The sequence below is a fragment of the Trichosurus vulpecula genome, chromosome X (assembly GCF_011100635.1).
Source record: "Trichosurus vulpecula isolate mTriVul1 chromosome X, mTriVul1.pri, whole genome shotgun sequence".
NCBI classification, from domain to species: domain Eukaryota; kingdom Metazoa; phylum Chordata; class Mammalia; order Diprotodontia; family Phalangeridae; genus Trichosurus; species Trichosurus vulpecula.
In genome coordinates this window covers 3,427,955-3,499,214 of record NC_050582.1, presented here as the reverse complement: position 1 = coordinate 3,499,214, position 71,260 = coordinate 3,427,955, and the positions used below count along the sequence as shown (strand labels likewise).

Below are 71,260 nucleotides of genomic sequence, written 5' to 3'. Positions count from 1 at the left end.
GCACCAGCATCAGCTGCTTCCCTAGTCCCTGGCTCACATGGTGGGAGGAATCTAGCAGCGGATCAGAGTGGGAGTACAAGGAGCACCTTCTGGGCACAAAGGAGATTCTCTTGCTGTGCCCTGCTTGGATCTGTGTTGAGATCCTGGTTGGTGGTTCTTGGGGGAGGAGGAGCACTGCGGTGACAGAGCCTAGGGTGATGGTGGAGTAGAAGTAGCTCTAAAAACAGCAGTGCTTAGACCCTAATGCTTGGGACAACGTACTCTCTACTCTACAAGCAGTTATATCCTGACAAAAAACTCAAGGGTCAAGTAGCTGGCTGGGAACATGAACAGGCAGTGAAAATGAACTCAGACTCGAACTCAGACTCAAACTCCAGATTCCTTTTTTGGTGACAAAGAAGATCAAAACATACAGCCAGAAGAAGTCAACAAAGTCAAAGAGCCCACATCAAAAACCTCCAAGAAAAATATGAATTGGTCTCAGGCCATGGAAGAGCTCAAAAAGGATTTGGAAAAGCAAGTAAGAGAAGTAGAGGAAAAACTGAGAAGAGAAATGAGGGTGATGCAAGAAAACCATGACAAACAAGTCAATGACTTGCTAAAGGAGACCCAAAAAATACTGAAGAAAGTAACACCTTAAAGAATAGACTAACCCAAATGGCAAAAGAGCTCCAAAAAGCCAATGAGAAGAATGCCTTGAAAGGCAGAATTAGCCAAATGGAAAAGGAGATCCAAAAGATCACTGAAGAAAATACCACCTTAAAAATTAGATTGGAGCAAGTGGAAGCTAGTGACTTTATGAGAAATCAAGATATTATAAAACAGAACCAAAGGAATGAAAAAATGGAAGACAATGTGAAACATCTCATTGGATAAACCACTGACCTGGAGAATAGATCCAGGAGAGATAATTTTAAAATTATTGAACTACCTGAAAGCTATGATCAAATAACGAGCCTGGCCATCATCTTTCAAGAAATTATCAAGGAAAACTTCCCTGATATTCTAGAGCCAGAGGGTAAAATGGAATTTGAAAGAATCCACCAGATTGCCTCTCAAAAAAGATCCCAAAAAGAAAACTCCCAGGAATGTTTTTGCCAAATTCCAGAGTTTCCAGGTCAAGGAGAAAATACTACAAGCAGCCAGAAAAAAACAATTTGAACATTGTGGAAACATAATCAGAATAATACAAGATCTAGCAGCTTCTATATTAAGGGACTGAAGGGCTTGGAATATGATATTCTGAAGATCAAAGGAGCTAGGATTAAAACCAAGGATCACCTACCCAGCAAAACTGCTCCAAGGCAAAATATGGACTTGCAATAAAATAGAGAACTTTCAAGCTTTCTCAGTGAAAAGACCAGAGCTGAATAGAAAATTTGACTTTCAAATACAAGAATCAAGAGAAGCATGAAAAGGTAAACAAGAAAGAGAAATCATAAGGGACTTACTAAAGTTGAACTGTTTTGTTTACATTCCTACATGGAAAGATGATGTGTGTAATTCATGAGACCTTTCTCAGTATTAGGGGAGTTGAAGGGAATATAGACAGAAGGCACAGGATGAGTTGAAAATGAAGGGATTATATCTTAAAAAATGAAATAAATTTAAGGTGTGAGAGAGGAATATATTGAGAGAGGGAGAAAAGGAGAGATAGAATTGGGTAAATTATCTCACATAAAAGTGGCAAGAAAAAGCAGTTCTATTGGAAGGGAAGTGGGGGCAGGTGAGGGGGAATGAGTGAATCTTACTCTTATCAGATTCAACTTGAGGAAGGAATAACATACACACTCAATTGTGTATCTTACTCCACAGGAAAGTAAGGGGAAGGGGATAAAAAGGGGGCATGATAGAAGGGAGGGCAGATAGGGGGAGGAGGTAAGCAAAAGCAAACACCTTTGAAAAGGGACAGGGTCAAGGGAGAAAATTGAATAAAGGGGGACAGGATAGGATGGAAGAAAATATAGTTAGCCTTTCACAACATGAGCATTGTGGAAGTGTTTTACATAATGATACATGGGTGATCTATGTTGAATTGCTTGCCTTCCTAGGGATGGTGGGTGGGAAGGGAAGAGGGGAGGGAATTCGGAACTCAAAGTTTTAAAAGTAGATGCTTAAAAAATTTTAAAAAGTTGTTTTTTGCATGCAGCTGGGAAACAAGATATATAGGGAATGGGGCATAGAAATCTATCCTCCCCTACAAGAAAGTAAGGGGAAAGGGGATGAGGGTATGGGGTGAAAGAGGTGAGGGCTGACTGGGGAACAGGGCAATCAGAATATATGCCGCCTTGGAATGGGGGGGAGGGCAGAAATGGGGAGAAAATTTATAACTCAAAATCTTGTGGAAATCAATGTTGAAAACTAAAATATTAAATAAAATCACTAATACATACATACATACATACATACATACATACGTACATACATAAATGAGAGTGTTGGGCTAAGTCCAATCCCATCCAAGAAGCCTTTATTAAGCACCTTTTATGTGTTGGGCACTGGAGATACAAAGACAAAAGGAAAAATAATATCTGTTCTTAAAGTGCCTACATGGGGGGGGGTGGCAGGTAACAACATTGGACTATACAGTCAGAGCTAGAAGACACTTTAGAGGTGTAGTCCAACTTCTTCTTTTACAGAGAAAGAAACTGAGTCTCAGAGAAGTAAAGTGACTTGCCCAAGGTCTCATAGCTAGTAAGCGTGAAGTCTGGACCTTGAACCCAGGTCTCCTAACTCCAAGTCCAACACTTTTCTACTATACTAGGCTAGCTCCTATGAGCCTTTGCCTTTGAGGAACAAGTGAGCACTAATGCCTGGGAGGGTCAGGAAGGACTTCCCATGGGAGGCAGCATCTGAGCTGAGCCTTGAAAAAAACTAGGGATTCTTAAGAGTTGGGGGGAAGAGGGAGAGCATTCTAGGTGTGGGGCACAGCCAGTGCAAAGGCATGAAAGTAAAAAATGGAATGGCATGTACAGGGAAAAGTAGGTAGGCCAGTATGGCTGGAATATAGAGTGCATGATGGGAAGGAAGGAAGGGAGGAAGGGGGAAGAGGGAGGGAAGGAAAGGAGAAAGGAAGGAAGGAATGAAGGGAGGAAGGGAGAGGAAGGAGGGAAGGAAAGGAGAAAGGAAGGAAGGAAAGGAGGAAGGAAGGAAGGAAGGAAGGAAGGAAGGAAGGAGGGAGGGAGGGAAGGAAGAAAGGAAGGAGGGAAGGAAGGAAGGAAAGAGGGAAGGAGGGAGGGCAGAAGGAAGGAAGGAAGGAGCAAAAGGAGGGAAGGAAGGAAGGAAGAAAGAAAGGAAGGAGTGAGGGGGGAAGAAGGGTGAAAGGAAGGAAGAAAGGAGGGAAAGAAGGAGGGAAGGAAGGGAAGAAGGAAGGGGGAAGGAAAGGAATGAAGGAAGGGAGGGATGGAGGGAGGAAGGAAGAAAGGAAGGAAGGAAGGAAGGAAGGAAGAAAGGAAGGAGGGAGGGAAGAAGGGTGGAAGGGAGGAAGGGAGGAAGGGAGGAAAGAAGGAAGGAAGAAAGGAAGGAAGTAGGGAGGAAAGGAGGGAAGGAAGGAAGGAGGGAAAGAGGGAAGGGAGGAAGGAAGGGAGAGGAGGAAGGGAGGGAAGGAGAAAGGAAGAAAGGGAGGAAGGAAGGAAGGGAGGGAAGAAGGGAGGGAGGAAGAAAGGAAGGAGGGAAGGAAGGAAGGAAAGAGGGAAGGAAGGAAGGAAGGGAGGGAGGGAGTAAGGGAGAGAGGGAGGGAGGAAGGAGGGAAGGAAGGAAGGAAAGAGGGAAGGAAGGAAGGGAGGGAGGGAGGAAGGGTGGAAGGGAGGAAGGGAGGAAGGAAGGAAGGAAGGAGGAAGTGAGAGAGGGAGGGAGGAAGGGAGGAAGGAAGGAGGGAGGAAGGAAGAAGGGAGGAAAGGAGGGAAGGAAGGAAGGAGGGAAAGAGGGAAGGGAGAGGAGGGAGGGAAGGAGAAAGGAAGAAAGGGAGGAAGGAAGGGAGAGAGGGAAGAAGGGAGGGAGGGAGGAAGAAAGGAAGGAAAAAAGGAAGGAAGGGAGGGAGGGAGGAAGAAAGGAAGGAAGGAAGGAAGGAAGGAAGGAAGGAAGGAAGGAAGGAAGGAAGGAAGGAAGGAAGGAAGGAAGGAAGTTTGGCTGAAGCCAGTTTGTGAAAGGCTTCAAATGCCAAAAGGAGGAGTTCATATTTGATCCTAGAAGAGGGAGCCCCTGAAGCTTCTTAGAGAGAGCAGTGACTCAGTCCCACTTGTGCTCAGGAAGCTGGCTTTGGGGCCAGTGTGGAGGATGGCTTAGGAAGTCAATTCCAGTTCAGCCAAGTCCAATTAAGAGGCTGTTGTAATGATCCAGGCAAGAGGTGGTAGGGGATGGGGCATGGTGACTGGAAATAAGGGGCTGACTGCTGGAGAGGCTGGAAGTGATGGGGTTTAGACTGTGGGAATCCCTTTGGACCCCAAAAGAATTTGGGTCCTATTTGTTCAAGGGGGTTCCCAGAGACTGTGCCCTCATTGTTCCACCCTCAAACAAATAGGACCCAAATTCTCTTGGAGTCCAAGGGGATTCCCACAGTCTAAACCCCATCAGAAGGACAGAGAGAACTACAACTGGCCATTCATTCGATGGCCTCTAAAGTCCGTTTCTGGGCTACGATCCTGTGACCTAGGTTCAAAATCCCAACTCCAGTACTTGCTTCATGTGTGATCTTGGACAGCTCACCCGACCTCTTCGGGGTGCAGTTTCCTAGCTTATAAAATGAGGAGTTTGGACCAGATGGCCTCCAAGGGCCCTTCCAGTTCTAAACCCTGTGACGCATTGTCTGTTGAGCCAAGACACGTTTAGCCCAGCTGAGAAAACCTAGTCACCCCAGGGGCCAAGCCATCCAAACCATTCAGAGGCCTGGATTTTGGGGAGACTGCCCATATAAGCAAAGACAAGGAGGAAGGGGCTGCCACTCCCATCCTCAGGGCCCCTTCCTGTATTCCCTGGGCAAATTCTGGCCATCCACTTACTGAACCGGAACTCTCTGCACACACACACAGCTTTCCCAAGCAGCTGGCAGCTCTTGAGATCTTGTCTGGTGGGGCTAGTCCACATTCAGCCATGGAGATGCTGGCTCAGGTCCCTGGAAGCAAAGCAATCCTTGCCAGGGCTGGGCCTCGGTGGTCCTGGTTGCTGTTCTTGGCTTCCCTTTGCCTTCAGGGGGGAGGCAGAACTGTTAGCTTCTCATTCCGGTCTGTAACAGGGTGTATGTGTGTGTATTGGGGGGCATGTTGTCACAGAATGGCCCAGCCAGAAGTAACCTTAAAAAGCATCTAGTCCAATGTCCTCATTTTAGAAACTCAGGAAACCAAAGCCGGGGAAGGGAAGGGAATTTGCTCAGGGTCCCATGGGGCAGCGCCAGAACTCCAGCTTAGGTTCCCTGCTTCGATATACAGCGTTCTTGGTACCATGTAGCAGCTGGGGAGTCGAGGCAGCTGTCTACATCCTACCTGTCAGAGCCCAGTAAGACTCCAGAACACAGAATCTGAGTTAGAAGAAACCATAAAATCTAATTCATCCCGACTTTTCAAGGGTCCAAGCAAGTTTGGCAATAGAGCAGGAGGAGCCCTGAGTGCTCAGTGACACCCTTGCCGAAACTTCTCTTCTTTCTCTTCTCTTGTCCCCTCGTTCCTCACCTCTTCTCTGCTTTCGTCTTTCCTGTTCCCTTCATCTGTTCCCACAGCATTAACTGTCACCTCTACAAGGACCAATGACCGAAAAAACATTCATTAAGCATTTACTATACACTAAGCCCTAAAGATATAATAGACAAAAAGGAAACAACTCCTGCCCTCAGGCGGCTCACATTCTCACAAAAGGAGACAAAACATGGAGGGAAGCCATGGAAGGGAGGGTGATCTGGTCTGTGAAGTGACAGGGTTGGTGAGTGGAGCCACAGGGGAATTGATGGGCACGCCCTTTCCAGCAGGTCCCACTGGGAACCTCACAGTAAAGGTCTCACTTAGGGGAAAAGGTTCCCAGCTAGCAAGCAAGCACCCAGGACAATGGGGAACATTGGGTTGTGGGACAGCCTTCATTTTACCCCACAGAAAATGCAGACAACATATCCATCAGCAGCCCATAAACAATCAGTAGCCTCCTCCTCTCTGCAGTGACTCCAGCCTCCTCTCAAGACCGTATCCAGTTCCCCAGTTTCAAAATACTGCCCTGTAATTGGCTTCTCATTGGAAGGGAATGAACTTAGGGTTGTCAGAGGGGCAATTCCCCCCACCCCCTCCCCACTACACACACCAACATTATGGAAGTGAGTCCTGTTCTTGCCCCAGAATGCACGAAAGCCTCCAATCCTCAGGCTCCAATTGTCTCCGCCCACAAGGAAAATAAAGTTGAGGTTTGCAAGAGAGGGAACCCCTTTCTTATGGAACTTGTGTCTGAATCCAACTCATGGCAATAGGGGAGGACAAAGGTCAGGTCTTTTGGTCCCACCACCACCTTGTGCTTCAGTCAGCTGGTGCCACCCAAGATCTTCTCCCCAAGAAGCTGGTGCCACCCAAGATCTTCTCCCCAAGAAGCTGGTACCACCCAAGATCTTCTCCCCAAGAAGCTGGTGCCACCCAAGATCTTCTCCCCAAGAAGCTGGTGCCACCCAAGATCTTCTCCCCAAGAAGCTGCTACCACCCAAGATCTTCTCCCCAAGAAGCTGGTACCACCCAAGATCTTCTCCCCAAGAAGCTGGTGCCACCCAAGATCTTCTCCCCAAGAAGCTGCTACCACCCAAGATCTTCTCCCCAAGAAGCTGGTGCCACCCAAGATCTTCTCCCCAAGAAGCTGGTACCACCCAAGATCTTCTCCCCAAGAAGCTGGTGCCACCCAAGATCTTCTCCCCAAGAAGCTGGTGCCACCCAAGATCTTCTCCCCAAGAAGCTGCTACCACCCAAGATCTTCTCCCCAAGAAGCTGGTACCACCCAAGATCTTCTCCCCAAGAAGCTGGTGCCACCCAAGATCTTCTCCCCAAGAAGCTGCTACCACCCAAGATCTTCTCCCCAAGAAGCTGGTGCCACCCAAGATCTTCTCCCCAAGAAGCTGGTGCCACCCAAGATCTTCTCCCCAAGAAGCTGGTGCCACCCAAGATCTTCTCCCCAAGAAGCTGCTACCACCCAAGATCTTCTCCCCAAGAAGCTGGTGCCACCCAAGATCTTCTCCCCAAGAAGCTGGTGCCACCCAAGATCTTCTCCCCAAGAAGCTGCTACCACCCAAGATCTTCTCCCCAAGAAGCTGGTGCCACCCAAGATCTTCTCCCCAAGAAGCTGGTGCCACCCAAGATCTTCTCCCCAAGAAGCTGGTACCACCCAAGATCTTCTCCCCAAGAAGCTGGTACCACCCAAGATCTTCTCCCCAAGAAGCTGGTGCCACCCAAGATCTTCTCCCCAAGAAGCTGGTACCACCCAAGATCTTCTCCCCAAGAAGCTGGTGCCACCCAAGATCTTCTCCCCAAGAAGCTGGTGCCACCCAAGATCTTCTCCCCAAGAAGCTGGTACCACCCAAGATCTTCTCCCCAAGAAGCTGGTGCCACCCAAGATCTTCTCCCCAAGAAGCTGGTGCCACCCAAGATCTTCTCCCCAAGAAGCTGGTGCCACCCAAGATCTTCTCCCCAAGAAGCTGGTGCCACCCAAGATCTTCTCCCCAAGAAGCTGGTGCCACCCAAGATCTTCTCCCCAAGAAGCTGGTGCCACCCAAGATCTTCTCCCCAAGAAGCTGCTACCACCCAAGATCTTCTCCCCAAGAAGCTGGTGCCACCCAAGATCTTCTCCCCAAGAAGCTGGTGCCACCCAAGATCTTCTCCCCAAGAAGCTGGTACCACCCAAGATCTTCTCCCCAAGAAGCTGGTACCACCCAAGATCTTCTCCCCAAGAAGCTGGTACCACCCAAGATCTTCTCCCCAAGAAGCTGGTGCCACCCAAGATCTTCTCCCCAAGAAGCTGGTGCCACCCAAGATCTTCTCCCCAAGAAGCTGGTGCCACCCAAGATCTTCTCCCCAAGAAGCTGGTGCCACCCAAGATCTTCTCCCCAAGAAGCTGGTACCACCCAAGATCTTCTCCCCAAGAAGCTGGTGCCACCCAAGATCTTCTCCCCAAGAAGCTGGTGCCACCCAAGATCTTCTCCCCAAGAAGCTGGTGCCACCCAAGATCTTCTCCCCAAGAAGCTGGTGCCACCCAAGATCTTCTCCCCAAGAAGCTGGTACCACCCAAGATCTTCTCCCCAAGAAGCTGGTGCCACCCAAGATCTTCTCCCCAAGAAGCTGGTGCCACCCAAGATCTTCTCCCCAAGAAGCTGGTGCCACCCAAGATCTTCTCCCCAAGAAGCTGGTACCACCCAAGATCTTCTCCCCAAGAAGCTGGTACCACCCAAGATCTTCTCCCCAAGAAGCTGGTACCACCCAAGATCTTCTCCCCAAGAAGCTGGTACCACCCAAGATCTCCCTGTTCTCTTATTAAAACTTCTTCTCTCTCCTCAAGGGACTGGTGCTGCCCAGAAATTTCTCACTTCTTTCTCTCTAGAAGGCATGACTGTAGAACTCTCCAAGTTGATATTTCTAAAAAGACAAGATGGTATAACCCAGGAAAGCCCCCTTCTCTTGATGGAAGACTGGGACCTGTAACTCTCCAAAAACTCAATAAAATTTACAAGAATACAAGCCATTCCCCAACTGAGAAATGGTCAAAGGATATAAATAGGCAGTTTTTAGAAAAAGAAATCAAAGCTATCTATAGTCATGTGAAAAATGCTCTAAATCATTATTGATTAGAGAAATGCAAATTTAAACAATTCAGAGATATCACTCACACCTCTCAGTTGGCTAATATGGCAGAAAAGGAAAATGATAAATGCTGGAGGGGATGTGGGAAAATTAGGACACTAATGGATTGTTTGTGGAATTGTGAACTAATCCAATCGTTCTAGAGAACGATTTGGAACTATGCCCAAAGGGCTATAAAACTGTGCATACACTACTAGATCTGTTTCCCACAGGTCAAAGGAAAAGGAAAAGGACCTATATGTACAAAAATATTTCTAGCAGCTTTTTGTGGTGGCAAAGCATTGGGGAATGGTTGAACAAGTTGCGGTATATGATTGTAACGGAACACTACTGTGCCATAAGAAATGACGAGCAGGATACTTTCAGCAAAACCTGCAAAGATTTACATGAACTGATGCAAAGTGAAGTAAGTCGAACCAGAAGAGTGTACACAGCAACAGCAACACTGTGCAATGATCAACTGCGAATGACTTAACTATTCTCAGCAATATGATGGTCCAAGACAATTCCAAGGGACTTGTGATGAAAAATTCTATCTACCTCCAGAGAAAGAACTGATGGAATCTGAATGCAGATCGAAGCGTACGTTTTTAAAACTTTATTTTTCTTGGGTTTTTTGCCTGTTTCCTTCTGCAGCATAGATAATAGAGAAATATGTTTTGTATGACTGCACATGTCTAATCTATATCAGACTGCTTGACTTCTCAAGGAAGGGGGAAGGGAAGGAAACAGGGAGAAAATCTGGAACTCAAAATTTAAAACAAAACAAATGTAAAAATGCCTTTACATGTAATTGGAAAAATAAAATATTAGAAATTTTAAAAGAGCCAGTGTGAAGAACAGTCTTGGTTGTCCCTGCCAGTTCCTGGCTCTGGCTGTGCTCCTTGTGACTACATTGTTATACCAGTGTGATCACTCTCTGATACAATCTTACTTGTGAAGCCCTCTCAGGAGTGTTTTCCCTCCAATCACTAGATTTCTTGCCAGCAAAGTCTTTACCCACTTTTTTCCCTCTACTTGAGTAGGAGCCCTAGTTCCTGCCTCAGGCTTGATCAATAGTTGAGCGGAGCATTGTGAAAAATCAATGTGCATCCAATTATCGCCACTGCAACCACCTCAGCTCCATCTGTGTTTTGATGCAGGCAAACTGACTTCTTTTAAAGCACAGGATCCCCAGGTTTGTGCTCTACAAACCTTTTAAAAATTTTGATCACTATGGTTCAGTCTAATTGGTCTCCTTTGTAATCCTAAGTATTTTTTCTGCATGTTTAAACACCTTCATCTGAGAAGGGCTCCATAGGCTGCTTCCCTAGCATAACTAAAGGACACCAAAAAGGAACACCCATTTTAAAGAGCCCTGTTGTTGTGTTTTTCCTTCATTAACTTGAGCTTTATTAGCTAGATTCCTTCCTTCCTTCCTTGCTTCCTTCCTTCCTTCCTTCCTTCCTTCCTTCCTTCCCAAAACCTTAAAACCAGTTCACTCTGAAGCTCATAGACTGGACCACAATAGGTCACCACCCAAGCTCTACTTAAAAGAGCCCTGAGCCCTTTCCAGATAGAACTTTTTATTGAATGAGTTAAGAGATTTTCAAGGCTAATTTTGACCATATGAGATTTTCACCTTAGGTACTGATACACATATCCTAACCTACTCCCACCCACCCCCACACACACACACAGATACACATACCCTCTGGATAAGATGAAACACCACTATGATCACATCCACCATTCATTTGGGTCCTGAGATCCAGTTTTGCTGGGCCTCCCATGAGTTGATCTCATTAAGAGCAGCTAGATAATCTCTTGTCTTGGATATCTATCCCTTATTAGTTATCCTTGTTCTGTTCTTTCCAATCCAAAGATTTTTTTCTTTTGGAAAAAGAAATAAAAAGAACAAGAGTTGGGCAGCCGTCCCCTTGCCCAGAACCAGGGCTTTGGGTCACTTCCCAGAGTCTTTTCCAGGTCCTTGGGCTGTGTTGTCTTTCCCCATTAGAATGGAAGCTCCTTGAGGAGAGAAACTGTCTTGCTTGCTGTATTTGGGTCCCTGGTGCTTAGCACAGTTATCTGGCCCATTATAAGTGCTTGCCAATTGTCCCATCCCCATCAATGTTATTATTCCATTTTTGATCTTTCTCTTTTCCCAACTATAGTTATCCCTTCCACATTGCAACTTTCCCCATCACAGTTTTGATATATTGCAGGTCAGCATAAGAAATTACATGGGAATTTGGGGGAGTTTTGCAGAAGCCACAGACAACATGTGAAGGCCAGCAGACACAGAAAAAGTTTAGAAACTCAGAAATGCATAAAATATATGTATAGTATTGTATAAAGCCAACAGATTTTATCTTTTAATCCCATAAATATACACAATTTCTTTTTAAAAGTTAAAATAAGTAAAAAATTAAAGTTTGTAAAAAGAACTCAAAAGCCAGCAGATGACATACAATTTTACGTGGATTTTTCATGTCATGGGGGCACCACTAACCCCTTTGATGTGGAAGAGATAAATGTATAGCTTTAAAATGATGCTGAATTTAGTTTTCTCACGACCCTCAAGTCCTTTGGAGCTTTAATATTCCTGACACCATTCTTCTAAGACTGGCACATACTTAGGGTCTCAGCTTCTCACCCTTGTTTTCCTCTTCTCTACAAACTTGGATAAACTGATGAATCTGTGGCCTCATAGACATCTCTTCTCTTTTCAGCTGTGCAGATGGCAACCCATCCACACTTGTTCTACTCTTGTTCATGCCTTCCCCTAAAAGACAATTAAGCTTGTGAGTGCGTGTGAGCACGAGCGCACATACACACACATATACACACACACACACACACACATACTTACACGCTCCAATTTGGTCCATTTCCTCTACAGGACACTCACCCAATGTGCTTGGGGCCTTCATTTAATCCCTTGATATCATGTGGATATCAATGGAGCGCACAGAGTCCATCTGGTATCAGGACCAGAGTATATTTAGAGCCAAAAGGGACCTTTGAGGCCATCCCGGCCAACTCCCTTATTTTACAAATAAGGAAACCAAGGCTCAGGTCAATGAATGGGCATAAACCTAGTAAGTGTCAGATGCAGGACTTGAACCCAGGCCTTGTTGACTCTAAGGTTAGCATTGCATGACCTTCCATCCATATCTTTCTCAAATTCTAAGTTGGTCAGTGAGTTTCCTGCATATTGGGCTCTTCAGACGACTCCCCCTTTTCCTACTCATCAGAATTTCATTCTTGAGAGCTTTCCATCACTCCTGGGCTGACTTCCCCTGTAGAATTATCATCCATAAAGTGTTACCTATCCTTTTTCTGAACCCTTTTAAATCTATTCACTTGAAATTTAGGGCATGTGTCAAACTGTGCTGGCCTTTTTTTCTCCTCAACACAAATTCCAAGATGAAGTAGCCACTTCTCTCTGAGGTTCCTGCAGCTTACACTCCAGCAACATGTTTTTTCTTTTGGTGAGAATCAGATTGAAAATGGTTCTCACCTCCTCCACCTTTTGGAGGCTGAAATGATCATTAAGGCAAACAAAGGTTAATTATCATTTAGCTTTTGCCAGAGAGATGGCTATCAGACATCTAACTAGAAGTTCCCCATAAAGCTATACCTGCCTTGTGAGTGGTTTTCCAAAGTCCACAACTATGCCCTCTTTCTGTCCAGATAGACTATAGTGTACTTCTGTTTTTGCTTCTCTTGATCTTTGCCCAAATACTCTCCATCATGTTTCTCCACTCTGATTTCCTCTCATTATATATCTTCTCAACAATGATATTCCCCTCCCCTAGCCCATTCATTTTGCAGAATGGCTAGCCATCCAGAGCCATATTCTAGTCAAGGGTCCCATGCCACCAAGTCTCAATGATACTCCTGAGGTAAGATTTGCCTCCGCTCATCAAGACCGGTAGTTCCCCTTGCTAGGGATAGGGTTAGTGGGATTCCAGTGGTGCAGGAAACTCCCAGATAAAGAAATTCCATCTACCACTGCAGGTGGGCACCTTTTCTACCAGTCTTAGAAAGCTGCCTGGAGCATTGAGGAATTAAGTGACTTACCCAAGGTACATAGCCAATATGTATCAGATGTGGAATTTGAACTCAGGTCTTCCTGGCTTCAAGACTGGCTCTCTCTACCCACTATATCGCCCTCCAACAACAACCACAACCATATGTATGTATGTATGTATGTATAGATACATATATCAGTCATATTTGAAGCATTTGTGTATAGACATCTGAGGACATGGGTTTTATTTACTGGTTGCTTTCTTGGATTTTGTCTCCTGTGAATTTCTGGTCTCTCTTACTGTTATTTTCTTCCTATAGCATTAGTGTGGTAGGTTATACATAGGCAGTTTTCTTCCTCCTCTTATTTCAGTTTAAAGCTCTTTTGATCAGATTTGCAAGACTCCAGGCATCTCCATTGGGATCAGCCCTTGTGAGATGTATCCCATTTCTATGCAAGAGACCATCATTCCTATATTTTGAGCTGTGATCCAAAAATACTTACATGCCATTCTCAGACACCATCTTCTTGAACAGCTGTTCACATTCTCAATCTGCCTTTCTCTTCTGAAGCCCTTTCCTTCAATCACTAGTCATGATGTAATGCCATCTGTGCCCCTAAGACCTTTAGTTTCTTACTGAAGACTTTATAATCCTGTGTAATTCTTTTTCATACCCTGAAGTCCCTTTCCATCTCAACAGTGGTGGTGGTGAAGAGGGCTCTAACCATGACCATTTTTGTACCGTCGAGGAGCAGTAATTTAACTGTTTCTACTCAAGATGCGAAGCTCTTGTTATTAGGAGTGTAAAGGAGTAAATGTTTATTTTTCTTTAAAAAAATCATCTCCAAAAAAACAAAATAAAAACTACACAGCAGGGAACAAAAGAAAACTTACAAGGAAGCGAAGAAAAGCTGGACAGCTTGGAACACAATGTGCACTGTTTATTATATAGACTTTCTTTAAATGGAAATTTATTGCTGTCTATTTTGAATCCTCTCTTACATTCTGCTGTGCACATGGTGACGCTTTTTTTCTTTTCTTATTTTGTATTTGTTTTACTATTCAAGTTTATAATATGTTTCTTTTTTCTTTTCTTATTGTGCATTTCAGTTAAAAATAAATTAAAATTTTTTTAAAAATCATCTCCTCCTGTAACTCTGCTAGGTTGACAGTTGACATCTCCTGCCTTGTATCTCATCTTTCTAGATTCTGTGGTATTATGGGGGGTTTATCAACATAAGTGAAACCTGCTCTTGTAGCACAGTTTAGAAATTGTAGATCATTAAGAATTGCTTTATGGGCATATCTTTGAATGCCACCCATGAATGAGGGTCATTTTTTGCATATCCATAAAAGTATTGTACCAATGCTAGCTGGAGGTATTCAGCTGGAGTTTATTAAGTAGATATTTATTTAATATCCAAAGAAATGTGTGGATTTGATTTTGTATTCATAAAATCCATACTTGGAAAAAGTCCCTTCAATTTTAAAGAAAATTGGCTGTGTTTTTGTTTATTCCTCTAGTTTTTCCTAATGATCAACCAAAAGGGTTACACTCTCCCTTCTCCCTGTCTTATAAATTTCTACATATGACTTTTTAAGTGGACAAATAAAATGTACATAAGTTCTGAAGGGATCACAGGAATTCAAGAAGTTCTGTTTTGGATATATTGAATTTTGAATATCTACTGGATGTCCAAATGGAGAGGTTATGGCTGAATAAATAGATTTAAGAACCATCAGTATGAAGATGATAATTAGGTACATGGGAGCTGATGAGATCACCTAACAAGATAGTATGAAGGGAGAAGGGGAAAGGGCCCAGGAAAGAGCCCTGTGGGACGCCTACAGTTAGTAAAAATCCAGTGAAGAAGACTGAGGAGTGGTCAGAGAGGTAGGAGGAAAACCAGGAGAGACCATGCTATTCCATACACCTAAAGAGAAAAGAGTATCAGGAAGACTGTGATCAACAGTGTCAAAGGCTACAGAAAGGTCAATTCAATAAACATTTATTAAGCACATACTAAGTGGCAGGCACTGTACTAAGTGCTGGAGATACAAAAAAGAAAAAGAAAGATGTCCCTGCCCTCAAGTTGCTTACAATCTAGTGGGGGAAGGACAACATAGAAAAAGAAGCTGGAAGGGGCAGGGGAAATGGGGACTATATCCAGCAAGTAGAGCTGCAGAAGGAAGACAGAGTGATTTGCAAAGTCCAGATTCTAGCCTCTATAAAGGGAAGCTTTGGGTGGAGTTTAATATGCCACCCTCCAGCCCTCCAATCAGAGGTGAGAGGAGGCTTAAGGAGGTGGGAAGGTGTTCAATATCCAAATTAGCAACATAGTGATGAGATCTGGAGAGATCGGCTTCTCCTGGAAGGGGCATCTTGTTCCTTGGAGCCAAAACCAAGCAGAGCTGAAAAGAGAAGTGGTCGAGAAGGATGAGGATTGAGAAAAGGCCATTGGGTCCATCAATGAAGAGGTCACTGGTAACTCTGGAGAGAGCATCAGTGGGATGACGAGCTTGGAAGCCTATAGGAAGTTAAGAAGAGAGCAGGAGGAGAAGTGGAGACACATATTGTAGATGCCCTTCTCAGGGAGTCTAGATGTGGGATGATAGTGAGGATGGAACAGGCTGTGGGCAGTAGAGAGGAAGAGACTGAAGAGTTCAGACTTTGACCCTAAATTCAGGAGAGACTGGGGGGGGCATAATCTGCTTGAGGAAACAGGATGAAATGAGGTTGCCCCTACAATCATCCTCTCTCTCTCTAATCTTCAGTCTCTCCTCATATACTAATTTCCTCCCTGCTCCCTACGAACATATCCAATTCTTCCCAACTCTGAAAAAACCCCTCACTTGACCCTACCATTGCCTCTGGATACCGTCTTTTATTTCTCCACCCTTTCACAGTCAAAATCCTAGCAAGAGCCATCTACACTCACTGTCTCCACTTTCTCTCCTTTCACTCACTTCTTAATGTTACCATTTGGCTTCTGACCTCCCTCAATTGAAATTGCCCTCTCCAAAGTTTCTAAAGGTTTATTGACTGCCAAATCTGAGGCCCCTTTTCTAGTTCTCATCCTTCCCGACCTCTCTGTAGCACTTGGCACTGTTAACCACTTTCTCCTCCTGGGTTTTTATTCTCTCTTCTCTAGGTTTTTGTGAGCTTTCTTTCATCTGGTTTTCTTCCTGCCTGCTTCTTTGTTTCCACACCCTCCCTGAACTGTGGGTGTTCCTCAAGCCTCTATCCTCTCTACACTCTCCCTTGGTGACTTCATTTCTATCATAGGTTTAATTATCTATAGACTTGGCTCCCAAATCTATTTACAGTATTCAGCCTTAGTCTCTCTACTGAGATCTTGATGCCCATCTCCAATTGCCTCTTGGACATCTAAAACTGGACAAACCATAGGCATCTCAAATCCAACATGCTCCAGACTAAACTCACTATCTTTCTTCCCAAATCTACTTCCCTTCCTAAATTTTCCTGCTTCTCTCAAGGGTCTTCCAAGTTCACACCACTGGCATCACCCCCTGACTGCTCACTCCCAGTTACACTAAGTTCCCAGATCTCATTTCTTCCTCCACCTTATCTATCACATCCATCCCATCTTCTCTACCCCACCTAGCCCATCTTCTTTACTCATGGGGCCACCATCCTAATTCATGCTTTCCTTACTGCTTCCCTAGAATGTCGGTCACCTTGTCCCTAGTCTCTCCACCCTCTAATTCATTCTCCACACAACTGCCTTGCTACTCCCTTATTCAGTAAACTCCCATGGCTTCCTATAGTCTTTAAGACCAAATCTAAGATCCTCTGGTTAGTTTTTAAAGCCCTTTCCAACCTCCCTTTCCTGCTCTCTATGATCCAGTCTTGTAGTTCCTCACACATGACATTTTCATATCCCATTTCTGTGTCTTTGCATTGGCTGTGTCTCATCCCTCACTTCTTCCTCTTAAAGTCCATTGTTTCTTTTAAGATTTTGCTCAAACAACACCTTCTATATGAAAAGCTTACTGATCTCCCCAGCAGCTAGCGCTCCCCCAGTTTTTCCTTTGCATTTGTTTTGTCTGTATTTCCCACGTGCCTATATATAGAGATGTTGTCTCCCCTCATGGAATGTAAGTTCCCTCAGGGCAGGGATTGTCTCACTTTTATTTCTGTGTCTGCAATATCTGCCTAGGACAGTGCCTGGCACATCAGATGACTGACCAATACCTGTTGATAGATTAACCGTTGTCCAATGACTTCTTCGGAATACTACTAGAACTGACCATTTCGATAATGACATTTTTCTAAAAATAAAAGTGACCAACCAATCAGCAAGCGTTTACTAACTATCTAGCATGTGCCAAGCACTGAGCTAAGTGCTGAGGACTGCCCTCAAGGAGCTGACATTCTACTGGAGGGACCAGAAGACAAAAGGAAAGCTTTCTCACAGGTTTTTCTTGGGGTGGTGGGTAAAGGAGTTGGCAGAGTTGACTTTATCATGAAACATGAAACAACATTTGCTATCTCACTTTTCTGGGCTCATAACAAGCATAAAAAATAACCTCCATGAAGATATGTGTAATCTAGTCAATAGCACCTGTTGTAGAAGATGAAGAGAGAGAAATCTGATGAAGATTCCAATGCAATCTCCAAGGCAAGTCAACATATGCGTTGATACTTGGTGACTTGAGTGTGGCAGTAGGTACAGGAGAGGATGGTAAAATATATTAGAAAACATAGTTCAGGATCAAGAAACAAAATAGGTCAAAGGCTTCTAGACAACTCATAGTTTTCCCACCTGTATCGCATTGAGGGGCACCACCCTACCACCCCAAGTATCGCATCGATACTTTCATCCAAAATAGAGCCGTAATCCATTGGATATAATGAGTGCTAACATAACATCACATTGTCCCCCCCAAAAAATTCAATCAACTCTATCTTTTACAGAAAAGAACCAACTGGTTACCACCAAAATGGAAATCAGCTGTCTGTGTACAATCAGAGTAAGGAAAAGATCACTCCCAAACTAGAAGAAAGAATGAAGATGAGAAGATGACACTGTGAAGTTAAAGAGTTGCAAACTGACTTATTCAAACAAACTATTGATATTCAAAAACTCAAGAAGGAGAGACCAACATAGACTTTCACTCTTTCCTATGGAAATTTAACTGAAATAAAGCACTTGGCACAACAAGGGGGGCAAGAGAGCCCAGAAACCACCTCATCCAACAAATTCTTGATCTCCTTGCCAAGTGGAGAGACATGGCAGCCAAGGACAACACTAGTTTAGAATATAAACTCAATTACAAAATGGTACGGAAGAGGATGGTGGAAGATTACAAGTACTGTCACCTCATAAAATAGGAAAAAACTATGGAGGGGGGAAAAACTTCTGCAGAAGAATTGGCATGAGGCCCAATAAAGCCCAAGATGAAACAAGGAAGTGAGTAAGCAACAACCAGGTGAAAATGGACCAGATTGGCCAACATCTTAACAGCGACCTATTTTCATCCACTACATTTGAACTCTAACACCTCAGTTCCTGATGTGCTAATGAAATGGAAAAGAGGCCAAAGAAAATGAAGTCAGGAAAGACCACATGGACCAGAAAACTTGTGGACACAGAAGGGATCTGTGCTGGGGGCAGCACAATTTTCAAAGTGTTGAGGGATCCATTTATGATATTTGAAAAAGAAGATGCCAGACGATAGGAAAAAACACAGACGGCATCACTGTCCAAAAGAAAAGGTGACTGGGAGGCCATGACTAACTACTGACCCATATGCCTCCACTCTCATCTTTTGAGCACTTTTAAGAGAATGCTTTACACATACACCAAGGACATCCTTGATGACCATACGAGAAGTGAACAGGCTGGTTTTCACAAAGGATTTTCCGCAGTAGGCCATATCTTTCCAGTCACACAACTGACTTCAAGGAACGTATAGAGGACACAAAGGCCCACTTATCATTTGCTGCCTCTGACTCTATCATTTGGTTCGGCAGACCCAAATGCTACCATAAGGGTTCTGCACCAGTAAATTGTCTCCTAGGCATTCGTTAAAACCAGACGAGATTCCTCGATAGACACGATCACAAATATAACTTTGGCCTACAATTGTCTATCAATATCAGACAACACATAAAGGAGGAAGATGTGTTCCCAAAGGGATTCTTCTCTGTTTACCTATGCAAAGTCCAAATGGAAGAGGTAAGGTTGCCCAATGGTCCTATTTGTACATGACATTATGCTGATTGTAGAAGACTCCAGGACCTCTTCAGTGAAATTCATGACCACTCAAAAGAGATGAACCTGACAGACCATATGGGGAAAACCAGCTGGACGAAGCCTGCACATTGTTCAGAATCTAACATGCATCTGGATAGGCAGCGTATTGAACTGAAATACCAATACATCGTATTTGCTCTTCCTTCCACCAGTAATCTTCTATCTTTCCTTATATACTTGATCCTTCCCTGCTGCCTTCAAGTATGCCTATGTCTCCCCCATCCTTAAAAAGCCCCTCATTTGATCCAGCCGTCCCCACTAGCTGTTGTCCTATATCTCTCATTTTTTATGGCTAAACTCCTTGAGAAAGCTCTCCTCCTCCAGCTCTCCTCCATTGTTTCTCCACTCATCCTGTTCCAAACCATCTGCGGTCTGACTTCCTACCTTGTCCTTCAATTCAAAATGCTCTCTCTAAGAAGTGGTGCAAACGGTATCACCCAGGTGATGCATGCTTGGAAAGGGAGATGAATCTTCATGCAATAAAGAACAAGGGAAAACTGATGGGACCATCAGGGACCATCATAAGACCTGGAGGGAAACCCCAGCACATTCACTAGATGTTCTGGCAAAATTTCTGAGAGGGAATGGACAAGAATTGTATAGGCAGTGAGGCATAAAGACTGGATATTAGGAAGACTTGGGTTCAGATCCCACCCAACACCAGCTCTAGGACCAATCCTGGGCCAGTTACTTACTCGATTTTCCTCAAATGGCTACAATACCATCAATGTCTTTCTAGTTTTTTGCTTCCTCATTTACCCATCCAATTTTGCAGTCACTTACCTGTCCAAGGTGACTTAGGCAGCCAGGGCTTGACCTCTGGCTCTGTCTCCCGACTGCTGTTTCCTTCCCTGTAACATGAAAGGGCTAGACTAAATAACCTTTAGAGATCTAGGATCCTGTGACCTTCCTAAAGCCCTTCCCCTTCAGGGCTCTGACTTCACCTCTCACAAAGGAAGGCCTTTCTTCCTGCTTTCTGGAAGCCTGGATTAGGACCATTTGGTCAGCAGAGCTCAGGGCCTCGAGCTGCCTCCAGGGTCAGCTTCTCTTGGGCCCTTGGCTCACTATCCACCAGAGAAGTGAGGGATGTAGATGTCTCCTATCTGGGCTTCTCCTGTGATTGGAAGAAGCTAAAATCTTGAGGGCCAGGAATGTGACCCTGCTGATCCCTCACATTCATCTGGCTGGGAGAGACAAAGCAGGAAGCTGTCTTTGTCTTCCAGGCTCAAGCCCAGGTCTCCTCACCCCTGGCTCTGCTCTTTCTGCCCTCCTTTCTCGCCTATTCTGTGACCACAAGAGTACACCCTACACTACTGCGGTTGCCAGCCTGGGGATTGTGGTGAAAGACCACAGATGGCATGTCCTAAATCTCTCCCCGAAAGCTGGCAGCCTCTTTACAGGCCTCTCTGGACACCCTTCCAGTGGGACGGTCACTCCTCTTTTCTCTCCCCACATCTCCATCCTAGTGCCCCTTCTCTTGCTCCACTGGCCTTTGTCCAAACAAACCACTGGTCAGCCTCGGGAGCAAAAAGGCATTGGCTTTGACTGGGACCCCCAAGGGTTATGAGTGGAGATTTTCTGAAGCTTGGCTTGGCTGAATTGGGGATGAGGGGCACCACCCTACCACCCCAAGGCAGATTAGGTCTGTGTGTGGCGGACAACACTTCTCCTTCCATGCCCCCCCCTCCATCCATCCACCCCCATCCAAGACTAAAAAGGCCAGCACCTCACTCCTTCAAGCCTTGGGGCCAGCCTCATGATCCCCTAGTATTTTCCGTTGGCTTAAAAAGAAAAGCCTTTCCAGCTATTAGTTAATTAATACAGCTTGAATGGGAGTGGGTCTCTCCCCAGCTTTCCCTGGGGAAAAATAAAAGGATGTGATTGAGCAGGGGTGGGGGGAGGGGAGAATCAGTGGGCCCCAGTTCCTGGGGAGCAGTTGGGCAAGGCACTAGGACCTAGAAGGCATCTCTCCACCCTGGCAGGAATTCCTCGCTCGGAGCTCAGACAACAAAGGCAGAGGGTTTCTTTCTCTCAGCATCTCCACCCAACAGCCCAGCCCTGGTGAGTGCGGCTCCGGCTCCCTGCGCGCGCTGCTTTCCTCCCCGGCAGCCAGCGTGTAACAGATGTCCGAGGGGGGAAACACGAGGCAAAAATCTGGCGGTCTGTTGGTCTGCCCTGTCCTGTCTGGCTGTCCCTTTGTGTCCCCCTGTCCCTCCATCCACCGGGGGGTGGTGGTCTGTCTCCTTCCCTTTTCATTCTGTCAGGATTGCTACCCCCCAAGCTTCTTGTGGAAAAAGTGAGTTGGCTGTCTCTTTGTTTGTAGCGCGCGGAGGTGGGACGGGACGTGAGTTTAAGATGATGAGTAAAGGGCGGGGGGAAGGGGGAGTGGGGGGCTGCAGGTGGGGGGGGGGGCAAGGTTCCTGAGGAGTGGCAAGGTTGGGGGGGTCTTTTGCATTGTGATGGACTGCAGGGGTGTGGGGAGAAAATGCTAGGCAACCCTTCCTATCTCCCTGGGTTATTGGGGATGGGTGCAATTGGAGCCCCACCTGCCGACCCCTTCCCCCTCCCCCCTCCCCGGTCCCCAGGGCTCCATCCCCTCCCCCCTCCAAGGAGGTGTGAAGAGGCCAGCCTTTTCCAGGGCCTGGGGGGAGGGGGGTGTTGGGGAGGTGGGTGTGGGTGTGTATGGGGGGGGGGCGTGTTGACCCTGGCTTTGTCCAAAGAGGGAGGGGGGCGTCAGAAACCAAATCTCCATCCCTCAGCCACTGCTTATTACTTGGCGCTCAGAACAATGAAAGGTGTGCATGCCTTGCTTCCTGGGGCTCCCAGCCACTGGCCATGATGCTTCCCACTGAAATCCCTTCAGCCTTGGGTAGGGCTGTACACCAAGAAGGGAAAATCTTTTGCCACCGGGGTTCCCAACCTGCCCCCAGCCCACCTGCCAGCCATCGCCTAGAAATGTCAGTGGGATTTGGCAATTGACAGGCAGACTGAGGGGAGAGGGTGTGCCCAGCCCACCAGCACAAAGGCCGAGCCTGTTCTCCAAGGACTGTCCCTTTTCCAAGCAGATCTGCTCACATCCTGGGGGAACATGCCATGAATAGCATTGGGGGGGCGGGGAGAAAAAGCAGGGCATCCCTCTGAGAGACTGCTTCCTTCACTCAAGACAAGGGACCTTTCTGTCCAGGGAAACTGAGCTGGGGGTGTGGATTACTTTACAGCTGTTGGTGGGGGTGGGGCCCTGAACATCTGCCTGGAATTTCAACTTGATATGAGCCACTTGCCAGGAAGATTGGAGCTGTGAGCAGTTTCTCTCTCCTTGAAACACTGTCCAAGGGGGTCCCTGTCCCCCTACCCAAAGAGCTCCTGAAAGACCAAGGGAGAAGAGATCTCTTCCTAGAGTTGGGGCCTGGGCCTGACTAACATTTGCCCTCTCCCCTCTCTTCCCCACCCACCCACTCTGTCCACTTCAGGTCTCCGAGGTCCACCACAATATGGAACTGGATTTTGGGCACTTTGACGAAAGAGACAAGGCATCCAGGAACATGCGAGGGTCCCGGCTAAATGGGCTTCCCAGCCCTACCCATAGTGCCCACTGCAGCTTCTACCGGACCCGGACCTTGCAGGCTCTGAGCAACGAAAAGAAGGCCAAGAAGGTCCGCTTCTATCGTAACGGAGACCGCTACTTCAAGGGCATCGTGTACGCCGTGTCCACTGACCGCTTCCGAAGCTTCGATGCCTTGCTGGCTGACCTGACTCGCTCCCTGTCTGACAATATCAACCTCCCCCAGGGAGTGCGCTACATCTATACCATTGACGGAGGCCGCAAGATCGGGAGCATGGATGAGCTGGAGGAAGGTAACTTGGCTGTCCTGGGATTAGAGCAAAAGATCAAATGATGCTAGATCTAGAGCTGGAAGGGAACTTTGTGGTCATCTAGTCCATCTCCCCCATTTTATAGATGAGGAAACTGAGGCCCAAAGAGGGGAAGGGACTTGCTTAAGGTTACACAGCCATTAAGTAAGAGAGCCAAGTTTGGAACTGGGGTCCTATGACTCCAGTGTTCTTTCCAGTAGGCCCTGATGCTTGGGTCATGGTATTTGGTGGGAAATGACCCTTGGAGTTGAAGTTCTATTTCTCCAGAAGAAGATGGGGAAGTCTGGGTGGTCAAATGGAAGGTCTGTCTGCAGATCGATTCCATAGGGATCAATGCTATTCACTTCATGCCTGCAACCTAGACTGGGGTTCTTGACCATTAGAGCTGTCCAGCAATGGGAGCTAGAGCTGGCTCTTGTCACTGCAGGCCTTGAAACCGCATCTAGAAGACCCTTTGTAGAGGATGTCATAAAGATTACCACTTCAGGTATGGATTGGCCTAAATGACATCTAAGATCCTTTTCTGCTCTGGAATTCCAAGGTTCTTTGGAAGAGGAGATAGTAGGGATACTACATGTGAACCACAAAGGTATTAGTGCACCCAGGTCCCCTTTAACTCCAATGGGATGCCATTTTGTGAGCTATGGCTCAATGGAAACAATTCTTTGGATGAGTTATCAAAGGGTCACACTCTCAGGCAAAGGGTCCCTGCTCATCCTCAGTGCTTCTGAGATCTCATTGATGCAGGTACTTCCTCCAGTGGTGCAGATCCCACCTAAGCCACGCCTTCTCATCCTGTGGGACTCTTGTTCAGGTACTCTCAGAATCCTCCATAGGAGACTCATCCAATGTGCTGGCCCCTTTGTTATGGGCCTCTTAGCATTCTGTGGCTACCAGTGCCATTCTTAGGATGCCCATCAGTTATTTCTCACTCTGGCCACATGATCCGTCCACCTCCCTTTCCAACCATGACAATGCCTTTTGTGTGACATTTGGGGTGTCATTTGTTGCTGGTTGTAAGTTTCAGTCCATTAACTCACTCCCCCCCCCCACATCATTTGTCTCTCTATTGCCTTTTGAGTGACCCATAATTCTGAGTCTTTAGAGATCGTGGGGGTATTCTGTGGTTTGTAGCAGCCACCATATGGCATCTTTGGAAGGATGTTGGTACTAAAAAAGGGTTTTTGGTTTTAAGGCAAAGCTTGGGCTCATTGAAAGTGTTATTTCACTCCCCATTTGTAACTGATCTTTCTTCCTCCACCTCTGGATTTAGCTCTCTGCCTATGTGCAGGGTCCGTCTATGCACGGGCTGCAGGCTGGCTCTCTGCTCACTTAGAGCCTACAGAAAGCCCCCTCAGGGTGTGTCCCTGAAGCTGATGTGCTATATACAGTCTGTAGGAATGCCTGACATTTCACTAAGTCTCTTCTGACTAAGATAGAACCGATGCACCCCGTTGGAATTCGAGGCTTTGCCTAAGAGCACATTTTGATGGCTCTCGACAGCTTGCATTTTTAACTAGCTAAGACATCCCAGGCAGCCCCGCCCACCCAACAGAAAATGGGAAATGCTGGGTTTACCTTTGAATAAAACTTGCTTGGTTCAAGAGTTTTTTTGTGACCATTTGAGGAAACAATTCAGCGATCAATCCATGAGTGTCTATTAATAGTCATCTACTGTGTGCCAGGCAGGGTGCTATGCCCTGGGTCTCCAAGACAAAGAATGAAATAAGCTGTGCTCACGAGGACCTTGTATCCTAATAGGAAAGATGACTAGTACATACGGAACATATAGAGCATCAATATAAAGTGAATAAATGAAAATCTATATGAAGTAGTGGAATACAAGGTGGATTGAGAGGAAGGACACTAGCATTTGGGAGAGGGAGTGGGGGACCAGGAAAAGCTTTCTTTGGAAGATGATACTTGATCTGTGTCTTCAAGAAAGACGGGCACTCTACAGTGCTGGGGTGTGTATGACTTTAAAAGCTAAACAGGGGAGTTTATATTTTATCCTAGAAGCAAAAGGAAGCCACCGGAGTTGATTAAGTAGGAGTCTCAGATTTGCCCTTAAGGAAAATCACTTTGGCTGCAGCGAGTAGGGTGGAATGGAATAGGGGAGACTTAGGAGGATGTTACAGTAATTTAGGGGAGAAATGATGAGGACCTGAACTAAGGTGGTTGCTAGGTGAGTGGAGAGAAGGGGTTGGATGTGAGAGACGTTGTGAAGGTAGAAAAGGCAATATTAGGAAGCTGATTAGATATGGGAGTGAAAGAAAGGAATCCAGGATAATGCTGAGATTCTGAGCGTGAGACACTGAGACATGGAAAGATGGTTGTGCCTTAGACAAAAATAGGCACATCTAGAAGAGGGGAGGGCTGGAGGGCAATGAGTTCAGCTTTGGCGACATAGAGTTGAAGATGTCTCTGGGCATTTGGTGGGGTGGGGCTGAAGTTCGAGGGAGAAATGGGGATGGGATATGGAGGTATATCCGGGAGGCATCTGCAGAAAGATGATAGCTAAAGCCATGGCAGCTGATGAGGCTACCAAGAGAGAAAATGTAGAGGGAGAAGAGAAGAGGGGACATGGCTGAAACCATGGCAACACCCGCAGCGAGGGAGGGTGATGTGGCTGGTGAGCTGGTGAGCCAGCAAAGGAGACTGACAAGGAGCTTCACATAGGTGGGAGGCTGAAAGGTCAGGGATGAGAACTGAGGAAAGATGCCCAGATTGGCCAATTAAGAAATCACTGGTAACTTTGGAGAGAGCAGTTGGAGTTGAGTGAAAACCAGATTGCTGAGGCTTGAAGAATCAATGAGAGGAGAGGAAGTGAAGTGGAGACAGACACCTTTTCCCAAGCAGATTAATTGGGTAATGGAGGAGAGATGTAGTATGATAGCTTACAGGGATGTCAGGGTAGTGAAAGTATTTTTAAGGATAGGAGAGACTGGGGGAGGAAATGGTTGAAGATTTGGGGGACAAGAGATGATTAAGGATGCCATCTGCACGAGAAGAAGGGAGGGTATGGGGATCTCGGGAACGTATAGGAGTTTGCCTTGGCAAGAAGAAGGCGGACCTCTTTGTCAGAGACTGGGGGAAAGGACGAACGATAGGGAGACAAAATCAAGGGATTTGGAGACGAAGAGAATGGGACAAGAGGGAAACTCAAGGCAAATGGCCTCAGCTAAGAGAGAGAGAGGAGGAGGAGGAGGTGGCATAGGGGCTCAAGGAAGGAAGAGAAGGCTTGGAATAGCTTCTGTGGGTTGTGAGATAGGGAGTCAACTAGAGAGAAATAAAAGGACTGCCTTGCTGCAGTGAGGGCCCAGGGAGGCTAGACAACAACGTGAAGCTGGATTTTGTAATAGACACAGTCAACATGGTTATGGGACTACCTCCAGCTTCCTTCAGTAACTTCAGTCGGAGTAGAGATGGCCACCAGTGGGAGGAATCTAGGATTGAGGCTTGGCAAGAGACGAATGGAAACAGGACAAGGCAACCAGAGGTTCAAGAGTAGAGAATTTAAGTACCTGCTAGGTACAGGGTATTGTGGCTTTTCCTGGGGATGCAAAGGTGGAAAATGACAGTCTTTGCCCTCAAGAAGCTTCTAGCCTACTGGGAAGATAAGTTATGGATCTGGACAAATAAATACAAGGTAGAATGAGAGAAGTAGAAAGCAAAATTTGAGAAGGGAGCTACCAGGGAAGACTTCCTGGAGGAGGTGGCTTGTGAGCTGAACCTTGGCCTTCAACAAGCAGAGCAGGGGACGGAGGCAAGGAGGGATCTATTCTAAGCATGGGGGGCAGTATGACTGACAGGACAAGACCAGGGGATCAAGTGCAGTTCAAAGGCACAATTTGGTAGTCTTCCTTTTAAACCAGGACTGCACCCTAACTCATCACTTTATCCAGATATAGACTTCAAGGGAAAATGCCCAACCAGTGGGGAGAATGGGGGCACTGGGAATTTCCAAGAAGCCACCAGGGCCTAGCCTGGTACCTTCAAATAGAAAGCAGCTCATTTGGCTGACTTTCAGAGTACCCCCAGAACCTCCCTGTCAGTCTTGGGCCTAGGCCTTAAGGCTAAAGCCCTGACTCCCCCTAGGTGACCAGCAGCAAAAGGTCTGAGCTCAGTGACCATGTGAAAGAAATGGCCTTTCTGGTCATCAAAGGATAGGGGTCATCATTGTGAAGAGTCGGGCGGAAACCCATGGCCCGGCCCTACAGAGCCACTCCCTTGGTGAGATGAATACAGCCTGCCCAACATAGTGATTCAGTTATGAGCCATGCATTGTCATCTGTCTCCATGCTTTGGAATCCATTCCATACCCAGGGTACTCTAAGCTACCAGCCACTCCATTCCTCTATGTAGCAGCTGAGGTCTTTGGAAGACTCCTTTAGTGGGAAGGGCAGCACTTGACGAAGGTTAATATTGGCATCCGGGGTTCAGCCAGCATTTCCTCAGGCCTGCAGTGGGAGGAGCAATGTATGGTTCTTTTGTAAAATGCTCTGTTCAGGAACCAATGGGACCCTTGGAGTGGTGGAGAGGTAGGAATGAGCAAGCACAATTCGGGGTGTGTAACTGATGATGAATGCCAGTGTGAAAAGGTTACGGCTTGGTCCCTTGGGTTCTTTGGCACCGGCTGTATTAGGACCCTCTTCTACTCCCCCACTCTAGTTGCTACGGGGCTTCCTAAAGAGGCCCTTGGACTAATATGAATCTACTTGGGGTTGAATTGGCCAATACCCATGGCCATCATTGGGCCTGGCTACTCACAGCTCATTCAGCTGCTAAAAGATGACATGACCAGAGGCCAATGGTGCCCGAATAGCCAAGTCTCCTATTATCATGGAAAAAGCCAACAGAGACCACTAGGATGGTTGGGTTAGACACCATGAACAGTGTTCTTTCTTTTCCATTGCACTGGGGCTTTTGAAGATCACTGAAATCCACATAACAGGGTCCATGCTGTAGTTGCCCTGCCCCAAGGAAGTCCCCAGCACCTTGTGTAGGGCCATGCAAACACTCACAGTGAGGGCCAATAAGGGGGGGACAGAGGATGGGGAGGGAATTGACCTTCCAATGTCTATAGGCTTTTCAGAGCTTTGATGTGTTTGGAAAGCTGGACTTTGGAGATTCCTTCCTGGTTCCATTCCAATTGGATCCCTTCTTAAAAACCCATTGAGTAGGAATACCATACTGACATCAAAGCACTGGCCCTTCTAATCCAGTCTTCCGGGCTGAGTTGGGTTGTGCCTTGTTCAATAAGCCATGGTCTTCATGGGACCAGCCTCTCTAGTAATAAGCACTTAGTAAGTGCCTACTATGTGCCCAACATTGTGGAAGGTGTGGGGATACACAAACACAAAATAGTCCCTGTCCTCAAGGCTCTTCCATTCTACTAATTAAAGCTCTTAGCCTTTTCTGTACTCCCCTCCCTGGCCCCCCAGAACAAGTTATGCTGAATTTATAATTGCCTGCTGAACACCACCTATATATCCCTTCTACCCCTCAGACACAATAGTTGCATATAAAGTCATCTCCCCTGATACCTGGCCCTCCTCCAGGCTTTCCTATTTCTGTCACCACCACTATCCTGACATTAACTCAGAAGTGAAACCTCAGTCATTTTTGACTCTCCTTTTCCTTCTCCCCTATATCCAATCAGCTGCCAGTTCAAATGATTCTACCCCAGCCCAACATCTCTCAAATCTGTCTCCTTCTCCCCACTCCCAGTCCCTACCCTAAGGCAGGCCCTCCCTCATTACCCCATACCTTTACTATTATAGTAGTCTCCTGGTTGGTCTCCTATCTCTAGTCTCTCTCCACTCCAGTCCATCTTCCACTCAGCTGCCAAAATAGTCTTCCTAAGGCCCAGATCTGATCACATCACCCTCCTTTCCCTGCCCCATCCACACGCTCATGAAACGTCAGTGATTCCTCCTTGTTTCTCAGAAAAAGCCAGACTCCTAAGCTTACCATTCCAGGTCTTCCCTCCACAGCCTGGCTCCACCCAACCTACCACTCTTAGTTTATGTTACTTCCCTTCACTCACTCTATATTACAACCAACCAGACAAGGCACTGCCCCCTCATTCGCCCTCCTGCCTCACACCATCTCAGTTCCACAAGCCTGTGATTGCTCCCTGATGGAATTCCTCTGTGCCTTCCTGGCTCAGCTTAGGAGCTGCCCCCTCCAGGAGGGTCTTGCTGACTGCCCCCTCCCCCAGCTGAAAGGGATTTTCTCCCTCCTTAAGTTTCCATAAAGCACCCTGTCTGCATCCCAGCTCTACCTTCATCTCCCCCTACCTTGTGTGTTACTTATTTATAGACTTGTATTCCCCATCCTTTTAGATTGTAACCTCCACGTAGGCAGAGACTGGAAAGCTTGCCATCTTTGTAGTCCCAGTACCTAGCAAAGGGCCTTTTAAAGAAAATGAATTAGCTTGAAACCCTGGCATCCATTTGGCCAGTGGTCTCTTCTCTAGTCTCTCCGGCCCCAAAGAATCAGGAGTGCCATTAACCAGAGGCAGGATCCCCAAGAGGTCATTTGGCTGCTCTGCCTCTAAAATGAGAGTCATCAAGCCTGTCTTCCCTTTTGCCCAAGGCAGCTGTGAGATGAGGAGGTAGTTGATAGGAAAACCCTTTGGAAGTTCATGGCTAATTTTTGCTAATCCTAACCAATGGATCAATAACCACAGGACCTCACCATGGAGCCACTGCTGTGTGTGGGAAGTGACCTGGGTCTGGCTGGGGCAGATCACCCCCTCCAAAACCCCCCACCACACGCACATACACACACATACATACCACCCACATGTGCGCGCACACACACACACACACGTGTGCACACACACCCCCTCCATATACCATACATCCACACACATACCCCATCATATACACACACAGATACTACACACCCATACACTCACACACCCTCACACACATGTGTCCCCCACTACATATACATACCCCACACACACCCCCCACACATGTGCATGTACACACATACACACCTCCTCACACACACACACCCATAACCCACCCGCACACATACACATAGACACACACCATGCACACAAACACACACCCACACACCTGCACACATACATACTCAGCACACACCCATACACACACACCCTCACACACACATGTGCACACACCCCATCACAGACACATACACCCACACCCCCTCACACACACCACACACACACACACACACACACATACACCCTCATACACACACCCATACACATCCACACTCACACACACCCTCACACATATACACAGCACACACCCATACATACACACCCCCTCACACACACACACATCTTTTGTCCAGGTCAAGCATCCCCAATGCCTCCAGCCAATCGTCACATGTCCTTACCCCCTGGTCACCCTCCTTCGGACACTCTCTAGTGTGTCAGCCTCCTAACTTGTGAGATGAACTTACTGGGAGGTAAAGGCAGGTTGGCTTGAAAACTGCCCCTACCCGGACCCTCCCCCTTCTTACCCACCCCCACTGCCATCTCATGACTGGGCTTCCTCTCTCCCAGTTAACAACCTTCTCCCTGGGGGCACATTCCCTGCCAGCTGTGGCCGGATGGGAAACAGCTGTGGCAAGGTGTAGCCGCTTCCTATGGCCAGGGGAATGCTCCAGCTGGGGGGCCCCACTTTGGCCCAGATTCGCCACTCCTCTGGCCTGAGCCAAGAGTAAGGGAGGACTCTTCAGGTGGGTAGTTCTGGCTCCTTCCTGCAGCCCCGTCTGGTGGAACACCTCCTAAAGACTCCCCTAGGGAGTGGAGTTACATTCTTTCCAAGGGCTGGGCCAAGAGGGGAAGGAGAAACAGCCCAAGTGGGGGCAAGTGCCCAAGACAAGCTTGGCCTCCTGTTGGTTTTGCCCAGCCCCACCAAAAGTAGTTGGCACCATTTGCAGCAGATGCTGCTGCTGCCTCTGGAAGTGACTTTAGGGTGCTGAGACCTGAGGGCTGTCTCCCTACGTACAAGTAAGCACCAAGGGCCCCAGGCCCAAAGCAGATGAGCAAACGTTCCATCAGCAGCATTCTGCACCCCCCCTCACTAGGTACCAGGCAGGCTCCCCCAAAGTGCAGTCAATATACGCCACAGAGACCATGAGGGATCAGAGGATGGCACTCACCTGGTCCCCCCACATTAATTACACAGGAGGACTCCTGAGGTCCCACAGTCCCAGATCCAGGATTCGAATCCAGCTCCCCTGCCTCTAAGTGCAGGGTCCTTCCTACTATGCCCCACATAAAGGGCTTAGGCCAGGCCCCTGTGGGATTGCAGAATAATCAGGTCTCCAGCACAGTGGCCTTGTCTTCTTGGATTTTAAGGGGTGGCATCTATACCAATGGCTTTGAGCTAAATCCAGATGGTTTGGTGCTAACATACTGGGAGAGGACTATTTCTGGTCTTTGCAGATGCCATCTGGTTCAGGGACAAAGCCTTAGGTTGATCCAATGGGATAATTAGTATAAGTAAAGGCTTTTGCAAAATTCTTAAGCACTCTCTAAATGCTCCTTGTACTTATCATTGTTGGTACCCACCGGGCATTTTTTAGGGCAGAGTTGGACTGGGGGTGTGTGTGATAAGTCACATGGCCTTGGGGTGAGATCTTAGCCTCATCCTGGAATGGAAGCCCGGGGAACTGGAGGGGAGGGATTCTTTCCTTTTGTCTTTGTAGCCCCAGAGCCTGGCATGGGACCTTGTACACAGTAGGCACTTCACACTTGCCTCATGTTGGGGGATGAGGCCCTGAAGCCCTGCAAGCCAGACCCCAGGAAGGACAGAAGAGGCCCACTGAAGTGACCTATGCTTTATTACACCCAAGGGAATAAACTTTTATATAGTGCCTACTATGTGCCAGGCACTGTGCCAAGCACTTTACAAGTATGATCTCACAAAACCCTGCAAGGTAGGTGCTCTTGTTATTATCCCCATTTTACTGAGGTAATTCGAGGTTGCCCAGGGACACACAGCTAGCAAGTGTCTGAAGGCAGATTTGAACTCAGGTCTTTCTGATTCCAGATCCAGAGCTCTATCCACCACACCCTCAGCTACCTCCGCTTCTGCTGGTGGTGGGCTGAATGCCTCCCTCCCTCTCTCCTTCTCTTCCTTTCTTTCCCCTAGCCCTTCTTTCTCCATCCCTCCCTCCCTCTCTCCTTCTCTTCCTTTCTTTCCCCTAGCCCTTCCTTTCTCCATCCCTTCCTTCCTCCCTCCCTCCCTCTCTCCTTCTCTTCCTTCTTTCCCCAGCCATTCCTTTCTCCATCCCTCCCTTCCTCCCTCCCTCCCTCTCTCCTTCTCTTCCTTTCTTTCCCCTAGCCCTTCCTTTCTCCATGCCTTCCTCCCTCTTTTTCTCCATCCCTTCCTTCCCTCCTAATCTCTTTGCTCTTACTTCTCCCTTCTATCCCTGCTTCTTCATCTCCCTCTATCTACTCCTCTCTTTCCTTCCTCCTCTTCCTTCCTTCTTCCCTCACTCCTTCCATCCCTCCCTCCCCCTCTCTCACATGCCTCCTGGGCCATGGTTTTTTGCCACACTTGAACCACATTTGGCTGGTGACTTCTGACCAGTAAGAAAGATCTCCACAAACAGACTTGCTCTTAGGGCCAAACTGCGCTGTGGCACATCTTTCAGGCCAATCAGCTTGGGCTTTGCAAGGTCCAAACGCACCCATTTGTTGGTGTCTGTGGCTTTGCTTGACCTCCTGGTTTTCCCTCTAGGTGAAAGCTATGTGTGCTCCTCGGACAATTTCTTCAAGAAGGTGGAGTACGCCAAGAACGCCAACCCCAACTGGTCGGTCAATGTGAAGACCTCGGCCAATCTGAAAGCTCCCCAGTCCCTGGCCAGTAGCCACAGCGCCCAGGCCCGGGAGAACAAGGACTTTGTTCGGCCCAAGCTGGTGACCATCATCCGCAGTGGGGTGAAGCCCCGCAAGGCTGTGCGGGTGCTCTTGAACAAGAAAACTGCTCACTCCTTTGAGCAAGTCCTCACTGACATCACTGAGGCCATCAAGTTGGAGACGGGAGTGGTCAAAAAGCTGTACACTCTGGATGGGAAGCAGGTAGGTGCCTGGGCTGAGAAGCCCCCTTGTCCCCCCACCCTGTCCAGAGCCCTAAGGGTACCACAGTACCTACCTTCCCCCACCCCCTGCCCATGAGGTGTACAGTCATTGGATGGGAGAGGCTGGCCAGCCTAGTGAGCAGGCTAAGCCTGGAGGTCTGGATCCCAGCAGCAAGTTCCCCTGGCCTCCTCCTCCTCACCCCAGTCACAGGAATCCTAGATTCTAATCTGGAAAGGCCCTTGGAGGTCATCTCGTCCATCCCATTAGGCGTATGACATTCAGTGTTGCAGGATGCAACCTATCTTGTCTGTTGTTAATGAAAACTGATGTCTATATCAGGCTTTAACTTTTGGGAAATGCTTAAGCCACAGCGTGTCTTCTGAGGCTCCTAACAACTGTGTTCAGCAGGTAGTGGTGTTATCCATCACACAGAAAAAGAGTCTAAGAGACTTGACCACTGATGCCCTGGCTCTGTCATTTACCACCTTTGGGACATAGGTCAGGTCACATCATCTCTCCCTGAAACACAGAATTTGAGCAGTCATCTAGTCCAACCCACACCCGAAAGGAAGTGCCACTCTAGCATAGCCCACGAGTAGTCAGCTGGCCTGTGTTTGAAGACCTCCAAGAAGGAGGAGCCCACTGCCCATTCCATGGTGGGAAACATAATCATATTTGAGCATCACAACAACCCTGTGAGGTAGGTGCCGTTATTATCCCCATTTTACAGGTGAGGACACTGAGGCAGACAGATGTGAAGTGACTTGCCCAGGGTCACACAGCTAAGATGCATCTGAGGTAGGATTTGAACTCACGTCTTCTCGTGTACTGTAGCGCCCCCTGGCTGCCCCTTGGCCACCACATCACACATCGCTGACTTTTCAAAACAACTCCTGCCTGTTCATACCATGACACAGTTGTCAGACTGTTCTTACACTTGTGTGGTGGATCCTTCTCAGCCCAGGTACAGGACTTGGTGCTTAAACTGTTGGCTGGAAGTTTATTAAGAGTCAGCCCAACGTTCTGAGCTGGCAAGAACATTGTGGATCCTGACTGCACCATCCGATGCGTTAGCAGTCCCTCCCACCTCTGCCTAGACTCAAGGAGCCTATCATCGATGCTGCTATCCAAGTCATGAAACAGCCTAGAGCTTAGCACAGATCCCTGGGGCACTCCACTGCAGACCTGCTAGCCATTAACAACTACTCTAGATCAGGCCATCCAAAGCACTTGTGGATCCAGAATCAGATGAGGAGCTTCTTGTCCAAAATCTCTCCACGGCATTACCCTCATTGACTAGGTCAGTAATCTGGTGCAGAAAGGACCTGGCCTGTTCTTGTGCAAGCCCAGCTGCTGCTTTTTCTAGACGTTCACCAACCATCTCTCCACTGATCCTTTTGAACGTTGTCCCAAAAATCGTTGGCCTGTTGTTTGCAGATTCTGTTCTCTTCCTTTTTGTGAAAATCCGGATCCTATCTGCCCTTCTACATAGCAGGCACTGTGAGTCAGCAGCCACAGCTGCCGGTTCTTTCAGTACTTGGGGATGAGCATTCATCTGGGCTGAGGGACTTGATACCCTCTCCTTACTTATCTGTTACTCACTTTTGTTCTGCCCCCTCCAGGGTATGAGGAGGACATTGTCCTCTGAAAAGAAGAATGGAACAACTGAGCAGTTGTCATCATCCCATGCACCCCCAGCATAGGTCCCATCCCTCCTTCTTCCTCCTTTCTTCCCAATAGAACTTTTGGAAACCTCTTTTTGTTGTACTTTGCTCCCCTCAGCAGCTTCAGTTCATTCTGTGCTTTGGCATTCTTACCACACTTTTCTATTCATCTCTTACCTGGCTCTGTTTCCACCTTCTGTACATTTCTTTTTCAATCAAAGTTTGTCGGTGAGTTTCCTACGCATCCACACTGGTCTTTTCAAATGAATCGTATTTTTTCCTCATTAGAATTATTTCCATTTGTTCAGAATTCCCTCCTGGCTGATTTCCCCTGAAGAATGGTACTCCTCGGGATTCCACCCATCTTCCGTCTGATCTTTGAAATTGGCCTTCAATAAGGAAAGGGCCTGTCGGATTATGGATCAATTTTCTCTCTTCTATCACAAATTCTAGGAGAGGGTGTTCACTCCTCCCCAGGGTTCCCATCATTTCCACCCCTGCCCCCACTTCTTCCCTGTTTGTGAGGATAAGATCCAGAATAGAATTTCCCTTTGTTGGTTCCTCCGCTTTTTGAAGGACAAAATTATCCCTAAGGCAAGTCAAAAATTATGAACTACTCTGCTTTTGGCAGAGACAGAGCTCTAGCAGATGTCTGGATAATTTAAGTCCCCCCTCACTACTTACTACTACACCATATGTCTGTGCCAGCCTCATGATCTGTTTCCTTCATCGATTTCCTCTTTCTGCCCTGGTGGTCTGTAGTATACTCACACAATCACTTCTGTTTATCCCTGCTTTGACATTCACTCAAATACTCTGCCCTCTTGTTCTTAGATTTCCTCACACGAATATACCTTCTTAGTTTATAGTACTACTCGACCCCTTTTTCCTAGCCTATTTCTTTTGAATAAAGCACACCCATCTAGAGCCATAGTCTAACCAGAGGTTTCTTTCCACCAAGTCTCAGGGGATCCCTAGGAGGTAAAATATCCTCCCTTGCATAGGAGCTCTAGTTCTTTTTGTTTGGTGAATAAACTTTGGGCATCTGGGTGTAAACACTTGGGGACATAGGTTCAGTTCTTGGGTTTTAGCTCCCTTGAATTTGTGGGTGTCTGAACTATTAGTCTTCCTTCTTTGTGACTACTCTCTAACTTATCTAACTCTCTCATCATTTTTAGTTTAAAGCCTCTTGGATTAGACTTGCAAGACCTCTGAAAGATATACTCTTACCAACCTCTGAAAGGTGCACTCTATCCCTGGCCACATATCTGTCAACCCTTTATTATAAGCCATGATTCAGAAATCTAAAGCCAATTCTCAGATACCTTTTCAGCCAGCTGTTCACTTCCCAAATTAATTTTTCTCCTTTGATATCCGTTGCTTTCAAGGGGCAAAGAAAACACAGCCTGTATCCCGATGATCTCCAGTTTCATGCCCAAAATGTCATAATCGCTGGTAATACTTTTTTCAGTTCTTCCTCTCTATTATTGTTATCAAGTCAACAAACAGCTGCCTCAGTACCCTTGAGCAGCAGGGACTCACCAACTTTCCTGGCTCTTTTCTTCTTCCTCATCCCCTTTCAGGGTGATCTCGCCCCCAATAGTTTCTGAGGCTCTATTATAGCATTCTCTGGAAGACAAGCAGCTCCTTCCTCCTCAGAGCACATGGTCCTTGACCAGAGGGTATTTTTTGACCCAACCCCATTCCTTCTCTTGTGAGTCCTTTCTAATTTTCACTGGTTTGCCACGGAACTCATTACCTCATTTCTTTTAGGGCTTGAGTTGAGCTATCCCAATGGAACATAAACTTCTTGAAGATGGGGTCCATTTCATTCTCACCTTTGTATCCCTGGCGCCTGTGTGGCACTGTGCCAGTCACATAGTAGGTGCTTAATAAGTGCTTGTGGAATTGAATTGAGTTGGATCCATGACAGGAGGTGCATAGATTGTCCTTCCCCCCCAATTTTATGTCTATGTGAAGTGTGTCTTTTCTTTTGGAGACAAAAAGGACCCTGTGCTCAGAATTTGGAAATGTGGTTTGAAGGCAATAATTCAGTGAGAAGCACAAAGTGGGGCTGGTGAGTTCAGAAAGATGATAGAGAAACAGATTGATGGCTGGAGGCCAGAAGGAGTGAAGGGAAACACTGTGAAACTGGGGGAGCCCAGCTGAGGGAGGCCAAGAACCTGTCCAAAGCAGCCAAATCAATCAGAAGGGAGTCTATGAGGGAAATTGCCTTTGGCAGGGAATAGTTTTTCCCTCACCTGGAGGTGGTTCATTTAGTCGACCTGAGCACAATCAGAGAACAAGGCACCAGTGAGACCAGTAAATGCCTGATACCCTCATAGTAAGGGGTACACAGTAAAAAAAAAAGTCAGCAGGTTGGGATGGGTGGGAGTGGGGTGGTACCCAGCACCAACTTCGACATGGTCTGAAGTAAATAGAGAAGAATCTGACTTCTTGTGTCACAGCCGAGGGGAATCTGATTTTGACTTATGATACATTGGTGGATGGGCCACAGGCCATCATGCAAACTCAGTCTGGTAGTATCTCATCTTATCTTGGGTGTTGGCTGAACCAAAAGAATCCTGGATTATATAGTACACAGACAGAGGTTATGTCAGAGCCAATGGGCTCAGGGACTATGACTGAACCTGGAGTGGAACAAGGCCCATTCACCTGAGAGACAAGCTCGAGGAAGCCATAAATAGTCCTGATATCACATGGACATTTGGACCATAAGCCTTCTTCCCTTTGAGCATCTTGCCAGTTGGTGATGCTTGCGCAGAACCCTCAGTGTAGACCACATTGCACAGGTTAATATCCATCCTGTAGGAGGTCTGAGAGCAGAGGGCAGCCCTGCCCTGTCCCAGGGCCTCTGCTCCTTCTAAAGACTGGCTGCCTCATCTGCCTAAGTCATGGATCAGCATTTAGATGTCAGGGCATTTCTGATCTGCCAGTCAGGATAGCCAGATGCTGACATGTAGCTCTGACAGTTGGACCTTGACAGTTTTGTTACCGTAGTGGCTGCTGAGTGATCTCTCTCCTCTCTTTCTCTCTCTCTCCTCTCCTTCTTCCTCATTCTCTCTCTTCTCTCTCTCTCCTTCCTTTCTCTCTCTTCTCTGTCTCTGTCTCTCTCTCTCCATCTCTCCTCTCTCTATGTCTCTCCTCTCTCTCTCTGTCTCTCTTCTCTCTGTCTTTGTCTCTCTCTCCGTCTCTAAAGACAGGCAGAGTAAGTCCAAATGGCCATTACCTGAGGTCAGAAGAAAGCTATGGGATATTGAGAGGAAAGGCCTTATTGGCATTGGTCGGAGTATGATCTGACAGTGAGAGTAACTCCCTCCTCTTTCAGGGTTCAGTTGTCAGAATCCCAAGCTGATAGGGGCAGCCAGGCCATCTGGACAACCCTAATTCAGTCAGTCAGTATACAATCATTAAGTGCCTACTATATTCCGGGCACCATCCCCAACATTCAGAATATAGACAGGCCCCAGGCCCTGCACTCTTAAGTTTATCATCTAATGAGGAGAAAATAAATAAGAATAATTATGCTACAGGGAATAATGAGCACAGGAGAGCTGTAGGTAAAGAGTTGTGAGAAATTTGAGGGGAGTGAGATCATTTTCCTTGGGGGGAAGGTCAAGGAAGGTTTCATGGAGAACATGGTATCTGAGTCCATTAGGTAGCATAGTGCTTGGAGTCAGGAAGACTTGAGTTCAAATCCTGACTTGGATGCTTACTAGCTATATGACCCTGGGCAGGTCACTTCACCTCTGTCTGCCTCAGTTCCTTCCTCTGTCAAATGAGGGGGTGAGACTCCGTGGTCTCTAAAGTTCCTTCTAACTCCACCATCCTATGATGTGAGCCCTGAAAGACATGGTACTCCTGAGAGGTGGCCTACTTAGCCTCTGCTTGAACACCCCCAGAGATGAGAGACTCACTAGCTTTCAAGGATTGTTAGAAAGCACTTCTCTCTGCCCAAGACTGTAAGCTTCCAGTGGCAAAGGCTCTCTGGACTTTGCTAAAGGGATGCCACCAATACTGTCACTCCCCACCACCAGCCACTGAATATCTGGAGGACAAGGGATTTCCCCTCTAGGCCTCAATGCCGATTTCTCCGAGTTGAGGGGAGTCAGACCTGATGTGTTATATCCTTACTATGTGGTGGAAGGGTTGAAGGCCTGGAGGGCCCCCTTGCCAAGGGACTAGAACGAGGTGGCAAATTTGTGACATTTTCTCCAAGTGATTGGAAGAGCTGGCAATTCTCTCCTTCTGCCTGAGGCCCCGAAGAAGGGTGCATGTGTGGGGTTGGGGGGGATGGATGAAGGAAAGGATGGGGAGGGGGAGAGCTCAATTAGCATCGAGCCGACGAGTCCTGTAGCTCATCCAAAGTTAAGTTTGCATCTGCAGCTATTTTTGGTGATAATTAAGATAGACCCACCTATCACAAGACATACGTCGTCTCCCTTATGACAGGAACCCTGCCAGATTGCAGAGTATGGGCTTGAAAAGGCTGGGGGTGCAGGGTGGGAAGGGTGTTCCAAGTCAGGAAGGGGCATGAGAATGGACATCCTTTCTGCTGGAGGATGGAAGCACACTCTGAGGATTCAGCAGAAACCATGGCTAGACATGGACTGCTGCTCTAGGAGATGGTGCCATGGAACTCACGGGATCCATAGTTGTTATTATGATTTTGTGAGGTAATATGCCAGAGCAGACAGAGAGGCAGGAAGATCTGGGTTCAAGTCCTTTCTCTGACATTCTGAACCAATCACTTCATATCTCAGTGCAGCTAAGACCAAAAGTTGCAGAGAACATGTCAACCTGCATTGGTGGAAGGAATTATCTGGCCTCAGAGTTCTCTATACAAGAGGCCTATTCACTAAATGGGTGTTGCCTCACTCAAAGTGAGAACCCGAAAAGGCCTTAGCCTGAAAGGCCCGGAGTCTCCCATTATATCCTGGGCCATCTCCAGTCATCCTGATGAATATCTGGCCACTGGACTGAGATGGCTCAGGAGGAGAAAGTGAGGCTGGTGACCTTGCACAGCCCTCCCTCCCTCACTCAAATCAAAGTCAACTGCAAGTCATGTCATCATCTCCCTGATGCCATGGTCCTCTTCAAAAACGAAGGACAAACAACAACAAATCCCAGGTCCATCCCCTAGAGCTGTAACTAGGGTAAAGAGACTGGTCTTTGACTCTGTGCTCCAAAATTTAGAGGGTGCTAACAGCACTCATGCCTTTAGTGTATAGAAACAATTGAACTTAGAACCAAGTTAGCAAAAATCACTGGTTAAGATAGGAACTAGATGGTGCCTCCTCTCCCAGTCATGTGGGAGAGGAATTTGACTTGTATTTTATGACTCTAGGAAGCAGAACAAGAAGTAACGGGTAGAAGCTGGAGAAGCAAATTTAGTTCCAGAGTCAGGAAAACCTAAGAATCAGAGCCAGCAGAAGCTCAATGGGTGGCCTCAGAGGCGTCTCCACATTAGACAAGGGTGGAGTGTGGAAGGCCACTTAAGGGGAAGACTGTGGAAGTCCATGGAAATTATGCTCATGTGAGGATTGGGCCTAGTGGGGAGAGATGGCTAGAGCCTGAAGAGGAACTTACGATGGCTGGGGGTAGGATCACTGCCTTCAGTCCTTAGAAGGGCTCTCATGTAAGAGGCAAACTAGGAGGGATGGGTGGTCGCTACTTGAGGGCAAAAACTACTTCAGTTTGTATGAGAATGGAGTGACTCACTCATGAAAAGTGCTTACTACATATTTGTCCGATTGCGGTTGTTCAGTCGTGTTCAACTCTTCATGACCCTCTTTGGGGTTTTCTTGGCAAAGATACTGGAACAGTTTGCCATTTCCTTCTCCAGCTCATTTTACAGATAAGGAAACTGAGGTTAAGTGACTTGTCCAGTCACACAGATAGTGAGTGTCTGAGGCTAGATTTGAACTCAGGTCTTCCTGACTCCAGGCCCCGTGCTCTATGCACTGCAGCGCCACCTAGCTGCCTTTGAACTGAAGTTGCAGAAAGGTAAATTTAGGTTTGATATAAGGAAAACCTTCCTGACAGAGTTTTCTTCTAATTGTGGAATGGGCTGGTGCAGGATATCCTGGGTTCCCAGACAGTAGCCATCTTTAAGTTAAGGTTCAATGACCGATCACTGGGTGTGTTGTTCAGGTTCCAACTCTGAGACTCTGTAATTCCGTACCTTGGTTCCTTAGGTATACAATGGAGACAACCGGTGCTCCCTTCCAGAACCCACAGGGTGGTCTGAATGCGTGTGCTGTTCCTTGGCATTGTCCAAGACTCCCTTCCCCCAACACACAAAGCAAATTTCTACCTCCCTGCTTGATTGTAGATCAGCCACTCCAATGACACTCTGGAGAGCTGCAGAGGTGGGGGTGAGAGGAGTGATGCATCTAGCACAAGGCCCCCCATGGGCAGGGGGAGGAATGGGGGGAAGATCTTGGCATTCAGGGCAATCCTTTGAGCCCAAGCCCCCACCCCCACCCTTCTCTCCTACACTATTCCTTCCCATAAGTCATGCTTTCAGCATTTAGAAGCTGGCAGCTGCAAGGCCTGGTTGCTAGGCAACCACTTTCCTAGCACAAAGAGCCCTCCCTCAGCTAGGAAGGTCAGGCCCATCGGTGTGGAACAGCTGGGCGGATACTGTCTTTGTCTTGCTCCTGTCTTGGTTAATCACAGGGCGCCAAATGCAAGTCAAACTTCTTTGAGGAATAGGACTCGCTGGAGGAAACAATCGTAGTCAGCTTCTGCTGTCTAGCTGAAATTGGAAAACCTTGCCTTCATTCTGGGGCCATTTTGAGACCAGGTTGTGAGGTTCAAGGCCTGACAAAGGCTCCGTGGACAGAGGCACTTCTTCTACTGAGGTACATTGAAGACAATGAGCTTGGAAATGAGATGCCCATCCTAGCCTCAGAAGGTCCCATGGGATGGTCTGCTTCTTGCATTCGTGGCCTGAAAGGGCAATTTCTTGTTGTCGTTCAGTTGTTTACAGTCGTATCCACCTGTTCGTGACCCTCTTTGGGATTTTCTTGGCAAATATACAGAGTGGTTTGCCATTTCCTTCTCCATCTCATTTTACAGATGAGGAAACTGAGGCAAACAGGGTTAAGTGACTTGCCCAGGGTCTCACAACTAATGTCTGAGCCTGGATTTGAATTCCGATCTTTCTGATTCCAGGGCAAGCTCTCTATCCACTGAAGCACCTAGCTGCCCCTCAGAGAGCAATACTCAAATCTGAAGTCTTGCAATCTGAGCCCTTAATGCCCACCAGACTCAGAGATGCCTTGACCTCCCTATCTAAATGTGGGTCTATGGAAACTCATGTCATCCAACTCTTCTGGGCAGGGCCCATCTCAACTAAATCTTTAGGTGAGTCCCCTATATGTGAACCAAAGCTATCTTCAGTGAGGGCACAAGTAGGACCCAAACAGGCTATTCAAAGTTATATTCAGCAATATAATATAAAAAGAAGCCTGTTTGATGTGGAAGGGTAAGGAGCCCCCAGCCCAAGTACTGTGATCACAGAAGGCCCAGATAGCTTACCTGAGTCCATCAGCCAACAGAACACCAAGTGTGAAGGCAATCTCCTACAAATATGTGAATAAGCCCTTAATTTGAGAATGTTCAAGGGCTTTAGGCCATTGGACAAAAGCAAATATGATACCACACAGGCAACATTTTGTGCCTGATTGACAGAATCACATGCCCCTCTGGGCCCAGAGATAAGAGTCAAAGTGAACCAGGCTAGTGGGGGAAGAGCTGAGGATTCCAGAGTAGGCTCCTGAGAGGGAATCATTCTTGGGAGAAGGAGACTTTCTCTCTCCTTCCTCCCTCCCCCACCCCCCATTAACAATACCATCAGAGAGACTGGACCAATAGGACACAGTGCAGAGTGATACAAATGAGACCAAATGTATGTAGAAGCACAGCCACCTGAGGAGGAAGGCACCTTCAAGGCACACGATGACCCCTTACACCACAGACAAACACCACATAGAGACTCAAGAAAGGACCCCTAGGCCATGAAGTAGCAGGAGCTGCCACACATGCCTCACCTAAGGGCCTTGCTGCTGTTGCTCTCTGGGTTTGAGCCTCCTCTTCCCATGGAGCCATGTATATTTGTGGGAAAGTATGCCCTGGGCTTTTTTTAGTGGGGAGTGGGAAGTGGGAGTGGGTTTGTACCAACCATTCTTAGGAAATTCTTTTTCTAAGAGTTGATTGGCTGGCTGGCTGGCTGGTACTTGTTGATGGGAAGCACACTAGTGGAGGCTTGTGAGAAACAGTGCCAGAAACCCAGTGCCTCAGAGAGAACTAGAGCCCTTAGCATTACAAGGACCAGGAACCCTTTCAGGGCTCAAACCACAAGTATAAATTCCAGTTGGGGGAGTGGGCCCAGATGAGGTGCCACACATGACCCTTTGATCAAAACATCAGATAAGGTATAAAATAGAGAGATGTCTGCTCAGCATGACAAGGAGGAGATCGAATGCAGAGTCCAAGTTGGAGAGGGATTCTCTGTGGATGGTAAGGTTCTCCTTATGTTCCTGTTTGTGGATGACATTGTGCTGATTGGGTCAAGCCCCCGAACACTGTGGGGGCTCCTGGAAGAGGTGTGTAACCACTCAAAATAATTTGGCCTGACCATCCACATAAGCAAGCCCAAGCAGATGAAGAATGTAGATTGCTGAGATCATGATGCACGTGCGGATGGACAATATGAAGCTTGTGCATCAGTACGTATCTCTGTGATAGACAGATGAATTTGACCCACAGTTGAGAAGGAGGATGAAAGCAGGCTGAATTGCCTTCAGAAAATTGCAGGGCTCTTTTAATGACCCCCAAGCCTGCCATGTAAACTTCTTCTGAGGTTGCTCTGCTATAGTGAGTCATGAAAATGGCAATCTGAAAAAAACCAAAAGTGAATGTCAGGTAAAGGGACAGGGATGGCAGATGGGTAGCCAGAGCGCTCCAGAGGTGTGCTCATAATGGCAACAAGGGAAACCTTTAACACGTTGCATAGGACCCCACTCCCTACTGTGCTGAACTTACGAGAGGACATACACAACACTTCCACAGAATGGACAGGTATAAGTGGGTTGCAATCTGCATCACTGAAGGGAATTTCTAATTAGTGATTCACACTGGTGCCCACACTGGTTCACAAAAGTTCAGGTCTGTGTGATGTCACCAAAATGAAAAGCGAGGCCACATGCTTCTGTATCCAACACCCCCTGGCAACTCTGAGCTAATATCTGTTCTTCCGTTTAAAGTTGAAGTGGGAGGTTGGCATGAGAAGACCACTGGCCTAGGACTCTGAAAACCTGGGAAAAGGCAACCAGGTGTGGCATAAGGAGCACCAAAGTAGGGAAATTAGAGTTTTGCCCCCGTCTTACCTCCAGTATCTATGTCACACACAAACATATACACACATGTATACACACATACACACACAACCTAGCCTTGTTTCCTTCCTCACACCTGTGGTTGGCTGGCCATTTGGAAGGTCATAGATGTCTCACCATTTCTACTCACTGCCAAAGAATCCTCTGAAACTGATTTTGGTTTGCATCTTCATTCTTTTCTTTTTTAAATTTTTTTTTATTTTTGGAGGGGGAAAGACAGGGCAATTGGGGTTAAGTGACTTGTCCAAGGTCACACAGCTAGTACATGTATCAAGTGTCTGAGGCCGGATTTGAACTCAGATCCTCCTGACTCCAGGGCCAGTGCTCTATACACTGTGCCAACTAGCTGCCCCCTTCATTCTCTTCTTGATAGACTTTCATGTGCCTGCTTCAGCGGCCCTCCATTCCCCTCCCCTGGCCATGTGCAGGCAGGCCCTGGCAGCTGACCGTCACCAGCAGCCAATGAAGGCCCTTTATGGCCTTCACTGTTGAGGATTCTGCAGAGGCCTTCCTGGGACCTGGTGTCCCAGGCTGCTGAATACCCACTGCTCCTTGATGTCCTATCACAGAGCCTGCTGAGGCCTTCACTGGCCAATGGGCAAAATATGGACCTCAGAGACTCATTGGATTTAGAGCTGGAAAGGGCTTCACTAGAGTTTATCTAGTCTAGCCCCTCATTTGACAGAGGAGGAAAATGAGATCTCGAGAGGGCAAGGGACTTGTCCAGGGTCATACAGTGGGAGAGTTGGAATTCAAATCTGGGGCTTCAGACTTCTTCCACTACACTACACTGCCTCTCCCAACCAGTATCTACCTTCAGTCTTACAGCTTCCTTAAAAACCTGATATGCCCCCCCAATTTCTGTAGCTTCCAAAAGGTGGATGATCCCCCCCATCCCGCCTTCCCCCCAGTAGCACACCCAGTTTTACAGGGTCTGTCCACTGCCAGAACGTTAGAAACAGTAGATTCTTTGTCCCTATGGGGAGTGGTCCTCAGCCTCCACTGGCCGCCTGCCTGTTCAAGAGACTAGTTTGCTGCCCAGAGGCACTGTCCGTGGTGCTGAATACGGTCAGCATATCAAGGTAGTGTCAGGAAAAGCAAGGGAAAGAAGAAATCCAGGTCTTGCTGCCAGGAAGTCCTTTGGGGCAGGGGAAAGGGAAAAGAGGAAGGATAGGGAGCTGGGGAGAAGTCAGGCAGGTAGGCTAATGAATCTGATAAACAAATGATGGAATTATTCAAAATGGTTGTTGCAGTGAGGTTGACTATGGCCCAGTGCCTTCCTGAATTACTTTTCAGGATCATGTCATAGAATCATAGGACTTTGAGATGAAAAGAACCATATGGACCACCAAGTCCAAGCCCTCATTTTATGTAACCAGAAATATGAGATGAATCCTAGGCTCTGCTCTATAATCCTGGGGCAGTCAATGCCATTGAGCTAGGTCTGCCCCCCATATAGCTGTCTGCAGGATGGGCTCAGGCTAGGACTGGTCCCTAGCTTAGAAGAGAATAAGATGGGTAACTGGGTTGGGGGGGAGGGTTAGAAGAGGATTACTGAAACTAAGGCATTTGTCTTCTTTTGGCTTTGGTCTTCTGAGCATCCAGGAACTCTCTAACTTCCAGGGCTAGTTCTATCTAGCCTAGAGCTACCCTCCCAGTTGCTTTCTTATGCTTCTATCCTCAACCAAATGGGAGCTCCACCTCAAGAGGAACAGATCAAACATTGCCATGGGTTAGAAAGCAATATGAATCAGCCTCTGGGGATCAGAGCCCACCCAAGCACAAGTTAATAGCATCCCAGGCTCAGTCAACACTGGTTCCATTGGCTAGCGGCCCTGAACAAAGACAGGGAGCACGAGTTAAATGGTCAGGGAGCCCAAGTGGCAATGGGACCCCAAGCTACATATGGTTATTAACAATGGCCTTGATAGTGGATAGTGATGCGATAAAAGAGCAAATCTCTTCTATGGAATGTGCAGCCTACTTGGGGGCTTCTTGCGAGGCTGTGTGAAATAGACAGGAATAGAGGAAAAGATACTGTTTTGGACTCAGGGGCTTGGGTTCAAATCTAAGCTCTTTAACATATTACCTGCATCATTCTGAACAAATCACTTCTCCTTTCTGGGACGAGGTCTGCTCATCTATAAAAATGAAGATACTGCACTCAGGGGTCTGTAAGGGCCCAGATGTCAGCTCGGGGAATTCTATGATCTGAAATGCCTTACCATCGCTGAGTCTTAGAAAGATGACAGAACATGGCCAGCTATTTTCTGTAGGACTATGTGGAGAGTACCCACTTATCCACTCTTTGGGGGTAAATGGAAACTGAGCCCAGAGCATGCTGCACTGCACTCCATACCCCCCAAGGCCAGCACCCAATAATGTGGGCCGGGACCAGCAGCTGCCGGGGGCAGTACCTCCTGGGCTGGTGGCAAGTGGAACGCTGATCTCCCCAAAGGAAGGCTCATTTCCTGAATTGCAGCTTCTGCTTTTTTCCTTTTGAGAGGCTTCCTCAGCAGCAGCAGATGCCCCTTGAGATAAATTGCCAGCTATTTCCCGGTGGAAGCTTAAGGGGCCCTAGTAGCCTTTCCTGGGCCCGAGATTCCAGAGGAGGCCCCTGAACCATCCAAATTCAGGTCCCCCTGCCCCGATCACCTTTGCCAAGCTCTACAGGGGCCAGATTCTTGACTTGGAAGTAGCTCTCCCAGCATTTAAGAGGCCCTTACTACAATGATTATAGCCAGACTATTCTGTGGGGCTTTGCTCCTTCTGGGGCAGCTAGGTGGCGCAGTGGATAAAGTGCTGGCCCTGAAGTCAGGAAGACCTGAGTTCAAATGTGACCTCAACTGTGTGACCCTGGGCAACTCACTTTACCCTGTTTGCCTCCATTTCCTCATCTGTAAAATGAGCTGGAGAAGGAAATGGCAAACCCCTCCAGTATCTTTGCCAAGGAAAACCCCAAAGGGGGTCACAAAGAGTTGGATATGACTGAAATGACAGAACAACAACTGCCCCCCTCTGATGGGGGACTGGCCCAGTCCATCCGTGTGCTAGCCTGCTGCCCTGCTGAGGATGTGTTGCTCTTCCACTCTGGCCAGCTGGCACTACAAGCCATTGTGGGAAAGGCCATCTGGCTGTCAGGCACCCCCAACCCCAGGTAAAGCAGGTCTGTCCTGGCCCGCCTTGTGGAGGACTAACAATGACCTAAGAGCTCATAGGGGCTTTTCATGCTGGGATGGGCAGATTGACCTCTTTCAATGGGATTGTGGCTAAGGAGGAGGGAGATTGAATGTAGTTAGAGGCCCAGGCCCTGACCAGTCCTGGGCTTCTGTTGGGATGCTAATCAGGTTGCTCCAGGCTGCTGCCACCTCAGCCATCGCCCACCATCGATGAGGTCACCGAGATAGTTGCCATCAGATTCTTTGTCTGAGAGACTGCAGTGGCTCAGCCGCAGAGTGGGGAGGGGGGAGGGAGCTGGGCCTGGCTGACGCAGAATGCTGCCTGTGTGGAGGGGAATATCACCATAGCAAATGAGTGGCTGTGTTAGCCAGTCTTTCCTGGCTCCTCCCACCCCCAACTTCTGGCAAAGGACTATGGTAGTGTGCATATGCTGTGGGTATGGAAGGCCATAGTTAGTGCCTATGGGATATCGGAGGTCGGGGCTTTCAGTGTCAGGTATTGGCCCTCGTGTATGTGGCGCAGTGCTGGGCTGGACTTGAGATGGGTGGGGTGGAGGTGGGCTCAGAGAAGGGGAAGGCATGGATAGGACTGTTCTTGCCTTTCTTTGTATCCGCAGTCCTCAGCACTCTGCCTGATGCATGGGAGGCACTTACTGACTGACAGGGGCCCACAGGAGACAATGGAGGCCCAGAGAGGGGGAATGACTTGTCCAAGGTTCCCTAGGTAGGAAGCATCAAAGCTGGGGATCACCCCCAGGTGCTCTGCCTCCCTCCCAATGCAGCAATCCTCTGCCTACTGCACTGCACTGGTGCTCTAGAGGGCGCTAGCTGAAGATGGCAGAGCTGGCTTTTTCCAGGTGGCTAGAGAGCCCACCAGGGCTCCCCACAAAGAGCCCGCTGCGGCTCCCCAAAGAGCCCAGGGCATCCCAGAAGCAGGATTGAGAGCCTAGCAGACAATGGCTTTAGCATGCTAGATTATGGGATGAGTAGTAAGAGGCAAGCAGGGCTTTGGGATTGGAGACAGCCAGGCTAAGGGTTAGAAACCCCATCTTTGCCCCCACGTCAGCACGGGCAGGGGTCTGGCAACTAGGCGAGCAAGACAGAGGCCTCGGTATCTAAGGGTATAGATGGTTGAAAGGTCAGCCAATGCCAATCTTGCCTGTCATCCCATTTGGCTGGAGCATAGACCAGGAAAGGGAAGTAGTGGGAAATAAGGCTGGATCCACGCAATCTTTCCATTTGGATCCTAAATGCCAGGTCAAAGTGAGAGACAAAGCTTCCAGGGCTAGGGAGGTAGCATCTCACTGTCCTCTGCCTCATCAGACCACATCTGGAGTATTAGGCTCAGATCTGGGGAATGTCTGGGGAGGACAACCAGGAGGGCCTTGAGTCGAGGCCACATGAGAACCAGTTGAAGGAATTGATGGATCTCTAGCCTAGGGAAGAGAAGAGTCAGGGAGAACAGGAGAACTGCCTTCAGTTCAGTTCAGCTGGGTTGGGAGGCAGAGGACCCATGTTCCCATCCCTAGGCTCTGGCACTTGCTAGCTATGGGACCTTCCCCTCCCTAGCCCTCATTCTCTCCCTTTGTGAAATTAAGAGACTGGACTAGATTCCTCTAGGGTCCCTTCCAGCTCAAAATCCCCAAATCCTAGAATTGGTTCTCCAAATGTCTAATGAGTTCAGTGTCCATGGCAGAGGCTGTAGGGTCTATCACTTAAGAGTTGGGAAGAGAGTAGAATAGCTGCTTTCTTCATCTTGGAGAAGGGCTTTGCTTGTGAGCAACAGCAAGGCCATGGGGTAGAGGAAGATCCCTTTGTAATTTAGTTAAAATATGGTCAAAGAAATACTATCTCCCATTTGCACCAGAAACTTAGGATGACAGATGTGACCACCAAAAGAGAACAGAGGACAAACTCCCTGTGGCCCAAGCTAGATGGTATAGCAGTGCCCGATCATGGGTCAGGAAGAGGCCTCAGAGGTCAGATGTGTACCAACAAACAGGGATCCCCCCTTTAACATACTGGCGAGGGCTGGGGGATGTCCAACCTCCTTGAAGACAACCAGCGATGGCGATTCACCCTCTCCTGTGGCACCCAATTCTATTCTGCAAAGCTCTGATTGCTGGGAAGTTCCCCTCGTGTGGAGCTCAAGTCTATGTCTGGAAAACTCATTCTCATTCCCTTTGGCCCTTGTGCCTGAGAGGAGAGGGGAGGGGAGGGGAGGGATTCTAAATAAGGAAAAGCTTGCTGACAATTCAATGGAATGGGGGACACCCCCTCACTGGAAGGCTACAGGAAGAGAGGGGACACCCACATGCCAGCTGGGCTGTTGAGCTCATTCCCTGGGCTGTCACCCCAACACACATTGGTATGTCTGTTCCCTCCAGTCCTTCCCCCAAGCTACCAATCTGATGGCAGGAGGAGAGAAGGAGGGGAAAGGGCAAAGGGACCACTAGGGCACTGCCCTCACCATTGCCACTGGGATAGCTGGTACTGCCAGTAAACCCAGTGAGGCAGACATTCAAGCATCTGCAGTGCATGTGAGGGGAGGGGAGAAGAGACAAGAAGAAGTCTGCAATATCTTGTCCAACCCCAATCCATTCACAGTTAGAGAAACTGAGGCTCTGAGAGCTTAAGTGATTTGCCCAAAGTTACATGGGAGCAACAGGCCAGGCCTCAATGCCAGGTTCTCTGACCCAAGATCAAATGCTCTCTACAGAACATATTTCCTTCACACTGGAGTCCAGAGGAGCCTGGGGCTTTCCTAGGATTCTGTGGGAGCCACCTGAGGATCACCTGAACTTTACTAGGCATGAGTGTGTGAATACTGGGGACAATGGCACCTTGCCATTGGGTTTAGGCCCATGGTATTAGTGTGATCTTCTACCCCTACCATCCTGCACTGGAAGCCATCTGTGTAGTCGCCAGTGAAGTGAGCAGCCAGAATCAGGGTGGAGGAAGCAGGACACAATGGAAAGCATTCTGGGCATGGAGTCAGTAGAGTTGGAGTCAAATCTCTACTCTGCCACCTGCTCTGAGCCCTCTGGACCTCAGTTTCTCCTTCTGTAAATAAAGGGGAGTGACCTCTTAGACTCCTGGGTATGAGAACTATTATCTCTACTGGACAGATAAGGAAACTGAGGCTGGAGGCTCTGACACCTAGGAAAGTAGTGGGCTGCTAATACTCCCCTCACATCTCCTTGTATGTTCTTCATATGTATTTCATATTATCTTCTATGTTTCTGCCGAGAGAAAGACGCTCCTTGGGGGCAGGAATTGTCTCATTTGTCGGCTTCACTTCCCCAGCTCTAGCACAGTGCCAGGCACCTGGGAGGTGCTTAATAAAGGCTTGTCCAATGTTTGGTTAGCTGATTGATAATCTGGAAGACACACAGAGGAGAGCAACCAGCATGGTGAGGGGTCTCAACTCCTTGCTATGTGAGGAGCAGATGAAGGCATTGGGTATTCATAACTTGGAAAAGGGAAGGCTTGGGGGAGAGAAGGCCTTCAATTGTTCTTTTAGGCCTCAGGGGCAGACCCAAGAACAGTGGAAGGAGAGCCCAGAGAGGCAGAGTTAGTCTGTGACTGTCAGGAAAAGCTTCCTGACCAAAGTGGGATGACATGACTTGGGAAGTAGTGGGCTCCCCTCCCTGGAGGTCCTCAAATGCAGGCTGGATGGCCCCTGTCAGCCATGTTGGACTCGCTGGCCTCTGAGGTCTTGAAAATTCCAATTCCGTATTGTCTGTGAGCTAAAGGGGTCAGGGAAGATTGGGGTCCTTCTGGCTGCCTCTAGTGGGCCACGGGTATCACAGGTGTCCTACCAACAGAACTGCCAACAATGTGTCTGCTTTCTCTACAGGTGACCTGTCTCCACGATTTCTTTGGTGATGATGATGTATTTATTGCCTGTGGTCCTGAAAAATTCCGCTACGCCCAGGATGACTTCTCCCTGGATGAGAATGGTGAGCATGGACAGCCCCTATGGCTTGTAGTCCTTGTCATGCCTTTGGTTCCCCTTTTGCCACTTGAAATTTCCATGGGCTCACTTGGGTGGCTTTGGAAGGATGCTGAGCTATGGGGGAGGAAGGACATAAAGCTGGTGGTTAAACCCGTCTTACCTTCCCTGCCCACTCACTGCCATCAGCAGTTACAACCTGAGGCATTCAGCCCTGAAACCTTTCTTCCCTACCATTCCCCTCACTCCATACCTAGCCACTAGGATTAGTCCATGCCCAGTTCTCCCAGGATGGTTATGGACCAGTCTCCTCTTTCCTAATTTCAACCAAGAAAAGGGCCTTGGGGTTTCCTAGGGAGCTGTAAGGAAGGAAGCCAAGCCTAAATATGAGCCTAGAAGGATCACGGGAACACAAAGTTAGAACTGGAATGGACCTCAGAGGCCATCTAGTCAAACCCCCTCATTTTACAGAGGAGACCCTCAGGCCCAGAGAGAAGTGACTTGGCCAAGGTCTTGCAGTTGGTAAGTGCTAGAGCTGGGATTCAAACCTAAGTCATAGGACTCTAAATAAGCACTCTTGGGAAGCACATGGAAGATCCTAGAACAATGGGCAAGTGAGGCTGGCACTGCTCTCAGGCCCAAATCCCCTTCCCACTCCTTGCGTCAGCCTCAGCTGGGATCTCCACTCAGGCTCCTCCATAGACTGAGGCAGGCTGCCGGTCACATGGTTGGCCCACCACCAAGCAAGCTGTAGAATCTGCCTTGCTTGTGCTCAGCCCTCTCCACCAAGCCCCAGGTCCTGCAGCCCTTTTGCTTTTCTAGGCTTCAGCTTCTTAATCCATACTATGAGGTGGCTACACTCTCTGGTCTCTATGGTCCTTTACAACTCCAAATCCTCAGGTCTGTTCTACAATAACAAACCATTTGGTTGGGCCAATTTCTAAAATACCGTGAATTAAATGCCTATTTCAGACCAAGCTCCTGCCCTCTGGCCTCTCTCCCATCTGTGGAGATGGAAGTCACACTCAATAATAATAGACAAGAATATTGGCATTTCTAGAACTCTCTAAGGTTTGCAGAGCAGTTTCCCTCTTACCTTTCTTGATCTCTTGGATTTCAATGGTTGCCCTTAGCAGTGCCCTATGGTACAGTGGAAAGAAGGCTGGATTTGTAGTCAGAGAACCTGGGCTCACATCCTAGCTTTGCCACTTCCTCGTCGTGATGTTGGACAGGTCCCTTATGGTGTCTAGTCTTGGGCAAGGGGCTGCAATGGAGTCAGTGTTTGGCTTACCAGAGCATGGGGCATCCTAACCCTGGCCTCTTGCACATTGGGTCCCACTAACTTGGGTGCTTTCCCCCCAGAGTGCCGAGTCATGAAGGGGGCCCCACCTGCCACCACTGGCACCAAGTCATCTCCCAAGACTCAGAAGAGCTCAGCAAAAAGTCCTGGCCCTGTGCGCAGGAGCAAGTCTCCGGCTGACTCAGGTAACGACCAAGATGGTAAGTGATTTTTCCTTAACTGTGCATGTTGACTCTGCCCACAGAGGGGCATCTTCTGCATGCCTAAGGGTGCATTGCCACTAGACACCAGATGTGCCTCCATGGTGCCAAACCCACTGCACCATACGGTGACAAAATTAAATATGCTGTCCCCACGACAGGAGGACATGGCCCCAAGCCACTCCATCAGAGTGAGCCCTTTCATGGTCATCATAATTACTGTCAGCACCACCACCAACGTCACCAAGGGCAGAGCTGGGGATTCAGTAGGCATTCCGTGAGTGTTTGTTGAATGAAGAAGTAGATGTGCTTAGCTAACACTTCACTTTGCCTGACCGTGCAGACCAACAAACTAACCCATGCATGCAGATTCTGTTGATAGAGTTTCACATATGCCATACATGTCAATGGAAAGGTATCGGGTTATTTTCTCAGCCATGCCTTGCACATCATGACTGGATCTGAAACACTTAGATAAGATTTATAAAGCCCAGCAAGAAAACCAGTGTGAAATGGGTAAAGAGCCCAGCTCTGCAATGGACCAGCTATGTGACCTTGAGCAAGCCAATCCACTTCTCTGGGCCTCAGTTTCCCCATTCATAAAATGAAGGGGTTGGGCTACAATCGAGGGTGGGGAACCTGTGGCCTCAAGGCCACGTGTGGCCATCTAGGTCCTCAGGTGTGGCCTTTCGACTGAGTCCAAGCGTCACAGAACAAATCCTTTTATGAAGGGGATTTGTTCTGGGAAGTTTGGACTCAAAGGGCTGCACTTGAGGACCTAGAGGACCACATGTGGGTGGCTTCGAGGCCACAGCTTTCCCACTCCTGGAGACATTCCCTAGGCAACTTTCAAGCTCTACCAGGCCTAGATTCTCCACTTCGGAAGAGTTGGCAGTGGTCATCTGGTGCAACCCAAACCTGAATGAGAATTGAGAATGAGAATCAGCCTATCTCCAATTACCCCACCAAGGGCTCAAGTCAAAGCTCCCCTTTTGACACCTCTACTTATTAGGCTGTTTGGAGACAACTTGCATCCAGTGTTGTTGAATTAATTGCTCCTCTGTCTGTCCTCTGGGGTCAAGGGACTAATGACCGTTACATAAAACAGCCCTACCCATCCATGAGCCACTATCACCACCTCTGCCCCAGCACCAGCAGGTCGAGGCAGCCCCAGTTTCTTCAACCTGTCCTCATATGGCGTGGACCCAAGGCCCTTCACTGGCTTGGTTTCCCTCATCTGGATTCTGGATGAGGCAAAGGGGTAATGAGGCCTGGAACAGGGTGGTGGCAGTGGGAAGGGAAAGGAAGACAGAAGTGTTTTGAAAGCAGAAATTGAATAAAGTAATTAATAACCAAATGGGTGAAAAGTGAGAAGAAAAGGAGGCATTCAAGATGAGTCCGAAGTATCGAACCAGGATGACTAGGAGACAGATAGGGACGTGGCAAGATAGGAGGAGGAGGAGGCAATTTTGCCTTGTATATATTCAGTTCGAGGTGATGAAGGCCCATTCTAGAGGAAATGTTTCAACAGCAGTTAGAGATATAGGGCTGGTACCCGGAAGAGAAGTCGGGCCTAGAGATGTGGATTTGGCCACCAAAGTGGCTGAGCTGTGAAGAAAAGTGAGTATCAAGAGAGATGTGACAGACGAGGACTGCTGGTGTCCTAGAGTTGGAATGGGAGGATAGGGCAGTGGCAGGAGCCCAAACGGGGAGTGTGGAGGGTCTCTCTCTCCACTGGCCACAGAAATAGGCTCATCTCCTCATCTTAGGCAGATGATGGTCTACGCCCTTCTGGATGCTATGTTTGGAAGGGAGTTTCCCAAAACGATCTTTACCTTGGGGAATGTCGTCCCCACCCTGGGAGAGCTTCACTGTAGGGCCAAATCACCAGCAGGGGAAGGTTGTTACCTGCCCCGGGAGGCAAGCCATGCACAAGAGAGAAAAATGAGTCACGACACCCCCTCAGTCCTCTGTCCTCTAAGAGACACCGTCACTTTCCTCAGGGAAATTCATCCTTGTCAAAACAGAAATGTGCTGATGATGGAGCCTTCATTTCCCTCCCTTAGTCAAAGGATTAATAACTACTTACCCACAGCCAATTCCAGAGAATCCATTTCAAATTAAACTACTACCTTCAACAGTGGCAGAATCTGACAACCCATGGTTGAGCCTGGCCCCAGAACCCTATGATCAATTGTGAAGGGATTGCTTCCGGCCCACCATCCCGCTTCCCTACTGGAAGGGTGGGAGAGAGAAAGAGACAAAAGCATTTCCAAACAGCCCCAGAAGGGCAGGCAATGCCTGGCAACCTGCCCATCGTCACTCCAGGGCCACCAGCTCCCCCTCCCCACCCCCAGCCTGGGCCAGGGCTTGAGAAGGCCCAAGCCACACAGAGTATGCAGCCCCTCCTGAGCTGGGAGGACCTGAATGGTGTCTTTCTCCCCAAGTTGTTTTCCAGTCTACTTGGTCTCTTACTATCCCATTCCCCCCTCTCTCTGTTTCCTGGTGAGGTAGTATGCCCAACCACCCAGACTTCTGAGCTGTTCTCCCTGCAGCACACCCAGTAGGTGTGGCCGTGGCCCATCCCCCTCTCTTCCCACACATCCCTCACCCCACCCCCATATACATGTCCAATCTGTTGGCCATCTTATTAACTCTGGCATCCTCTCCCTTTTCTCCTTTCACCTGGACACCATCAGTGTAGTGGGCCCCACTCCCATGGCAGGTGCTCTTCTGCTCCATGGTGCCTGGGAAGGATTTCACTCATCGCCTGTCATCTGAACTATTGTAGCAGCCTCCCAAGTTGTCTCCTAGCTTCTAGGCTAGGCTCTCATCTCTTCAATCCCTCATTTACAAGGCTGTCAAAATATGCAGTTCTGAGTATGTCTTCTGTGGTTCCCCACTGCCAAGCAGGTAAAACATGAGCATCTTCATCAGGTCACCGGAGCTGAACACAATGTGGCTTCCACCCTCCTTCGCAGACTCATTCCATTTGAGTCCCCCTCACAACATCTCTGTTCTGCACAAACTAAAGTACTAGCCAAGCTCTTCAACTGAATCCTTGACCTCCAGGCATTCATGCAAGATTAGGCTGGAATGTACTCCCTCTCCATTTCTCAGAATTTTCCCCAAAAGAGTAAGAGGAGGCCCCAATCTGAGGATCACAGATTTCAAGCTGGAAAAGTCCTTTGAGGCTCCCTAATTCAGCCCCCTCATTTTATAGAGGAGGAAACTGAGGCAGAGAAATAGCACAGTATTGCCTGGGATCACACAGCTAGTATGTGTCTTCCTGACTCAAGTCCGGGGCTTCCCCATGCCGCCTCATCTAGATGCCCAGATCACACCCCAGGCTTCTACCAAAAAGCTGGCAATGAGCAAGGCGAGGGTTTGTCTTTGCATCCCAAGCACCTGGCACAGTGCCTGGCACATCACAAGCATGTAATAAGTACTTGCTGGATTAACTTGAACTGAATTGAATTGAAATGTTAGAAGACTGTGAAGAACCAGAGCAGGACTAGTGAAAGACAAATGGCCGGATTTTCAAAATAGAAAAGTGAGCAGAGTCTACACGCTCCAAGCCAGTGAGCTCGGCTTTGACTCCTGGCAAAGTCCTAGGCTGTCTTATTAAAGGGATGCTTAGTGGACACCCAGAAAAGGTAGCAGGGATCCCCAAGAGCTCGCCTGGCTTCAGCTGATCTCCTTGCCTTTTCTGCCACAGTCACCAAACAAGTAAATCAGAGGTGTGCTGTCAATATAGTTTCCCTAGACTTTAGCAAGATATTTGGCCAAATCCCTCGGGGAATTCTTGTGGAGAAGAGTAGACCAGCTAGACAACAGTGTAGTTAGATGGAATGGGGCTGTCTGAACAGCCAAGCTTGGAGGATAGCTTAGTAGGAGCTTGTGAGGTCTTCAGTGTAGTGCCCCAGGGATCTGTGCTCAGCCCTGTGCTCAGCCCTGTGCTGTTTGATCAGTGACTCACATAAAGACATAGAAGACATGCTTATCAAATTTACAAATTTAAAAAAAAACTAGACAAACAACAAACACAAAGATCTTGATGGGCTTAATCTAAGAAAGTGAAATTTGAAAGGGAAAAATGAAAAGTCTTACACTTGAGTTCAAAAATGCTGCTTGGGGGAGGTATGGCTAGAGAGAGCTTCAATTGAAGAAAGATCTGGGAGTCTTAGTAGCCCACAAGCTCAGCAAGAGTCAACAACATGTGGTGGCAGCCAAAATGACAATTGGGAGTTTAGGCTGCATCAAACAAGGAGCAATGTCCAGACAGGGAGAGGCAAGAGTCCTGCTAGTACCCTAGGGTCTTGGGCTCCATTCTGGGAACCACTGGCCTTTATTTCCTACAGAGGAGCGTGCTTTCCTGGCCCCCTCCTCCCTAGACACTGGCCATGCTCAGCCAGGCATCTCCTCAAACAGCACAGAGAAGCTGGCAGAGCTTTGGCAGTGGCAGAGTCTTAGACCTCACCTTGCCATCAGCCAAGTAAATCAGCGAGTATCCATTGTATCCAATCCCACAATGCATCTGGGTATCCAGGTCTGGGCACCATAGTTTGAAGACAATGACAAGCCTTTCTCTGGACACTCTCCAAGGTGGTGAAGGATCAGCGGGAGGAACTGAGGATGTTTGTCCCAGAGAAGAAAAGGCGAGGGGGAAAAGCTGAGTTCAAGTACTTGAAGGGCCATAATGTGGGCTCGAGGGAATAGATTTGTTCTATTTGAGCTCAAAGGACAGAACCAAGAGCAGTGGAGGGGGAACCTGCAAAAAGCCAAGTCGCTTTGATGGCAGGAACAATTTCCTAACAATGAGTAGACTGGGTCACCTCTGGAGGAGGCCTCCAGGCCAAGGCTGGCAGGGACATTTGCACAGGGCCGATCCTGAAGCAGCTGCCCCGTCCCTGATTCTGTGCCCACCACTATGAAGCCGTGGCATCACCCCACCCTGCCTAAGACTTCTAAGGAGCCTAGTTTGGGAACAGCCCTAACTCTCCTGTTACTCCCAAGGAAAAAGTCATTGAGTTGTCTCTCAACCACAAGCACACAGCTCCTCCCCCATAAGTCTGTGAGCTCAGCACTTTAGGGAACACAGATAGCAAAGAGCCAGTGCCCATCTATAGCATTAGGAAAGAGAGTATAGTGGAGAATGCATTGGCGCAGGCATACCCGTTCATCCGACAAGACTCTTCCAAGGGATTTCTGCACCTGCCGTCTGTCCCCTGGTACTATGAGAAGGCTAAAGATGCCAAGCCCACACCCCGGCTGGAAAATAATCCCCATAACTAGGGTTCTAGGCTCCCCTCTGGTTCTGGCTCAGTGCACTGTTTAGGAGATCACCAAGAAGGATTAATTGATTCTGGTGGTTTCTCACAGTCTCTTCGAGATTCTCCTCAAAGCCAGAGATAGCTCCACATCTGGGATGCACGCAGTGACCCTAAAGATGTCTCCTCTGGGCCAACTCCCAGTCTGTGGGGCCACCAAGAAGGATAGACAGGTTACTCTGGGATCCAGGGATCTTTGTGTGGTATAGGCCTCTCACCTAGGCCTAAAGAGACACTGGAACCATCCCTGAGAGGGACTGGGGAGGTGTCACATGGTCAGCACACCCCTTAAAGAAAATCACTCTAGCAGCAGCTGTGTGTGGAATGCACAAGAGTGAGGAGAGGCTGGAGGCAGGGAGGCCACTTGAAAGGCTGCTGCGATAATGGAGGTGAAAGGCAGTGAGGGCCTGAACTAGGGGGGAGCCAGGGGAGTGAACCAAAGGGCTCAGACGTGGGAGACCTCGAGATTTTTCTTCTGTGTGAGTACACCCTCCACTGAAGCAGGTCTCAACCCTTCTACACCTTGGTAGAAGGTCCCAAGAGGGGTTGTGACCCAAGAACTCAACATTCGACAAGCATTTGTTAAGTGCCTACTGTGTGCCAGGCACAGTTCTGGGTTCTGGGGGTATGAAGGCAAATTAAAACGATCCCTGCCCTCAAGGAGCGTACTTTGTGACAGGGGAAAGAACTTGTATGTACACCAGTAAATCCAGCACCCATACAAGGTGACCAAGGGTGAGGTAAAGCACCAGAAGGTGGGGGGAAGGGGTAGCCTCCCGAAGAAAGAAGGTAGGAACATAGCTGAGCCCTGAAAGAAGCCAGGAGGGCTAGGAGGCTGAGGTGAGGAGGCATGGCATGCCAGGTGGAAGAGACAGCCTATGCAAAGGCATGGGGAGGGGAAATGGAAGGTCACTGTGAGGAACTGCCAGGAGGCCAGTTTGAGGACAAGGAAGGGGAAGCATCATGTAAGCAGACTGGAAATGTAAGATAGAGCCAGGTTATAAAAAGCTTTAAATGCCAAACTCTATATGATCCCAAAGGAAGCAATGGTGAGCCACTGGGGTTTCTTGAGGAGGACAGTGACATGATGAGGCATGAGCTTTAGGAGACTCACTTTGGTGACTGTGTAGATGATCAATTACAATAAGGAGAGACTTGCTCGATAATCAAGCTGAGAGACAGTGAAGGCCTGATCTAGGGTGGGGCCAAACTGGAGACATGTGGATGGAGAAATCGGCGGGATATTACAACTCATTGGATATGTGGGCCAAAGGAGAGGGAAGAGCCCAGGCTGGGAAGCCAGGAGCCTGGGAAGATGGTGGGAGCTGTGATGTGGGGGGGGGAAGGGGGCGAGTGTCAGTAACAGACAGGAGGATGGCCTGTTCCTACATCATTTTGATCTTGTCCTCTCTCCTCTGCTAGGCCCCTCTATTTCACAAGCTTATCGTTTCGTAATTTGTGAATTTACTCTCTGATGTCAGCTTCGTGTTATTATTAATGATCTCTACATTTCCTTGCAAAATCCGTCACACTTACAAGGTCCTTTTCATTCATTATCCCGGTTTCTGCTGACAACCACCAAGTGATGGGGCATGGAGGGAGGCAGGCTTAGGGAGGCCCCACAGCAAGTCAGCAGCTAAGCTGAGATCCCTTCCCTCAGTCGTGGAGGCTGTTGCTGTCATTTCCCCAAACACTATGAAAGGCCCCATCATTCCAGGTTCAAGCCAGTTGGTAACATCTCTGGGGCCTCCCAGTGGGAATATTCCCTTCCCCTGGCAGCCCCGTTCTTCTCCTGAGAAAGGGAGAACAAGAGGCCACTTCCTGCTCTTCCCTTTTCATGAGCACAGGAGTCCTGTCCCCCATCGCTGCCCATTTGCTTTCCATGATCTGGGTGGGGAATAGGTGGGGCTTGGTCAACTGATAAAACCTGTGTTATAATGGAAACAGGGTGGGAGGGAATGGGGGGGCCTTGAGCTCTGATTATCACAGGTACTGCCTAATTACCCCCTCACAGGCTCCTGCCCAGTCACTCCATGAACAATGGCTCAGACTGCCAGTGAGGCAGAGCCCTAGTCCTGCCTGTTGGGGAAGGGAATGGCTTGTCTGTGATTGACTTCTGGGACCTGCTCTGAGACTTGGTGGGGGGTGGGGGGGGGGGTGGGAGCAGGAATGAGCACAGAGAATCCCTGGTACTTGCAATGCTACTGACTTCAACCTGCCTTTTCTGTTCTCTTGGGACAGCCAACGGGACATCTAGCAGCCAGCTGTCCACCCCCAAGTCAAAGCAGTCGCCAATCTCGACCCCCACCAGCCCTGGGAGCCTCCGGAAGCACAAGGTATTATGTCTCTTATACCTTACTAAACTCCCTTCTGCTTTATTTACTTGGCTAGGTGGGAATGCCGTTCCCATTCCATCTCAACGACACCAATACCACATGGCCTCCTCCTCATCTGTCTCAACAGCTTTTGGGCCGGGCCCAGGAACTCCAGCAGGTACCACAGCCACCCACTTGCTCTGATTGGTTCTTTGGGCCTCTGGCCACCAGTTGCTTTCCAATTATGAGCCAAAGGAAGGGAGCTGTTGGCCCCTGGCCCAGAGACCTGCTCTGGCCGGGGGTGGGTGGTCTCAGGCAAGTAGAAAACGAAGGTGAAGAAACATGAATTGTCAACGACCATCGAGAGAAAAAGTGTTCAAAAGCACGAATAAACAGAGAACAGCAAGCAGAAATACTCCTGAGGTATCACCGTGTGGTCATCAAAGTCACAAAGAAAAAATGGGAGAACTCGTTGTCAGAGGGGCTGTGGGAAGGAAGGCAGGAGCATTGAGTCACTGCTGGTGGAGCTGGTTGAATCAGTTCAACCATTCTGGAAAACGATCAGGAATTATGATGTAAGAAAACAGTTATTCTTTGTAACTTTGACCTACTGATCCCACTCCTAGGACTATATCCCAAAGAGGTTATTGAAAGCAATGAAAGACCCTATGTCCAAAGAGATTTCTAGCAGCACAGTCTGTGATAATAGAAAGCTGGGAACAAAATGTGTGCCCAACATAGTTTGCTAATGGCTTAACAAATTATGGGAGAGAAATGGAATGGAATCTTGCAACACTGTAAGGAATGATGAATATGAAGGATTCAGAGAAATAGGGGAAGCCTTGTATGGAGTGATGTAGGGGAAAGGAGGTGAAGGCCGAAGAACAATATGTAAAATGAACAAGAATGAAATGAGGGGTGATGTCTGTTGGACACAAATCCTTCCTTGCCGGTAACAAGAGGCCAACTCCCCAGATAGATAGTATAGTGCCTTGTCAACCACAGTTGTGCTCAGATGCTTTGGCTTAACTCTTTGGAAGAAATGTACCTTTTTAGGGAGCTCGATTGAAGCGTTTGTTGGCAAGTATCAGTCGTTTGCAAACAAAAGACACCAATCAGCTTTAAAGAAATCAATGTTTTTAAAAGAAGACAAAGTCCTAGCATCCCCACAACTTCTGCTGGTTGCCTTGGGGACCCAACTAGCATCAGCTCCTTGGTGTAGGCCTTCCTGCCCTGGACCAGGTGTGGAGGTGATGTTTGCCATGGCCTCCTCAACCTGGACCAGGCCTGAACAGATCTGCAGACACTGCAGAGTGGGCATTTCTAGTGATCGATGCCATTGCTGGCCAGAGCTCTTTACTAATATGTTTGGGGCAGTGATGATCCCCTTTGATTTCTGTGACACAGAATAATAGACTCATTAGCCAGGGCCTCAGATCAAGCCTTTCAAATGTAAACTTTGATTCAGTTGATAGATGTAATTTGAGGGCTTCCATGTGAATTCAACCTATAAGGGGATTCCACAACATATCTACAAAGGAATCCTTCAAACCACATGGCTAGAAATATGGCGCCACTCTGCAGCATAAGCAGAAATGCCTTTGTACAGAAAGCTGAAGTTCAGGGGCCTTCATGGGATTTGCTTCAAGCTAGATCCACAACAACCCCAGAAAGCAGGCTGACATGTCATCGGGTCCATCTTTATGCCCCGCAACGGCCACTCTAAAGCCCCGGGCCTGTTCAGCTTCCAGGGTATGCCAGCACTGGAGAGTATAGTACCTGCCCATGTTCGGTGGCCAGTTTTGCTAGGGGGCTATCCATGCAGGCAGAGACAGGCATTAGAGATCTATCTAGCCATCCCTGTATTAATAAACAGGAGAGGGATGAATGGACAAACTCTGGAAACCATTAGAGCCTGAAACGATGGTGCCTCCGAAGGAGCGAGACATTGACAGGACCTAAAGAGAAACATGATTCCTAACATTGTCCCCATAGCTCCCCTGAAATATGGGACACAGGTCAGAGGGGTAGGTCTACTCACAGCTGAGGGATTCCAAGACCCAGGGGTCCATGATGCTGGCACATTTACTGGGCATGCTGCCTTCATAAGAAAACTCTTTTGAAAGTATCAAACACTCCCCCCAGGAACTTTATAGAATTACCATCCCCCCATTTATTTTTACTTAAATGCAACCAAGGAAGGAAAATGGTCACTTATGAGTCAATAAGTATTTTTTCATTTATATTCTCCTTATTATTAGAATGAGAAGGGCCCTTCGTAACCATGTCATCGGACCCCTTTATTTCACAGAGGCAGAAACCAGGAAGGGCACATGACTTTAGGTCTCCTTCCACTGCCCCAAAGTGATCCAGCCCATCTTGAGTCATTAATACCCACGAAGTCCCCATTTCCATTCTAGTTCTCCCCTATAGCTACCTGTCTAGGCCAGAGACCAATAAGGTGGGTCTTTATCTCATAGCATGGAGAAGGGGAGGAAGCTCATAGTGATAGTGGGTACTACTGCCACTCGGGGGAAGGGCATCCCTCTCCTGGGCAGACACGATGACAAAGGATGTGATGATGTGGCCAGATAAGGAAGCTGAGCTGTTTTGCTTAGGGATTAGAAGTTTTGAGTTGTACATAACAGCTTTCTTCCAGTATCTGAAGGTTGGCAAGGGGACTCATGCTTACTCTGCTCGGCTCCAGAGGGCAGAGCTTATCTCCCAGTGGAGACGAGTTCACACAGAAGACACTTCAAGCTTTGATGTCTGTCGGGACATACTTTCTAAGCATGAGAGCAAGCTGGCCCAAAACAGGGAGAATTCACGTGGAGGCCGGACACCCGCTCATCGTCGGCATCGCGGTCGTCGTCATCATCTTCCTGCTGGCGTAGAGCTTGCCTAGGTGTGCCTCTGAGGTCTCCTGCAGCTCTGAGATTCTATGATTCTGCTATAATGTGATCATAGAGTGTTAGTGCTGGGAGGAACTGGAGTGCCCCGTTACTTTACAGAAAGGAAATCCGAAGACCGAGGATGGCTAGGGAGGGCCATAGGATCCCACAATGTCAGAGCTAGAAGAAGCCTTAGCCATCAGCTAATCAAGTTTCCCATTTTACAGCGGAGGCAACTGAGGCTGAGAGAAGGGAATGGGCTCCAAGGTCCCATGGTGAGTTAAGTGGCAGAGCCAGCACTGGGACCTAGGCCTCTCCTAGGTTCACATGTCCGGTGTGAAGGCAAGTTAACACTGGCTCCTTTTCTTCTTTCAGGACCTGTACCTGCCTCTGTCCTTGGATGACTCCGACTCCCTGGGAGATTCGATGTGAAGAGAAGACAATGTCCAGCGTCCAGAGGCCAACTTTCCACTTTCCTCCTATACAGTATGGTACTTCTGCTAGAGTGTCCAATAGGGCTGTTATTGCTTTCAAGTTTCAAAGAGAGAGAGAGAGAGAGAGAGAGAGAGAGAGAGAGAGAGAGAGAGAGAGGGAGAGGGAGAAGGAGAGAGAGATAAAAAAGAAAAAGGACACAGAGTTAACGTGGGCTTTTTCTGTGATTCCTCCTCTGGGCCACAAATCCACAGTTAGCAAGTAAGGAGGCTAGACTGATGCCATTCTTTTGAGTCATTTGATGGGGATGTGATATGTGCCGTTCCATGGACCTTCTGTGAAATTCCTGAGCCCCCCATGGGGCTCATTCTGTCTCATTCTAGTGCTATAGGGTGCCTTCCATGGAGGGTAGCTCGTACAAGTGACTGGGGGCAAAGGGAATCTGGAGCAAAAAAAATCTTTGGGGAATCCTCAACTGGGCAAAAAGTGCCCCTGATCTCCTTGTCTGAAGAAGGCTGCCAGGGGCAGGAGCTGGTGCTGGTCATCTCTCAGCTTGAACGTCTGGCAGAGCCCTAGCCTGGCATCTGACACCAATTTGGGATGCCAAGGGGGCGGGTGAGCAGGGAAGCCAGTGACTTGTACTAGCACAGCCATCTACTGGGGGTGCTAGCGCCATACTGAGGGAAGGGGACCACAGCAGAGGGATTCCCAGCCTGGCCCACCAAAGCAGGAGCCATGTCTGCTAGGCTTTGGAGAACATGCCCAACTCCTTCACCTCCTCCACTGAGCTAAGCAGGAATCCAGGAGCCAACCTGCTCAACTGGGGCCAAGGGACTTGAAGCAGCCACTTCTGAAGGCCACATTCACCATCTTGTCAGTGATGGTTTCAGTCTAGCTCCACATCTTCTCTGTCCAATGCCTTGTGAACCACCAACACTGAAAACACTGTGAGAATCTGTTTTCAGGGCTGACATCTTTCAGTCACATTTTATAGCAAGAACTCAATCTCCTTTTTATAAAAAAAAACAAAAACAAAAACCTCATGTCTGTTTCAGGAGTAAACTCTTCCTGCTCTTTTTTTATAAACTGGGGCTTTTTCTTTTGTCTAAAAAATACATGCAGAAAATGAAAAAAAATCCACCACCAACCTTCTGAGCCATCAAAGGATGATGGAGTTTCGTGATGATGCTGTCACTGCCAGACTGCCTTCTGGAGATGCCAAGAACAGCCAAGGCCCACACAGTGGGATCAGCCTTCAGATGAGCTTTGGAACAATTGAGCTTGACCACCCAATGCCAGCAGGTGCACCATTCCCACTGCATCCTCCCCCCTTCCTATGCCACCCAAACACAGAAGGCGTTGCTCCTCTTCACCTCGGATGCCTGATTTGGCCCAGCTGGAGGAGCTCCGTGAAGAAGTCATGAGGCCTCCTCAACTGAGATCTGAAGCAACACCTGCCAGTGCTCGTGGCAGCAGATGGGAAGCGTTCCTGACTCCACCACCATTTCCTCATGTGTTAGAAGGGATAGGGAAGGTTAGAATGAGGTGGGATGGCTTGGCTTGGCTTGGCTTCTGAATGATTCTGGGTCATTCCTCCACCCTACCTGGAGTGAGCCAGTTCCATATGTGTGTGTGTGTGTGTGTATGTGTAAAACTGTGTCACCATCAAGCGTCTACCTCAGGCTGAGCTACTGACTACTGATGTGGACACAGGATGGGACACACAGTGCTGTGGTTGGGGGCCACTCAGATCTTAGGCTTATAGAACATCCGAGCTAGAAGGGGCCTTAGAACTCATTTCATCCAACCCTCTCATTTGCATTGAGAAAACTGAGGCCCAAAGGGAGGAAATAATTTGTCCAGCAGCACACAGGGAGTAGGCAGCAGAGACAACATTTGAACCCCAAACCTATGACTCAAAATTACCCAAGTCAAGCTCAAGACTGGCCCTACTACTGAAGCCAAGGCAATGCAGGATGCATATACCCTCCACTCCTGTTCTGTTGATCCTTAGGGCAGCAGAAAGGCTCTCTTCTCTTCCTCCTCCTTCTCTGGCCACTTCCCTCACATCCTTCCCAGGAGCTCATTATCAATTCTTTGAATGGAGAAGTGGATTATACTCTAGTTCCCCTGTTATTCATATGTTGATTAACAGAGGAAGGAGGGCTCTACGAGTCACACCTCAAAGGCCTAAAGCACCAGCGCCATCTCCAGTCCCCCAGGGCCTCAATCCAGGGCTTTTGCCTGTGCAGAGAAAGCCACTTACCATTGGCCATCTCCTCAGCCTCTTCTGGGCTCCCACCAGCATCCTGACATTTCTTTTGACTAGAACGACGCCCAAGGCTCCCAGACCACAGGCCCCGGGCTCATCTCCTAAAACTCGTTAAGTTCAGAACAAGCATCTTGCCTTAAGTAGCTCCATGGAGCCGCTGATCTGGCATCCAGGCAGGCACAAGCTTTGCCTGTGTGGCACTTCCCTGCTGTTACCATCAGGCCCTCTGGAGGGCAGAAGCCGGCTCCTGTCTCTTGGGATGCCCAGTCTCTTCTGTTCAGTAGCAAGCCAGCCAGAAGAGAAAGGTCAGGGCATTCCTGGCCTTCTCTGCATACCCATCTGGGCTCCCCAGGTCTATACCCAGGGTAGGCCCAAAAGGACCCACTCATTGGCCTTTCCCCAGCTTATTCATTAAGCAGGATTATCAGTCCCTAAGGGGTATAATCAACGAATTCCGTAGCGAGCTCAGGCTCCTAGACTCAGCTGCCTTAGCTGTTTCTAAGGCTCCCTCGGCCCAGGCGGCGTAGCTGCAGAATTCTTTCAAACTTTCCAAGAAGAAATAATCCCCCTTTTGTTTAGAGTATTCATAATTATAGCTAAAGGTGGCATACTACCCTTTATGAGGCAAAGATGGCATTCATCTTAAAAGCTGGCAGGGAGAACAACTTCTCTAATTAAGAAAGATGGGAAAATACTAGATAGAATATTATCTAAAAGTGTGCGGCAACATACGGGCTTTTTTCCTCTCTGGAGGGAACACAAGAGGTCAGCTATTCCAACGCCTTCATTTACAGTTGAGGAAACAGGCCCAGAGAGGGGAAGTTGCCCAGCAAGTTAGGACTGTTTGGGGATGAATGCAGTCTGGTGGAACAGTCCCATGTCTGGGATTTCTCTTTTTGGTTTGAGGCTCTAAGCAGCTTGGCACTGTGCCCCTCCTTCTCATGCTTCCAAGCATCTTCATGAGATTTTGAAAACCTTTAGGGGGCTGCCTTTGAAACTGACCATCTGAACCCCCTTTGCAGGGCCCTCTGTGCCCAGCCAGGCCAGTGCTGGCCTGCTCGGCTTTCCCTCCAGGCTCCCTTGGCTTCTTTTCTGCACAGGCAGCAGACCCTGAGTGCTTCAGAAAGCATTTGCTGCCTCCCCCTTCCCCCATCCCATGTATATAATATATGTATCTAACATAATGGCTGTCACTCGGTTCAACCTCATGAAGAACTAGAAAAAGGGACAAAGCAGAAGACAGGGGTATGCATGGGGGTAGGGAGCAGATGGAAAGGAGGCCAGCAATTTCCTAAATGAGGTTCAATAGGGGGACCAGGAGCTGAAAGGTAATGGAGAGAACTATCATCAGGCAAGCCAAGCCAAGGCTGTCTTTTAGCACTTCGGGACCTTTGGGGCCCCCACAGACACGGAATGTTATAGCTTGAAAGGCCCCTAGGCACGTAGAGGCTCTGACTCAGAGGGACCTTGGGCTATACAATGGCGTAACATGAGAGGATAGAATATATGATGTGTCAGCACTAACTAGGAGGGACCTTGGCATAGAGAACATTAGTGCTGGAAGGGCTTTGTGAAATCGTCTCATCCAACCCCTTCATGGTATAGAGAACAAAAGTAATGTCCACAAAGACAAAGGATTTGGCCCAGCTGGTGGCAGGGCCAGAGCCAGAAGCCAGCTATCCTGCCTCCCAGTGGTGCCCTCACCAGTCCACTTAGCTTTTCCTCCCCTGGCTTTCTGAGAGATGCTGGATCTGGGAACCCCTATCTCATCAAGCAGAGAGAGCAAGGTTCAACCCCCTCCCCCACAGAGGAAAGAAGGTGCCACCATTCAGAGGAAGCAGAGGAGCAAGGAGATAGGGTGAACCTAGCAGTATGGCAAGGGAAAGCCCAAGGAGCCCCAAGTGGCCCTTCGAGCATGAGACCTGGCCCCCCTCTGGGAGAAGTACTCAGGCCTGGCCCTATGTGCTCAGCTCTTATGGCCTCCAGTCCTCCAGTCTGGGGCCTGAACAGACTAGCTGTCATCTCCCATCCCAATGCACCTTGCTGGCCAAGCAGCCTTGCTCACAGAGCAGGAAAGGAAGAAGGCAGAGGAGCCACAGCCAAAGGGTGCCTCTACTCCTTTTAGGGAGCTTTGAAACACTTTCTTTTCAAGACTTGGTGTGGCCATTATCAGCTGGATCCGTTCCTTTGGTGGCTAACCTTAGCCACTTCTCTCAGACCCCACTTGGCCTGGGGTTGGCTTTCTCTGGCCCTGTGGTTAGGGACTGCTCCCAGAAGGCTCTGGGGAAGGAGTTAAACCCAAGATCTGTCCATCTGCTTAGAGCTGTGAGGGCCCACCTGACCTTATGGTGCCTCAATCTCCATGGCCAGTCCTGGGCTACTTTTGGGTCAAGGGGGTCGGGAGGGCCATTGGATCTTGGAAAAGTCACCAAAGCTTTAACAATGAGCACCTTGTTCCCTTTTAGAGTCTTCAGGGCCCTGTCAGTCACTCTTCTATCTACCCCCCCCCCTCCACTTCCTCTTTGTGCCTCTGACCTCTCCATACCCACAGCATTACGTACCCTCCCATTGTCCATGTTCTCTTGGTAGCCCTGTCCTCTACCCACTGTGCTTTCTCTGCACCTCCATTCTTGGGGCCCCCTGCTTTTTCCCATACTGCCAGTATCCTTGTTCTCTCCGTGTCCCCCATTCTCTCTGTACCTTCAGCTTGGGCACCAACCACATCTTCTGCAGTCCTCTCTCACCCCTCTGTACCCACGCTCTCTTTGTACCCTCTCTGTGACTCCCCTCAGTACTCTCTGGGCCCCCACTGCGTTCTCTGTATTCGCTATATCTTTCTGTGCCCACTCTGGCTCACATGGCCACTCTCTCCAGACCCTCACTCTGCACACAGCCCCATTCTCTCTGCATTGCCCTCATCTCCACTATCCTCTCTGCTTCCTTCCTGTGTTGCTTCTCGGGCTCTGGACTTGGAAGCCTCTAAAGCTAGCCCTGGGCTCCAGCCTCTCTGTCAGTCACCCAAGAGACCTTCTGCTCCCTAGGGTCCTAGTGAAGGTGCCCCCTTCTCCTGGCTTCCCTGAACCAGGGATGACCCAAGGGTACATGTCCAGACCTGTCACTCAGACTTCCTCCTGTTCCTTTCCCTTGAGGACCTATGATGTGCGCCTGCTTCCTTGGCAGTCAGGAAGGCTGGCTAAGACCTCTTCAGCCAAACCTGTGGGCCTCGGCCTCCCCCGGCTCTCACCCAGAGTATGACCTGGGCCTTTGGCAGCTACCCTTCAGGATGGCCTGGAAAGGCCTGGAGCTGGAGAGAGCGACATAAAAGTCCACCTAAGCCTTCCCCCCAGGCTTCCCATGGAAGGTTCCCATGCAAGGGTTAAATCCCCTCTGCAAAGAAGAATATCTTAAGAATGGATTGCACACTGTTGTTTCTGTTACTGCCCCTGTTTCTTCCTGTTCCCAGCCCAACTGGGCCAGAAGTAGGAACAGTTCAAGCCAGAACTCAAAATCCCAGCTGCTACAGCAGCATGAAGGCCAGCGTGAGCGTCGATCTCTCGTTAAACCCCTTCTGTCCTCCTTCTCTGGCCCAGCCTTTCCAGCACTGCCTGGCTGCCCACCTCTGAGCATCCAGGCTCAGCATTCTCCGGCCTGAGATAGGCCCTTCAGAGGCCGGGAGAGCAGTGCATTGCCACTAGGGCCAAAAGCACTGTGCTGTTTGCCATCCAAGGTTCGAGATTGTCTGGCCAGAGCAGAGTGCCCAAACAGGTCAGCTCCCTGACGCTTCCCAACTCCCAAATTGGCAGGCTGCAGCCTCTGAGCCTCAAGGCCCATGATGGGCCCCTGCCACACCCCACCACAAGTACCCTTGAAGGGTTAGCCCTCTCTCCTTCTCCTTCTCTGCCAACACACACACATACCACACACACGTACATACCACACATGTACATACCACACATACAACATACATACACACACATACACATGGACATACACATACACCCCCCACATACACACACATACCCCACACACATGCACACACCACACACACACATATGCACACACACATACCCCTCATACATGCACATGCCACACATACATATATGCACACATACCCCCATACATGCACACACCACACACACACACACACACAATCGTATGCTCCCCTCTCCTCCTCCACAATTCTCTCTATTTACTCATCTTCATTCAGCCTTGCCAGCTCAGGAAAAGCCTCCTTCTCTGTCGGCCCTTGGGCCTGAGCATATCCCTCCTGGCTGACCAGGCTGGGCTGCCATTTTGTGAAGCAGAGAAGGGTGCAAACAGCTGAACATAAACCCCATCAGTGGATCCTCCCCGTCTTCTCACAGCCCCTTGGTCTTTTTGTGATATAGCTTCGAGCCCATAGTGTGGATTTGATTATCATTTGCTGTTGGGGGGGGTGGGAGGGAGGAGGGAGGGCAGGGAATAGAGGGAAGGGAGTGGGTTGGGGGCTGAGGTTTAAAGTTTAGCTGGCATACTTTAAGCCATCTGTACAGAGCCACATGGGGGGTGGGGTGGGAGGGTCATGCCAAGTGTAAGAATTGAGTTGTATTTAGGAGTCAGTAGGATTTGGGGGTTGATTGAAATGCAAAAAGTATTTAACAAAGTACACTTTGTATAAAGACATTAATTTAACAGATGTTCTTTCCTCCTGTGATGAGACTCAAGTAGCATTCCATTTGGGCACATACTCTCTGAGACTAGCCTGCGTGAGCACTGCACGGAGGTGTGATCAGGGGCTCCACGCCAAGGGTGGCCGGTGGAATGGCAAATCGAGGGGCCTGGCCTTTCGGATGACTCATTCATGTCTGTTTTCATCAAGGGAGGTGGGCAAGCAGGAGATGGCACCAGGATGGCGTGCTCTTGCCCTGCTTGAAGACAGTGAGCCCAGTTTCCCTGGAAGCAGCTGAAGCTCAGCAGGGCACAATGGCCATTCTCGATTTCTCTTTGAAGTATAATGGTCACCAGTCAGCTTGTACAGAAACCATTGCTGTGGTCATTTGGAAAAGGGGTGGGTGGGTGGAGTTAAGGGCAGTAGGGAGTCCCGGCACCATTAGTGATGCTGGGGCTGTAAATTTAGTGTTAGAGACTGTATGTAGCTTTGGAGAGTCAGTGCATGGTACCATACATCCCATTCCTCAGTGACTTTGTTGGCAACTTCGGAAAAGGAAGTCTTCTCTTTTTCTCCGTTCCTCTCCCCTCCTCC

At 48.5% G+C, this 71,260-nt stretch overlaps 1 protein-coding gene across 2 annotated transcripts; it reads left to right on the top strand.

Moving 5' to 3' along the window:
* Positions 1 to 22,595: 22,595 nt before the first annotated feature.
* Positions 22,596 to 63,746, top strand: DCX (doublecortin). Of its 2 annotated transcripts, none has more exons than XM_036740163.1 (6): positions 22,596 to 22,959; positions 32,715 to 33,055; positions 51,183 to 51,285; positions 52,641 to 52,763; positions 60,350 to 60,444; positions 63,690 to 63,746. In XM_036740163.1, exons 1-6 carry the CDS (start codon positions 22,596 to 22,598, stop codon positions 63,744 to 63,746), a joined length of 1,083 nt encoding a protein of 360 aa, XP_036596058.1. The 2 variants fall into 2 exon arrangements, with proteins under 2 accessions (XP_036596058.1, XP_036596057.1); XM_036740162.1 differs by having other exon boundaries at positions 52,641 to 52,778.
* The last annotated feature ends 7,514 nt before the right edge of the window (positions 63,747 to 71,260 follow it).

Excerpts from the sequence above, each read along its gene's own strand:
- DCX (XM_036740162.1), top strand. The coding sequence starts at position 22,596 with ATGGAACTGGATTTTGGGCACTTTGACGAAAGAGACAAGGCATCCAGG. Across the intron at positions 51,286-52,640 it reads CTTCTCCCTGGATGAGAATG|AGTGCCGAGTCATGAAGGGG; the intron begins GTGAGCATGGAC and ends CTTTCCCCCCAG. Across the intron at positions 60,445-63,689 it reads GGAGCCTCCGGAAGCACAAG|GACCTGTACCTGCCTCTGTC; the intron begins GTATTATGTCTC and ends TTCTTCTTTCAG.